At 44.5% G+C, this 72,089-nt stretch overlaps 1 protein-coding gene and 1 long non-coding RNA gene across 3 annotated transcripts; both read right to left on the bottom strand.

Moving 5' to 3' along the window:
• Positions 1–50,884: 50,884 nt before the first annotated feature.
• Positions 50,885–55,976, bottom strand: LOC146859730 (uncharacterized). Of its 2 annotated transcripts, none has more exons than XR_014978710.1 (2): positions 55,317–55,976; positions 50,885–51,756 (listed from the first exon to the last, which is right to left on the bottom strand). XR_014978710.1 is itself a non-coding variant. In XM_085643469.1 (2 exons), exons 1-2 carry the CDS (start codon positions 55,501–55,503, stop codon positions 51,841–51,843), a joined length of 1,164 nt encoding a protein of 387 aa, XP_085499595.1. In that variant the 5' UTR covers positions 55,504–55,976; the 3' UTR covers positions 51,765–51,840. The 2 variants fall into 2 exon arrangements, 1 of the variants encoding a protein (XP_085499595.1); XM_085643469.1 differs by lacking the exon at positions 50,885–51,756 and adding an exon at positions 51,765–52,817.
• Positions 55,977–58,822: 2,846 nt separating this feature from the next.
• On the bottom strand, positions 58,823–60,020 carry LOC146859729 (uncharacterized). The gene is made up of 5 exons (XR_014978709.1): positions 59,957–60,020; positions 59,766–59,858; positions 59,560–59,654; positions 59,423–59,469; positions 58,823–59,330 (listed from the first exon to the last, which is right to left on the bottom strand). It is a non-coding gene; the product is annotated as an uncharacterized LOC146859729 (long non-coding RNA).
• Positions 60,021–72,089: the final 12,069 nt, after the last annotated feature.

Raw genomic sequence — 72,089 nt, 5'->3', positions numbered from 1 at the left:
AGATGAAGGTACTCTCTTGGAGCAGGTGCAACCAACTCTAGGTCACAATAGAGGAACGGTGTATTGATTCCAGAATGGACGATGTCCGATATTACTTGCTAGTGGGTTTTCACAGAAATCCTTCTGTTCACGTGCATCAGACTCTGTGCTTCCGTAGGTAATTGCTGCACATGATTATTGGGCGTGGCTGACAGCAGTGGCTGGAGTACACCGTGCGATAGCAGGTCCGAACAGTGAAACGGGGTCTTGATCCCACAATGGACGATGTTAGAACTGCATCTGAGAGTGGAGATAAAGGTACTCCCTTCAAGCAGGTGCTACGAACTCTAGGTCCCAACAGTGGAACGGTGTCTTGATCCCACAATGGACTATGTTAGAACTGCATCTCAGAGTGCAGATGAAGGTCCTCCCTTCGACCAGGTGTAACCAACTCTAGGTCCCAACACTGGAACGGTGTCTTGATCCCACAATGGACGATGTTAGAACTGGATCTGAGAGTTGAGATGAAGGTACTCCCTTCGACGAGGTGAAAGCAACTCTAGGTCCCAACAGTGGAACGGTGTCTTGATCCCAGAATGGACAATGTCCGATATTACCTGCAGCTGGGTTTTCACAAACCTCCCTCCATTGACGTGCATCAGACTCTGTGCTTCTGTAGCTAATTGCAGCACATGATTATTTGGCTTGGCTGACTGTAGTGACTGGAGTACACCGTGGAACAGCAGGTCCGAACAGTGAAACAGGGTCTTGATCCCACAATGGACGATGTAAGAACTGTATCTGAGGGTGGAGATAAAGGTACTCCCTTCGACCAGGTGCTACCAACTCTAAGTCCCAACAGTGGAACGGTGTCTTGTTCCCACAATAGACTATGTTAGAACTGCATCTGAGAGTGGAGATGAAGGTACTCCCTTCGAACAGGTGCAATCAACTGTAGGTCCTAACAGTGGAACGGTGTCTTGATCCCACAATGGACGGTGTTCAATATTAACTGCTGCTTGCTTTTCACAGAACTGTTTCCATTGAGGTGCATCAGTCAGTGTCTGTGCTTCCGTGGTTAACTGCTGCACATGATTATTGGGCTTGGTTGACTGTAGTCGGAGGACTACACCGCGGTACTGAAGGTCCGAACAGTGAAACGGGGTCTGGATTATATGATTGAGGATGTCAGAAGTTAAAGTCTGTGATGATTTCTGTGTACCCCCTCTGACCGGGTGCAACCAACTCCGTGCATCCGAATCCAACGGCACGTGGCTGTGAGGTGTTAATGACTACTGCCTCTGGCTTACACTGTGGTCAGCAGGGCTCACAATTCAGATCGAGTTGTGATTGTTTAATTACAGAATTCAGTAGGCAACTAACTAAAACATCTTGAAATATACCGAATATTCTTTTAGTATATTTGCTTGAAGAATTTTTTTTAGATGAGTTATATGTTTAGTACAATGGTGAAATTCATCTTGCAAGTTCAAAGGAACACTGAATAGTCTACACTGTGGACAGTATAAATCGCAATTCGAATTGTTTTGATTTATTTATTGCAGTGTTTTCTGTAATTCATGTTGTTGTATTTTGAGAAGAGGAAGTGAGAAAAAGTAATAATGGATGTGTGTGTGACTAATGCCTTCAATTTACACTGCAGACAGTAGTGTTCACAATTCAGATCGAGTCGGTATTGTAGATGACGCAGTCCTGTAGGAAAAGAGATTGCTGCAGTGCGCTCTGTCCACACCATGCATACTCGTCATCGCAGGCTCCGCACACTCTTTTTCTTGCATCGCGTACGACAAACTGTGTAGCTCAAGTCCACCTTATGTAGCTGTGGGTCTTTTCTGACTGCTCTCTCTGGCCTACACTGCAGCCAGCAGTGTTCACAATTGAGATCGAGTCGCTATTGCCGATGATGCAGTGTTGATGGCAACAGACATTGCTGCTAGTACGGCCCGCTTGCAGCACGCTTCATCGCTGGCTGTGCACATGCTGAATGCTTTTGATGTGGCTATCTGAGTGCACTAGAACTGCTGGACCCTTTATGATACAATCTTTTTGTGTATTATTTTAGATCTATTGCCTGTGTCTGAATATAGCACAAGTTCTGGTTCTTTTACGATAGAATCTTTTCTGTATTATTTTACATCTACTGTCCCTACCTTACTGCAGCACAAACTATTGACCCTTTTATTATTGAATCTCTGTGTGTGATGCAATGATTACTGTTGTAGTTGATGCTAGCAGCAACTATTACCTGTGGGCTGGTTTACACTCACCGAACACTCATCCAGCACACACTTCACTGGATATGTGACCCTGGTAATAAAAAGGAGTCGAGCGCAAGTGCCTGTACCCACTTCCACTATCTATCTGTGTCCGTGTGTTCATTATCTATGCACGATACTGCCCCTGGGCCGTACCACATTAGATTGTGTTGTGGACAGCATATGTAACCATGTTACCTCTGGCAGTGGGGAAAAGTTCTGTTATGTAGCTTTTAGATGCATGGCTATCACAGGTGGAAGGCTGCTTTACAGAGCATGAATATTGATGAAGATGAAGATGTTTGCATGTTGTGTGTACTGTCAGATATGTGTACATAGCAAAAGGTTTTCAAAAAAGCTCTGTAAGCAGAAGACGAGTCTCTCATCAAACGCTGTAGAGAGAATGGAAAAATTGGTAGGGTCCTCCAACTGTTACAATGGGAAATGTTATGAACCAATCAAATGCTTTTCTTTAAGGTCACATAGGAATCGCGCAGCGAGCACGCAAGGAGGCCGCACCCGATGCGATTTTGAGAAACTATTACCATAATATACGTTTATTACAGTTAGAAATATACAAATGTTTAAAATATTTTAGATTATCAATTGCTCTCATATATACTTTAAAGTTATGTAGATATAGTTTAGAGACTTACAAAAAAAAATGAGGGAACGGCGTTCCCGGCGCGGCACCATACGTCTATGACGTAACACAGGGCCTGCCAGCGTGCAGTCGTCGCATACGCAACACGCAGCGGGCGCGATCCCATATGTACATGAGGTAATGCGCGGCTTGGTATTGTGTACCTGTCGCATACCAGTGTAGCAGGTGGCGCGTCCTCATACGTATATGTTCTTACATGGGACGTGGTGCCACGAACTCGTCGGATACGAAATGTGCATCATTTCAATATGGAGGATAGGATTCGCGTGCTGAAGGAGCTTGGTAGACTACCGGTACAGGACTCTAGTTTTCTCAGAAAAAAAATAATTATATAGAATTATTTTTTGAAGATATAAAACACTACATAATTTTTAAAGTTACAAAAAGGTTTATAGAGTTCCAAAATATTATATAAAAATTTTGAAAAAATATAGGTTTTAAAGACCTTCGAAATTCACTGAAAAAACCATAGGTTTTACAGACGTTATAGTTAGGAATTAGCATTTAAAAAATCTTAGAAATTCACTGAAAAAACCATAGGTTTCAGGCACGTTATAGTTAGTTGGACATTTCACTCATAGAAAACCATAGAAATTCCCGTTATAGTTAGTTTAGCTAACTATACCTCGCACCACCGCAATGCACTGCTGATGACGTCACATATTACATCATTCATGACATGGCCAGTGACATCAATGATGACATCTCAAATGACATCACTGATGACATCACTGATGACATCATCCACGTGAAAATCTGATGCACCTCATCAGACCCTAATATAATAATTGATACACCCACTCTAAAATAGAGACAATAATTTTGAAAACCATGAGCACACCAATACCAGTTAGTACATATCCACTCACTAATTCCTAGGTCTACACTCACATCCATTCATTCACCCATACAGTCACTCATACATACAGTCAGCCATCAATACAGCATTATCATATCCAGTCACATATCTATACAGACACTCACCCACCGCCTCTCAATGATAGAGTTATTCACACATGTAGTCAGTAATGGAAATAATAAATCAGTTTTATTTACTCAACTGTACAGTTATGCAAATACCACCTCACTTATTTAAACATATACTAACACATGCTTCCACTCTAATACAATAACTAATACAAGCACACACTGATCCATACAGGCACTCTCACAATCACTCAGTCTCACATAGAGTCATGTATACACTCCAACACTAATATATACTGCCTTTCACATATGCAGTTAGTCGCACATGTACCACTGAGGCATCCATTCACTCATGAATACACTCATACACACACTCACCGAGCCATACAGCCCTTCACAGATATAGACTTGAACACATATACCCAGTGAATTATCCACTCACACATAAATGCACAGAGTCACACCCCCCACCCATCCACACAGACACTCAGGCACCCATACAGATACTCAGATAACCAATCAATACCCATATAGATCCTCATTTAACTGCTAACCAACGCATGCAATCACTTACACACCAACTGACAACCTAAACTGTGTGAATGTCTGTATCAGTCGCTAACACATGCATTAAGTAAGACACAATTAATCACTCACTTATACAGTCAGTTACACGCCTACTTAATCATCCATCCTGACTCGTATACACCCATTCATTCTTCAATACACCTTGGCATATATATATATATATATAGATATCATCGCTCCATCTGCACCTCCAGACCAGCGCACTCAGTAGACGGGTGCTTTAAAACGCGAAGGTGCATTCGCGTTCGTATATACGCGCTCACTCCCAGTCACTTTAAAGAACTTGGAAAAGCACTCAGCGGGAAACTCCTGCAGTTGTTAAATCCTTTATTGCATAGCGAGTATGGAAAACATGACGCGTTTCGGCTATGCCTTAATCGACTGTTTTCCATACTCGCTATGCAATAAAGGATTTAACAACTGCAGGAGTTTCCCGCTGAGTGCTTTTCCAAGTTCTTTAAAGTGACTGGGAGTGAGCGTGTATGGCCCGACCTGAGCTGGGATTGTGGCTTGGACGTTGGGGACCTGAAGAAATTTTAAACATGTTAAATACGGACGGCACCCGCCACTACATGGCCCCATCTCAAAAGGCACTTCAGGCGCGCATTTGAAGCGCATAACTTACCCTGTTACGATGGATTCATCCTGCTGCATGCTGGTAACTGTGGTCCCATATTGAAGCACAGCTGCTACAAGTTAACAGGGTCAGCTGCTCCTCTACTTATGGGAGGGCCAATGAACTGTTTGAGGAGGAAGACGGTGCTTTCTGGTGGTGCACGGCATCTGAAGAAGGCTTTTGTAGCTGAAATGCATCACGCAGCGCCACTATGTGAATTAAAGATTTCTGTCGAAATCCCCGCTGTGTCCTTGGTCTACTTCAAGTCAAGTGGTCTTCTTTGTTATATTTACGTGCCTGCCAGGAGCACGTTTCAAGGACCCGTCCTGTAATGAGTCTGGGGTTTTAGCTGGCAACGAACCTTTGGACCAATCAAGTTATTGATTACCCTGAGACCGCCACGAGAACAGGTCATGCAACCGGCTGCTGCCAGGAGGCAGCCTGTGACTTCACGGGGGGGAGTGCTCATTGCAGTTGCTCTCCATGGCCCGACCTGAGCTGGGATTGTGGCTTGGACGTTGGGGACCTGAAGAAATTTTAAACATGTTAAATACGGACGGCACCCGCCACTACATGGCCCCACCTCAAAAGGCACTTCAGGCGCACATTTGATGCGCATAACTTACCCTGTTACGATGGATTCATCCTGCTGCATGCTGGTAACTGTGGTCCCATATTGAAGCACAGCTGCTACAAGTTAACAGGGTCAGCTGCTCCTCTACTTATGGGAGGGCCAATGAACTGTTTGAGGAGGGAGACAGTGCTTTCTGGTGGTGCACGGCGTCTGAAGAAGGCTTTTGTAGCTGAAATGCATCACGCAGCGCCACTATGTGAATTAAAGATTTCTGTCGGAATCCCCGCTGTGTCCTTGGTCTACTTCAAGTCAAGTGGTCTTCTTTGTTATATTTACGTGCCTGCCAGGAGCACGTTTCAAGAACCCGTCCTGTAAAGAGTCTGGGGTTTTAGCTGGCAACAAACCTTTGGACCAATCAAGTTATTGATTACCCCGAGACCGCCACGAGAACAGGTCATGCAACCGGCTGCTGCCAGGAGGCAGCCTGTGACTTCACGGGGGGGAGTGCTCATTGCAGTTGCTCTCCATGGCCCGACCTGAGCTGGGATTGTGGCTTGGACGTTGGGGACCTGAAGAAATTTTAAACATGTTAAATACGGACGGCACCCGCCACTACATGGCCCCACCTCAAAAGGCACTTCAGGCGCGCATTTGAAGCGCATAACTTACCCTGTTACGATGGATTCATCCTGCTGCATGCTGGTAACTGTGGTCCCATATTGAAGCACAGCTGCTACAAGTTAACAGGGTCAGCTGCTCCTCTACTTATGGGAGGGCCAATGAACTGTTTGAGGAGGGAGACGGTGCTTTCTGGTGGTGCACGGCGTCTGAAGAAGGCTTTTGTAGCTGAAATGCATCACGCAGCGCCACTATGTGAATTAAAGATTTCTGTCGGAATCCCCGCTGTGTCCTTGGTCTACTTCAAGTCAAGTGGTCTTCTTTGTTATATATATATATATATATATATATATATATATATATATATATATATATATATATATATATATATTCACTGAAAAAAACATAGGTTTCAGGGGCGTTATAGTTAGCTGGACATTTCCCTTGTACAAAACCCCAGAAATCCCCCCGTTATAGTTAGTTCAGCTAACTATACCTCGCGCCCCCGCAATGCACTGCTGATGACGTCACATATTACATCACTCATGACACGGTCAGTGACATCACTAATTAATTTTATATATTTTTTGCATTTTTTTGGGATCCGCGCACCCTATGCGCACCGTTCTCGATCCCTACGCGATAGCATCCGCGCATGGTATGCGTTGGGTACGTGTTTAGTGCGCGGTCGCAATGCGACCGGTACGCGACTCCCAGCATATACGCGACACGTTCGATGTACGTAATGTGATGTTTACGCGCTTCCGCGATGCGTCATATGCGTGTATGATGCGGTAGGTGCACGGATCCCGCGAAATATTTAACATTTAAAAAAAATATATATATGTATTTCATGTGAATATTAATTGAAGACACACTCTAAACTAGTCTTAAAAGTAACATATTTTTACATCTAATCCTATATTTCTTTTTAATTCAATTTCGCGGACGCGCGCTCGGTGCGTGCTGCGTAAGCGCAGGGTGCGTGGATCCCATGTGACCTGCAAAAAAAGAGATTTGATTTGTTCATTACACTTCCTGTTCTAACTATTGAAAGACCCCACCAATTTCAATCATTCTTCTTTCACCTTCTTTGGAGGAGCATCTCTTTGCAGAGAAGAAGATGTTTTGGACTAAGTTTACACTTAGCTCTAACTTTTTTCTCCTAACAATGGCTTTAGGGCAGCAGGCATCACCTGTATCTCCTCATACATCTGAGGATGAATTTTTGGAGGAGCCATCACGCACACCACATTTTTCTTCAGTGGTGTGGAAATTTTTTACTTTTCCCGAGGGGCAAGCGAAGACCAATGCCACCTTGGTCACGAGCAAGATTTGTAAAAAAGTGCTGTCTCGAGGGGATCCGACAAAGAAATACTCATGCGGGACAGCCAGCACCTACGGACCCTTCATCCTGTCAATCTTGCACGAGAAGAATGCAGACGGATGAGAGACACTCCTGCTCCTGCGCCTTCCACCTCATCGTAGCCGAGCACTTCAAGAGTGCATCTGTCAACTCGAAACTTGGGCATCCGTCCTCAATTTCAATTTTTAAAAGTGCTCTGCACTAAGTGCAATGCGACTTTGTGCTACGGGGAGCAGTCGATCGATCTGATCTGCTGCCGGCAAGAAAGTCACCATTGCTAGTTTTTTTGGGGGGGGCGGGGGGGTTCCTGAAGTTCATTGTTTTGTTTTTTGTTTTTTTTTTTTCCAGAAAAACCAAAAAAATCACAAAATCGTTGGAAAAACCAAAAAATATATATAAAAGAAGAAAGAAGAAAAAAAAAGTTCTTCTAAGAACTAACTTTACTGGTTTAAAAAAAGAGCTAAATTTCTTTGTTAGTGTGTGAAAGTTTAGATGAATGTATGTGTAGTACGTAATTGACTGAATGAATGCATTAGTAGGGTATGGTGAATGTATAATTGCAGACCTATGAGGAAGTGCTGCAGCATCACACAGTAACCTCTTTAACTGCAGTGTGCTGTAGTACTTCCGAAGCACAGGGATGCAACATATGTACATAAATATGTTGCAAATCTATGCTTCTCTCTGCACGGCTGCTTAAACTGCAGCCATGTGGTGACACAGGCACCCTTGCACCATAGTGCAAGGATATCTGTGTCATGTGATGTTTGTGTTTCTGCAGGAAGACACACCTTCCTGCACAAAAACAATGAGAAAATGCATTTTCTCCTTCAATGTATGCAGAACATTTTAGCATGCATTGAAGATATAAAATGTGGAGAAATTAAAACAATTCTCCTTGTTGTGCTTTCCTACACCAATTTTAGAATGGTGCAGCATTCACATACATATCGAGATTTATGATTTCTGATAAATCTAGAGATGTGTCTTGTTCTATGAGTATTCAGTGCAATCATGCACAACAACACTTATAGAACACCCTTTCAACGCAATGTGGTGTGTATGATGAGGTTGAATTTACATGGAGTAGAAAAAGTACACAGAGTGCCTTTTCCTCTCTTTGTAAATATGAAAGAATGTCTTGCGCAATAACTATGTTACAAAAAGTGACATATTTCCGGTTTTAAAATTCCTTGCGAATGATAGAAGGTAAGCACAGAGTTTTGTCTGCAAAGATGTTCAAAGGAGAATGATTTAAATGATTGCGGTCCTTCAATAGGTACAATGGGAAATATTATGAACCCCTCAAATCTCTTTTTTTGCAGGTCACATGATATCTGATTATGGTCAGATTTCAAAACTACATAGGTATAAACAGAGGGGCAGATCTATATCGGAGATGCGCCACTTTTACGCCGCTGTTGCGTCACTTTTGTGACGCAGCGGCGGTGTAAACCCTGCGCCACGTTGCGCCATATTTACATCGTGACGCATCTATGGAGATGCGTCACGATGTAAAGCCCTGCGCCACGTAAAACCTGCGTCAGGTTTCACGTGGGCGTGTCGACAGAGGGGGGGGCGTTCCGTCGCAGGAACGCCCCTGAAAAGTGACTCAGTCAAATCTATAAGATTTGACTGAGTCACTTTCCCAACGCTGATGCGCCAAAACCCTGCGCCTGCTTGAAGCAGGCGTAAGGCTTGACGCACCATGTTAGGGATAGGGTAGGTTGGAACAGTGCTGGAGTTGCGTCGCGCTTGCGACGCAACTGAAGCACTGCGCCAACCTTACGCCATCGGATGCGTCACGCATCTGTTTATTCCTGCGCCATGATGCGCCGCATTGTAAATGCAGCGCATCATGTGTGGCGCAAGGGTAAACTTGCGTGACGCATCATTCCTGGCGCATCCTTGCTGATTTGCAGGGATGCGCCAGGAAACATAAATCTGCCCCTGAGTGTTTTTAGAAACGTGTTTCAACTTTGTAGCTTCTGCCGACCTCCTCAGTCTGCATATTGAGACTTAGTTAAACTTACCATCACAGTAATAGGAATAAAAAATGGTATACATTTTTTTCAGATTTTCATTGCAATTTAAATTGATATAAATTGCTTATTTTAAAATTTGGATCTGTGAAAGAAAAGAAAAAAAATATTATAACATGTAATAATACATTTTTTACAACACAGCATAATTTCCACAAAGTAATTTGTTTGCCTTTTTTGCTGTTCTCAGAATATATTGAATTTCACTAGAAATAGTGATTTCAATCGTACTCATCACTTAACAGCGGGCAAAAAAAAAAACAATCAGAAAGATTGTTAAAAAAATAACAACATGCTATTCTCAGTAAAATACCAGAAAATACAAATCACACATATATGAAATGCTTACGGCTTACAAAATTTTATAACTTTAACTTATAAAAACTGTAAATATTGCCGCTTTAAAATATTCACCGAATCACTGACCACCAAAAAGTCCATAATTCAAAAATATACCTTTCCTTGAGGCCAAATGGTATTTTTGCACTCCTTCTTTATGTAAATTGTCCAATGGTAGTCCTATTAAATTATAATAATAAATTCCTCAGAGAATGAATTATCTTCCTAAAACTTTGAATTTAAAAATATTAGGTAGGAATTTTGTAATTCCCTAGGCAAACGTTGTTTAAAAACCAACTGGGAATCATTACAAAGTGTCCAGCCATTGTCACATTTTAGATAGGCAGTGTAATGTCCAGATGTGGTGGAAGGACCATCATGGAAAATTATAGCAATTGCTAAAAAAGTCCTTCCTGATATTGATAGTTGTGCTGCTACAAATTGCTTTATTAAAGTATCCAATTTTCTTCCGTCAGCTGTACAACGTTGCATCATTAAAATTATGTATTTTCCATATTTTGTTAAGAATAATGTGGATAACATTTCTGATTTACATTGGCTACACTCCATGTTTTGATTTGCACCTTTAACTAATTTATTGAAAGACGCTGATTTACAGTCTGGTAATGTTAAATACAGAAATCTCTCAGTGTCTACATTGGTGCTACATGTATACATGCAATTTTCACAATGATGTTCCCATTTGTATGAAAGGCCAAAAATATTTTCGATTTCTACACCTTCATTTTCAAAAATGGTAAGCATATACATTAAAAATTACTGAGCATCTTGTTGGATATTTTGTGAAAATTGTGTAGAACCAGAACACACATCCAAAAGACTACGAACATCTGAAACAGATTGTATTTTACTTGTATCTGTTGTCAACTTTTCATAAACAGAATGCAACAGAGAACAAAATATTTTTTGCCGATTCTGCATAATTTGTTCTCGCAAACCTTCCAGATAAAAAACAACATTGTCCACTACATTAGCATAGCAGTTGACACCTGAACTATTTTCAAACTGATAACCAACAATCTCTTCAACAGTGTCCAATTTCTTTTTACCTGCAATCACAACATTATCTTGTTCTTTTCCCTTCTTGACACCTTCAGAACAGATATTCTATAACCTTCTTTTTCGACCAACCACATGCTTTTCAAATACAGGATATTGACCTAAATTTGGAGCATAAACCCTTCTTAACCTATTATACTCTTTTACTCAGTTTGCATCTGCAGTAACCTTCGTCTCAACAAAATCAATCAAAAACAAACCAGATAATGTTCTGACTCGCGACAAAGCAACATATGCCATACCCTCTTTAAATACGGTAGATACAATGTTCACCAATGCACTGTCTACACTTAATCCTTCAGATTTATGAATAGTCACTGCGTATGCCAGAAAAAATGGAAATTGTTTCCTACGGACATATATATCTTTAACAAGCAAAAAACGAACTGAACAACGACCAATTTCTTTAACTTCATCAATCTGATCAAATTTAATTTTTTAAAATTCAATTCCTTCTTTTTTCTGATAATTCACAAAATCCGTCACTTTACCCATTGCACCATTAACTAAACCTTTCTCTACATCCAAATTACGCCTTAAAATTACCCGACAGTTTACACACGCATATAGTGTCTTTTATTAACCAGCAGTTTTAGATATTTTTTTCAAATTTCCCGTAAAAATAATAGTGATTCCTTCATGCTGTATTTTATCGATGGCTTCCATTTTTACAATTTCTTCATTTTCCAGTTTAAATAGTTCTTCGTTGAATATGGAACACTCGCGCAGTGTTGGCATTAAGCAAATCACTGATTTATTTTTAGCAATTTCCACGTACACTTTTGCAGGAACTGCATTTTCATTTGGAAAGACATTGCAAAGTCATCGACTCTCCAAAGCTTGTTTGCCTTGTTTTGAAAGAATTCCAATTCTTATATCTTGAAGAATACTTCCATATTCAGCATCATTTGCCTGTCGCATATTTGTTGTCAGTTCTTTGTATTCAAAATGAGTCCAAATGTTCATATTACCAACACTGCCAAGAGACTTTCTGGTATCTTCATGGGCTAGTGTTTTAAATACCGGTTGTCCTTTTACCGGAGTCAGTTGCAGTAGATCTCCAAAAACTATGACGTGTTTTCCTCCAAATAACACGTCATTCTCTGTTTTAAGAATTTGCTGCATTCTTAAATGCACAAAGGCAAGCATCAAGTTTGAGACCATGCTCACCTCATCAATAATGAGAAGTTTCATTTTCTTCAGGACTCTTGAAACTTCACAACAAGCTTCTCCAGATAGCTTGTGGTATTCCAATTTGTTCTCATGCTCTACTGGCAGCATTAGTAAACGATGTAAAGAAATTCCTTTAATGTTATGTGCTGCCAACCCAGTTGGAGCAGTGACAACACAAGACAAATGCGAATCAGTTGTTTTCTGCTGATAACTTGTAATTACTTTAATTAAGAAACTTTTTCCTGTTCCAGCTTGACCACTCACATACATTCGGATAGGTTGAAATGATGTACATGAGCACCCTCTCTTTTCATGAAGTAATGCATGGTCAATCTGCTCTTTCACTTGCTGATATATTTGTTTGTGTTCAACATTTAGTTGTTCTTCCAAGTTTCCTAACTGTATTGCATCTTCTTGAGCTTGATACATTGCTGTTTCCACCTCATTCATTTCAATCACTGCTTCATTTTCAACAATTGGTTGTCCTAGTGGAGATTGACTGTGCAGCAGAACTTTGACTGTCTTGAGAACTGTCTCCAGCAATCTCAGCTGCAATTGTAGCTTCTTGATCAATTTCATCATTCAACATTTTGACATAATTTGCGAAAGGACTGCATTGTATGCTATCTTTAGAAGCATTAAATGAATCTTCATAGCTGGGAAAATCTCCAAGTAATTCCAATTCTGAACGCCATTGTTTGAACATTTGCAAAAGGGCCAAATAGTAAAATTGCCTTTTGTCAGCAGTGTCGCAACTCAGTTTCCTGTGATTAATTAAATTTTCTTTTCTTTTTTTCACCAGACATCCTTCGGAACCAATCACTGCATATTTTCCATCGTTGATGTTCTCTGTAGTATTCCGTTTAAAAGTGTAGTTTCGCAGCACTTCATAGAGACACATGTTCTCAAGATGATGACTTCTATTTGGGTAGTATGTGTCCAACATATTCGTTTTCAAAATATCTGTACTTTCTGGTTCATTTTCTGCTAAATATTCAATTTCTTGAACAGATTTCAGGAACCCGATTTCGCATTCCTGCAAGACCTAGACTCACCCAAATGATTCTTCTACTTTTGGAATATAGACTTGCAGATGATAACCGATCTGAACATTCATATGCTCCAATTTCACGATGCGATAACATCTTCAAACTGAAACTGTATAATTTCTTACTTAGAGTCTTCTCGTGAGAAATCTCTTCCCACATTTCTTTTAATTCAGTCTTTTCTGATTTAGTAATGTAGGACGCTACATATCGAGCAACAGCAATGGAATTGTCCGCACCATACTGAATATCCATGTTAGCGTTCCACATGGATAAAATAACTGGATTGTAGTCGTTTATGTATTTCGATTCTTCGCTTCTTCTTAAGTTGTAGGTATTTTTCGGAGACTTTCTTGTGATGGTATGTCGCATAGCTGACATAAAACTGTTCACTCTTCCTTTGGATAATACAGGACGTGGAAATCCAAAACGACATTTAGTATAGAACTTCTCCTTTGACTTGTACTTTCGTCGACAGTATTTTCCACACCTGTGGCTTTGGAATCGTAAGACTTGTTGTTTTAAGTTTTTATCTTCTCTGCTATTGGGTACAGCACATTTAGCATAATCTTCAATGAAAGACAATACAGTTTCATCTGAATCTGTTCCAAATTTGGGGGCGTCCTTGATCCATAACAACATATGTATATGAGGAGCACCTCTTGCTTGATACTCCTTTCTCCAAAAGAAATCCACAACTTCGCCAAGAGGAGGATTCTTTTTATTGCAGATGAAGGACATCATAGCTTCAATTCTATGATTGAAATATCTGCATACATTGACAGGATCCAGAGAGCACAATTCTCTAGGTGTCTTGTATTCAATATTTTTTATATTGGAATTTGCCTCTCGAAGAAATTCAAGTAAATCATCCCAAGCATACTCAGCACAGCTTAGTGTAACAAACCATGTAGGAGTTCCCAAGTTCCGTAGCATACATTTCAGTTCTCCATGTCGACGGTACCAATATTCATTAGTCCCACGCTGACATGCCATCAGATTAATCAACTGAGATTCTAAATGATCTTCTCTCTGATGCACTTTATCCATAAAATCCTTTGCAATTACATTTTGAAGATGCATTCCAGTTTTTAAAATGTGATTTACTGCATATGAAAGTCCAGACAAGTCACTTTCAAACAGAAGATGAAACATATAAGGGATACATTGTCGAAATCTTGGATCTTCTGCATATAATCTTGTTGTCCGATATTCAGATGCAGGAATCTGCACAGGACGTTCATCATATCGTCCACCTTTTCCTGTTGGAAACAACTGCGGGAAACAACGAGCTTCCAAGCTCTCTTCCCATACACTCATGGGACTTCCTGTTGCTTTTTTCATTTGAAACAACTCAATTGTATTCCCCATCACCTCTTTGGAATGAAGTGGATGTACACTGTAATGTTCATAGATCTCTTCACATCTGGACATGTCCACTTTTTCTATTTGTCCACTTATTGTTTCAGTATCTTCTGCTAAATCTATTTCTTCTTCTCTAACAAACACATTTCTTTAGTACTCATTATTTTTTAACTGATACAATGACGCCTTTTGCACTTTTCTAATATCCACTAACTCTTGCCAAAAATTCTTATTCTTAGTAGGAACACTATTATCTAGAATGATTAGTGGCTCATTTTCTGCATGGTCTACACCAATAGTTTCAATATTTTTCCTTAAATCTAACGGTAAATACACAACTCTTCCTTTCAATCCTCTTTGCAACTCTGATGGAGGTAATTTACCTGTTTTGGGCTCCATACGAACAATAGCCTGAAATGGGTGAACACATTGTATGAGAAAAGACTCATACGTATTTAAATCTATCAGCTCTGGTGGAATAGCAACCAACTCTAGATTATTATGAACAGCTCTAGCAGGCATTTTATTCTCATCTAATTTGTTATAACAATATTTGCAAATACGCTGCTCAGATCCCAAATCAAAACAATCCTCTACCAACAAATAAGTTGCAAATTCCATCCACTTATCATTATCTTCTATTTCACTTTTTAAATACAGATTGACACCCCTAGTCTGATTTTTATAGTGACTTCGCCGACAACAAATACAAGAGGAGTACGGGGGAGTAGTGGACGCGCTCTGCACACGCGCATTGTTCCACCTGACCGCCAATCAGAGAAGCGATCTGTTACCAAATCACGCTGCTACGGGGACATTACTTTAACCAGGCTGGCGCGAGTGCGCAGTAACGCTTCCTCCTGCGGTTTGAACCGGGAGAGACGCGGTAGGACATTTCAACCTGCAACTTTGTTTAATTCTTTTTTAACTACTGACCCAAACGCTGTTTTTAATCTTTATTAAGTGCACTTACTTGCCCTCGCCGCACTTAGTGTGTCCCAGGATAGCGCATGACCGGGGGGGTAGTGGACGCGCTCTGCACACGCGCATTGTTCCACCTGACCGCCAATCAGAGAAGCGATCTGTTACCCAATCACGCTGCTACGGGGACATTACTTTAACCAGGCTGGCGCGAGCGCGCATCGGGCGCGCCACGGGCGCGCCGCGGGCGCGCCTAAGGCAAGCCCGTCTGCGCCCGTCCGCGGCCGTCCGGGGCTAGGGGCCCTATACTCTGCCCAAATCATCTCTTATTCTGCTATGGAAATATGTAATCTTCGAGCGAATTGGCCTCTTGATTCTTGTACGATATACTGTTTACGATCAAATGGTATCCTATCTCCTTGCAATGAGTTATCTGAGCTTCCCCTGCTTCCGCTCAGGAAACACCCACCGGCCAGGCCCGCAAAAATTCCTATTCCAACCACGTCTTCCATCAAAATGTGTTTGGATTTCTTTTACCTCAATACTCGCTCGCTACCCAAACACCAGTTAGAAATATTCAATTTTCTTGATTCTACTCGCCCCGATATACTTCTCCTCTCTGAGACCTGGCTTACGGACGATTCCCTACCTGATATTTTGGCTGCAATCCCTACGGGGTACTAGTTACTCCAGACCAACTGGCCTCCTGGGAAATCGGGCAGAGGTGTGGCCGCTATTATCCATCACCAGCTCAGATTTACTGCTCTAACCCTTACCAGTGTACCCTCTGTTGAGAGTCTTATTTTAAAATGTGAGTCCCCTCACTTCCCTTTTGTGTGCGCCCTCTTTTACAGACCCCCTCAAGCCATGCCCTCTTTCCCTAAGCTGATTGGTGAGCTCCTCTCCCAATTAGTTATTAACAATGCGAAAATCATTATTTTGGGTGATTTTAACTACTGGCCTTCGGATTCTAAGGAAAGCCTGAGTTCATTGGAATTCACCGACCTCCTCACCGGGCTAAATTGTACCCAGCATGTCCATACTGCCACCCACGTCAAGGGTCACATATTGGATCAGATATGGACTGCCAATCTGACTATTTCCCCCCCTTCTATATACCCTTGTTCTTGGTCTGATCACCATCTCATTTACTTCTCTCTGGATCACTCCCCCCCTAAACCCCTGACTTTGGGTAAATCTTGGGCCATGAATTGGAAACTGGCTAATAAGGACGAGTTCCGTTCTATTCTTTCTGCCTCTATCCCTGCTGAAATGGACTGCCTTGATAAACAGACAGCTGCGATTAAATGCTGGCTTGACTCTGCCAGCAACATTGTCGCACCCCTTAAACTATCTACACTTAGGCGCCCTCATGACGCCCAACGTTGGTTCTCTTGTGGAAATATGGATTTTTATGGTCGGTCATGTCCCCTATCTTGGACCCCAACGGTTTCGTGTATAAATCACAAGTACATGTATGTTCCCTCCAGTTCCAGTTATGAAGACGCAAACACATGTGCGTCCACCGTCAACATGTCCTCTTTCAGATCCGCCATGAATGGGCCGGATATTCTATTCCTAAGTATGAAAGGCCACCGGCTTTATATGGTTCATTTATCCCATTTTACAGTCCAGGCGAGTAGGCCCTGATTCTGCCATTAAGCCTTTTTCTGCCTTCTGCCTCTGAAAGCTCCAGTCTGAGCCTGCATCTGTGACCATGAACTTTGTCTTACTCCCTGCGCGGCTAACGGTGCCTGACTCGGCCTGTCTGCCTGCCAAAAACTGTATTTCACCTTCAAGATTATCTGCTCTGCTCCGCTCCTCATCCGATGCATTCCTGTCTAGTAGTTTAGGTAAACATTCCTCCAGCTACCGTGCAAAGGACCAGGCCTCGCTGCCCTCATGCAAGTAATTCATAGCCCTGTTACCATGGAATATTCCTACCCCCTCGCATCTAGTGTAGACACTTAGACGCTTGTACACGCACTAACAGTCAGTATAGTCAGTATAGAATAAGATTCTATCCTAAGAGACCTCTCTTTTTGGATAACACAGTTCTTTAAACATAGGATATTAGATATGATTTGGGATTAGGTTGACATAACCCCAGACTTTTGTCTCCACATGTAGAGCTAAATGTCAAGTCCCTTTCACCCTCTAGTTACACGTCAATCACACGTCATGCTGCTACGCGCGCATCTCTGCCAAGTATTTTTGCTGACATTGCGAAATTCTTTCATGGAACCACCCATTTATGACATCATATCTAATGACGTTCTTTAGTTACGCCTAGTTACACCCATTTTAGTTACGTATGTATGCTTTTATCTCTGATATCAACTGTTACGCCTCCTGCATCTGTTTCACTGTAATGCCTTTTCTATAAAAATGATTACCTGTCAATAATGTATTGTTCCTTCCTTCCTGAACTCTCGTGGTGATGGAATAGAAGGCCCATAATTCGAATTATGTTCCTTTGTATAGGAATAAAGCCCGTTCCGAACCTCTAATACCACGGATTCTGCCTCTTATTTTACTGAGCTATTGTTATAGATTTTCCGCATCAAATTAAGTACCGGTAATTAAATTATTTACCACATAAATGGCGCCCGAATAGGGACACTTTCTCATCTCACGCGCCGGAGGTGCGTTGCAGGCCCGGTCTCCTGCCACAGCTGGACGGACAACAACGCGTACCCACAGGATTTCCTGTATCTCCCTCCTGCCGAGCGGGGGTAACTGAGGCTGCGATCAACACCCAGACGAGGCGGTGAGAAGTGCGAAGTATCCCGACCAGAGCCTAGCTGAGAGAGCAAGATCCGAGGTATACAGAGGCCCACCAGGTTCCGAAGTTCCGCAGTTTCGAGTCGAGTCCAGTCTGGTCCGAGTCCAGTTCAGTTCAGTTCCGAGGCCTTCCGTTCCGAGCTACCCGGTGAGTACCATTGTCGGGGAGGCGTTCTGACGTGCACATAGGTTGTGCCGGTCAAGACGAGTTTGGGTACACAAATCCGGTCTGCACTGTTTCAGCAGTGTATCTGTACTGTTTAGCAGTATATCTAGTATGTCTAGTATATAATTCAGAATTACCTAGTTAGTGTCGAGTATCATGCTTAGTGACTAGTTCCCTAAATGGCCATCATTGTTGTTCATTAAATGTTAAATGTTTTAAATACGTTCTGCATATTGTGGTGTGAATGACTGTTCATTATTGTGTTTTGTTGTATTAAACGTGTTCAGAATTAGGTATCAGATCAGTTTTCAATATGCCGCTCTTTTCGAAATTAAGACAGATCAAAACTAGAAAAGGGGTACTCGAAGAAGCTGTTCCAATTCCTCCTAGGGACACTCCAGGGTACTTCATGTATCATAAACATGGCCTAGACGCCATATTATTTCTTGATTTATGGGTAGACTACACCAAGGAATTCCCAGAAAGTCAGAGGTGGCCCGCAGCTGGGACCTGGGATGCAGATTGCATCATGAAAGTAGAGGAAGAATTATGGAAAAAGAAAGCTAGACAATCACAGAAAGATGCCATTGAATTATGGCGTAAAGAATCGTATAGACGTACAGAAAAAGCACGTAGACAGGAAGAGAAGAGTAAGGAGAATTCAGATAAAGTCCGAGAGAATCTATTAATTGAAGAAGGTACCCGAGCAAAAGCAGAACAAGTAGACAGACAAAGAAATGCCCTTATGAATGGTATGTATCCTCTTCTGGCTGAAGGGTTACCTAAGGCTACTCTGAAGATACCCAAAGACTTGCCACCCCCATTGTTTCCGATAAAAGCACATCCCAAAGGGCATCCCGGAACCGCAGAAGATGTTTTCCTTTCCTCTTATTTAGACGACGCAGCTCCCGAGTATGCTAATACTGCACCACATAGACCGCCTGCCGAGGGGGTTCAACGCCAAGACCCTCCGTCTGTACCTCCGCAACAACAAATTCCGACACAAGTTCCGGCAAGCACATCTGTTTCTACAGCTGTACCCACACCTATGGTTGCTATATCACGTTCAACGAATCCTTTTACACCCAGCACCCCAGGCGGTGCTACAGGAGGTACAACAAACATTTTTTCCACGCCACCCAGAGTAAATAAACTTTCCTTTCAAGAATTAGCTCACCAACGTACGCCCAAACTAGTAACTCCAGACACGCTTAAGGAACTTCTAATAGATTGTAGATATGACCCTGTGCCCGGCAAAAAGGATGAAATGCTGCTGGCCTCATTACGTATCCGACGAGCTGCAATATATTTAGGGAGGCTACCAGGAATGACTACACATTTAGAAAATATATATCATTTTGTCCAGTCAGGGCGAGATTCTGAAAGTATTAATAGAGCCATGGAGTACCAGAAAGTGGAGATACAGGGAGAACTGTTACGTTTCCTCATAAATTGTGTGGTCAGAAATCAAGACCGACCAGGGGTAAATCCGGAAGAAATGCAAATTCTTACCACATGGAGTCGGAATATATCAGAAGGGAGACATGATAAACGATTAAGTATAATAGCTATGTGCCGAAAAATCCGCAAAGAAGTAGAACGAATACACGAAGAAAGATTAGCAGTAGACCAGCCTGAACAAACCGAAGAGGAGGAAGAATTAGAACTGCCCACAGGACAGTTAGAAACAATGGCCTATGTAGGTAGAGGAAGATCTTGCAATAATACTAGATGCTTTACTGATCCGATACGTCCGATACGTCCAGATAATAACAGAAATTTCCAAACACCTATAATAAATATAAGGTCCCCCGAACATTCGTTCCAAGCCGCTGACAAATTACTCCGAGAACGAAGGGGTTATCATATACTCGATTCTATGGACGAACAAGAATTAGCCAGGTCAGCCGTTCACTGGGTTGACAGTCCCGGAAAATATAGTGATGATACACTAGCACACACGTTTTTGAACCTCAACCCAGATGAACAGCGTTTAGCTGGTATCTACATGATTCAACAACTCCTTACATTATATAAAAGCCAACACTCCGATCCTGGTCCCTTACCAGATATATTGACTGAATTACTCACGAATAAATGGAGAGGTTCAGGTACTGAGTTAATTAGAGAAATACTAGAATCCAGAAAGCAGTATATTCTTTTTGTATGCCCCGAACATGTCTCACTGCCCATCAAGGAAAGAACGACGTATTATATGGATAGACAGAATCCCTTACGCGAAGTCCACCCGATAAAAGGTGATGACAATCAGTTTAAACGTGTGTTTGTATACACACCCATATCTAAAATGGAACTATTAGAAATGAAGAAAGTGGTACCCAGTCATGACAAAGACCCAGCGGGTTTCCACCGTGAAATTAAAGACATGTTGCTCATGGGAGAGTATACCTATCCCGACATTATGAAAATATTAAAGGTATTAATGCCTGCGGGCATTTATGAAAAACTGAAAGAAAAGGATTGGGAGGTGGGAGACCAAAAGATAGATTGGACAGCATTAGAAAACGAAGAAACAGCTCGAGGTCCAGGTTTAGGGCTTGGGGACAAGACCAAAATACTACCAGGTTTACTAGTACAGGTACTGCCACGTTTATTAACTACGAAAAAGGAAGACTGGGGTGCAATCTCAGCCTGTAAACAAAAGCAAGATGAAGACACTAGTGATTTTTATGCCCGATTCGAAAAATGTTTTGGTATAAATAGTGGAATAAAAGCAAGTAGCGAATCGTATCCACATCTGTTTGTGACAAAATTAGTTGAAAATGCCCTGCCCCAAGTTAAGAATAGAGTATTGAAATTCGAGAGTACCTGGCAAGGTAACACTCCGTCACAAATGTTACAAATGCTACAGTACCATCACAATAGAATTAGAGAGGAACAAGAACATGAACAAAGACGCATGAAAGACACGAAAATGAAAATGCTAGTTTCCCAGACAGTTCCAGCTGACGGTCATAAAAAGGGTATGACACAGTCCAGTGTTTCAGCAGGTTCTGTAAAGGGGACATGCAACTATTGTAAACAGCCAGGTCATTATGTACACGATTGTCCAGTTTTAAAACATAATATCGCCATAGGTAATACAAAAGAAAGACCACGACCACTTAGACAGGATCAGAACCAACAAGGAGCTCCGCAGCATGCACAGGCCATGCCAGCTCCGCAACAGTCTATGCCAGCTCCACCACCGCAGCCTATTGCTGCTACACCAACAACGACACAACAGATGTACCAGACTGCACAGTATGACTATCCTGATTATCAACGATACTCATGAAACAGCCTAGAGAGGGAAGTTGGCTTACCCCTTATTGAGGTCCCTATAGATCAAGAAGGACCTTATGTACACAGTGAACTATTAGGCCAAGATAGAAAATTTTTACTTGATACAGGGGCAAGCCGAACAACCATAAAACGTAGTGAAGTTCCAGGGGCACCCCTCTCAGGCTCACAGAATATTTCCCTTGGTTTTTCAGGAAAACCTATCATTAACGAAGTGTCACAGCCTCTTCCACTTACGATTGGTCCCTTGACACGAACTACAGATTTATTGCTTACTAAATCATGTCCAGAAAACTTGTTAGGTATAAAAACATTGAAAGCTCTAGGAGCTATAATATGTTGTTCTCCGGAAGGAGTAAGATTGTTTTTACGTGATTTCAAAGGGCACTACGTGTCCCGAGATATGGATCACCGACTGCAGACTTTACCCACACATTTATGGGCACAAGGCCCTACAGATGTTGGTTGCATGAACATTACACCATATCGAGTCACACTAAAGACAGGAGTGGTACTACCACGAATGCGACAATACAAGTTACCACCAGATGCTGTATTGGCTTTACTGCAAATCATTGACGAGCTTATTACCCAAGGAGTGGTTGTGGAAACCGGCTCCAATGTATGTAATTCCCCGATAATTCCGATTCTTAAACAAACTGATCCAAAAGCCCCGCCAGTATATCGATTGGTTATTGATCTGCGCGAATTAAATAAATGTATTGTACCACAATACCCCGTAGTTCCAGACATTTCTTCATTACTGACAGCCATTGATTCCGAAGCAACATTCTTTACTGTAATTGATCTCAAGAATGCCTTTTTCAGCGTCCCAATAGATCCGGAAAGCCAATACTTGTTCGGATTTAGTTTAAATGGACGAAGCTTTAAATTCACACGCGCACCTCAAGGATTCACAGAAAGCCCCAGCATCTATAGCCAAGCACTGAAACGAGAACTTGACAGTATCCACATGCCAGTCAACACTGCCCTGCTTCAATATGTCGATGATCTGCTGATCACCGCTAGAAGCGAACCTGAATGTGAAAAAGCTTCACTGACGGTTTTACATTTTTTGGCCGAAAAGGGGCACAAGGTGTCCCCTACTAAGCTGCAATTCTGTGTCCAGCGAGTTGTTTACCTTGGGCACTCGCTGTCCAAGGAGGGAAGGCAGCTTACACCCGACCGCATACAGTTAATTGATAACATGTCAGTACTCAAGACACAAAAGGAGGTGCGGGCTTTTATAGGCCTCACTTCATATTGTAGGCAGTGGATCCCTCAGTATGCATTTCTAGCAAAACCACTCATTCAGTTGACAACACAGGAGGCAGCCACATCGACTGTCCTCCCTTGGACTCAAGAACATACACACGCCTTTGAAAATTTAAAGAAAGCTTTATGTCAAGCACCTGTCCTAGCAACACCATGTTACAGTAAACAGTTTACACTCTTTGTTACAGAACGCGAAGGTACTGCCTTGTCAGTACTCACACAGGAACAAGCAGGATCACACAAACCATGTGCTTATTTTTCTAGTACATTAGATCCCGTAGCTCAGGCTCTGCCTGCGTGCCTGAAATCAGTGGCAGCGACAGCTTTAGCAATCAGACAAAGCGATGCCATAGTGTTAGGACATCAATTGACAGTACAAGTACCACACGCAGTAGAGGTTCTCTTGAACCGCACGCAAACACAACACTTGACTATAGCGAGACTCACCGGTTACGAACTGACATTGTTTCAGCCACACATAGAAATCAGACGTTGTAGTACATTGAATCCTGCCACACTTTTGCCAGTAAACGGAACAGACCCACTAGCACATGATTGTATTGAAGTTATTACTATCACGACGAAACCCAGACAAGACTTGACAGACGTCCCATTGTCAAACCCAGACCTGACGTTGTATGTAGATCGTTCATGTATGAGAACAAGTACAGGAGAGCTAGTGGCCGCGTATGCAGTCACAACAGACACTGAAATTATTGAAACAAATTGTATCGACACCTTGTCAGCTCAAGCAGCAGAGCTCATCGCTCTGACACAAGCCTGTATTCAAGCCACAAATAAGAAAGTCAACATATACACTGATTCACGTTATGCATTCGGAGTTGTACATGACTTCGGCGTGCTGTGGCGAGAGAGAGGTTATTTAACTTCTCACGGTGCCCACATTCAGCACGGACCCCTCATTCATGCCTTATTAGATGCAATACATCTACCCACTGCAATATCAATTATGAAATGTAAAGCTCATATGAAAGTTACTGATATCATTTCCCAAGGCAATGATCTAGCTGACAGAACAGCTAAACAGACTGCTCAAACTCACACATCTGACATGACAAAGACAATAGTTCCTACACCAACACACTGCATGATGGTTAAGGATCCCGCTCTTGACGTAATTGACATACAGACACATGCTACACCAGAAGAAATAAAGAAATGGACTGAATTAGGAGGGATCCAAACCGATCAGGGATGGATGACGAAGGAAAAATCTATATGGTTTCTTCCCGACTCAATGGTCCAAGTTATCATTAATACAATACATAGTCCAGCCCACCTAGGAGAAAAAGCTATGCTAGACAGCATTCAACACATTTGGTTCAACAAACATTTACGAGCAGCAGCTAAACAAAAAGTTCGTACCTGTATGATCTGTTGTCAGTTTAACCCAGGTAAAAGCATTCCCGTAGAACAGGGTGGATTTCAGCCTCCTGATCACCCTTTTGAAGTCCTCCAGATGGATTATATCCAGATGGAACGATGTCGAGGATTCAAATATGTTCTTGTAGTTGTTTGTGCTCTTTCCCGTTGGACAGAGGCATACCCGGTTTCAGATTACACTGCCCCGACTACTGCCAAACAGTTGGTTCGAGAATTCTTCCCACGGTACGGTTTACCACGTGCTGTCTACTCAGATAACGGCCAGCCGTTCTCATCCGAACTAATGAAACACGTTTCACTTTTGTTAGGTTATCAATGGAGATTTCACTGTGTCCGACACCCCGAGGCAGCAGGTCTCGTGGAACGACATAATCAAACTCTGAAAATTAGATTGTCCAAAATATGTAGAGAGAAAGGTGTCGACTGGGTAGTAGCCTTACCAGTTGCACTCTTTTACATGAGAATGGTAGCACATTCTCGAACAGGGCTATCCCCTTATGAGGTGATCTTCGGTAGACCACCAAATATGTGGGGGACGCCTATACCTCGTAAAATCACTGACGTTGACTGTATTATGCTGACAGATTACCTGGCTTCCTTGATGTCTGCACTACAATCTTGTCGTTCACAGGTAGCTGCAGCCTTTCCCGACAACACCGAGGTGAAACCCCACGACGTAGTTCCCGGGGACTTGGTGTTAGTGCGGAATTTTGACCGGAAGACTCAGCTGGATCCGAGGTGGAAATCGCCTCAACTTGTACTGCTCACCACGAGGACAGCCGTGAAGATCGAAGGTCGCAAAGGTTGGATACATTCAAGTCATATCAAGAAATTTCATGGACTACCATCCGATATAGAGACTAAACCCTGTATTTCCTCAAAGACAGATTCAAAGCTCCCTTTGGTTGAGCAAACGAACTCAGAACTATATAGACTAAAATTGAGGTCCAATAAGTCAGACAATTTGATTGTTTAAGTCCTCTCCAAGGTGAATCGGTTGAATTTGTCTCTGACATGTATCCTCTGGACCGGAATAGAGAAAGAAATAATCAAATGCAGTTGAAAAAACATGCGTACTGTAAATCACTGCGTAGTCATTGCACAGTAACGTTATTAATTTTGTTTTTCTTATGTCTTTTAATAATCGCTGCAAGTATATGGTTGCACACGTATTATCCTATTTCTAAACATGTTTACAATGTTACTGCTGAACATTCTTTTAGTGAATTACCCCCGCATGAGTTGTCATATAGATTTGCGCTGCACAACAACACTTTTATTAGTATGTTACATCATTCCCATCAGACTAGCAATGCTACAAATTGTTGGATATGTGGCCGACTCCCTCCCTATCAGAACTATAAGGGAATTCTGCCTCTCTTTCCATATCCATTCACACACAATGGCTCCTGTGGAGCATGGTTTAGTTTAATTAATTCCTTAGATACAAGCTCAGCAGTTTATCAAGACAACTGGGTATGGGGAAACCTGAACTTAGTTTTGCTTAAAGTCTGCTACCCTAACAAGGAGGGTCTTCCCAAAAGAACAGGAACTGATCTAGAAAATGAGGTATATGGATTAGGTAATTTTACACTTAACCTCATGATCCTGAACGTTGAATCTGAAGCTACACCAATCTTGTCCGCCATGTCCGTATTCCCAGTTAAAGGGGAACTATGCATAAGAAAGAATGGCTCCATACACATGGGCCATAGTAAATGCGCCACTGTGATAAAATTCAGTGATCAAGGCAAGTCTACATTTAGAGCTTCTCGTCATTCCTACTTTATATGTGGACAGACCGCATATATACGCCTACCTTTAGATTGGGATGGTACCTGTTACATAGCATTCCTTCTACCACCTGTTTTTCTAGCTCCTCCTGATTATCATAGAAATACTCATTTAGTACACAATAGACAGCAGAGAGATCTCCCAATAGTCGATTACACTGAAACAGCATGGGAAAAATACACAGATTTCAATAAAGGTTTCTTTCCCTATATAGGTACAGTCACTAATAGTAAGTTGATACGTAGATTAACCAGAACCCTTGAAGCAGTAGTGAACGAAACTATTTCCGCCTTAGGCAATTTAACAGAAGAGCAGTCTGCTATGCGGATTGTTGTGCTTCAAAATCGTCTTGTCCTTGACGTCATCCTGGCCGATAGGGGCGGAGCTTGTAGGGTCATCGGATCAAGTTGTTGCATTTTCATACCAGAAAATTCACCGTCAGTATATAAAGCCATAACCCGCCTTCATAAGATTGTAAGCCAGATACACCAGAGTCCAGGCACCTGGACTTGGTCCAGTTGGTTCTGGGGCGTGTTGTCAGCCTGGGGATGGAGAATGCTCTCCTTCCTAGGTATTGTCTTTCTCATACTATTCAGTTGCTGCTTATGTCTACAATGTGGGCCAGCGATTTGTGGTCTATGTGCCACCTCGTGTATCCCACATCCAAGTTTTCGTTCAAGATCCCGGAAGAAGAAAGAAGAACAAATGATGTTATATGAACAGATCGATGGATTGATGAAGATTGATATCTCCTAAGGGCAAGTAGGGGACAAGGAGGGAATGTGGAAATATGGATTTTTATGGTCGGTCATGTCCCCTATCTTGGACCCCAACGGTTTCGTGTATAAATCACAAGTACATGTATGTTCCCTCCAGTTCCAGTTATGAAGACGCAAACACATGTGCGTCCACCGTCAACATGTCCTCTTTCAGATCCGCCATGAATGGGCCGGATATTCTATTCCTAAGTATGAAAGGCCACCGGCTTTATATGGTTCATTTATCCCATTTTACAGTCCAGGCGAGTAGGCCCTGATTCTGCCATTAAGCCTTTTTCTGCCTTCTGCCTCTGAAAGCTCCAGTCTGAGCCTGCATCTGTGACCATGAACTTTGTCTTACTCCCTGCGCGGCTAACGGTGCCTGACTCGGCCTGTCTGCCTGCCAAAAACTGTATTTCACCTTCAAGATTATCTGCTCTGCTCCGCTCCTCATCCGATGCATTCCTGTCTAGTAGTTTAGGTAAACATTCCTCCAGCTACCGTGCAAAGGACCAGGCCTCGCTGCCCTCATGCAAGTAATTCATAGCCCTGTTACCATGGAATATTCCTACCCCCTCGCATCTAGTGTAGACACTTAGACGCTTGTACACGCACTAACAGTCAGTATAGTCAGTATAGAATAAGATTCTATCCTAAGAGACCTCTCTTTTTGGATAACACAGTTCTTTAAACATAGGATATTAGATATGATTTGGGATTAGGTTGACATAACCCCAGACTTTTGTCTCCACATGTAGAGCTAAATGTCAAGTCCCTTTCACCCTCTAGTTACACGTCAATCACACGTCATGCTGCTACGCGCGCATCTCTGCCAAGTATTTTTGCTGACATTGCGAAATTCTTTCATGGAACCACCCATTTATGACATCATATCTAATGACGTTCTTTAGTTACGCCTAGTTACACCCATTTTAGTTACGTATGTATGCTTTTATCTCTGATATCAACTGTTACGCCTCCTGCATCTGTTTCACTGTAATGCCTTTTCTATAAAAATGATTACCTGTCAATAATGTATTGTTCCTTCCTTCCTGAACTCTCGTGGTGATGGAATAGAAGGCCCATAATTCGAATTATGTTCCTTTGTATAGGAATAAAGACCGTTCCGAACCTCTAATACCACGGATTCTGCCTCTTATTTTACTGAGCTATTGTTATAGATTTTCCGCATCAAATTAAGTACCGGTAATTAAATTATTTACCACACTCTAACAAACTAAAACTGAAGAAACTGGCGCTCAGACAGGCGGAACGCAACTGGAGGCGTGACTATTCTCTGGCAAAGAAAGACATATACTCCAGGCTTTTAAATGATTATAAAAAGTCCATCATTCAAGCTAAATCTACTTACTTCTCCTTGAAAATTACTAACTCTGCTTCTAAAGCCAAGGATATTTTTGCCATTGTGGACGAACTGTCCTTGCCTGACAGAGTTACAATTAAACCCCTTCCAACCCAACAACTATGTGATGCTCTAAATGATTATGTCTTACAAAAAATCACTACCATTAAAAGCAGCATTCCCCCTCCTATTGCCCCAGTAACTCTGATAACCTTGCCTGAGAACGCGCAAGTACTTACTCAAATTCCTTTTATTTCGAAGGAAGAATTTTTTACACTTGTAAAGAAGGTTGGCTCTGGTTCCCCTACCGACCCCTGCCCTTCTTATCTCCTTCAAGAGGCATTCTCCATATGCCCTGACCCTCCTTTAGCTCTCCTAAACAATTCCCTGAAACTGGGCTTAGTTCCAGACTCTTTTAAAGCTGCTGTTGTTGTCCCCATCTTGAAGAAACCTAATGCTGACCCCTCCAATTTTGCCAATTATCGTCCCATCTCCCTTCTCCCGTATCTTAGTAAGATCTTAGAAGCCCATGTCACCAAATGTCTTAGCTCTTTCATTGAATCCTCATCTTTTCTTGACCCCCAGCAGGCTGGCTTCAGACCTGCCCATTCTACGGAGCTGGTTCTGCTTGTGGTCATGAATGAACTTAGAAAGGGGGCTGATAACAACCTCTCTCAGGCCCTTATCCTTTTGGACCTCTCGGCCGCATTTGACACGGTGGATCATAATCTTTTGATCGACCGTGTCAGGGATGCTGGCATTCATGGAATTGCTCTACAATGGATTTCATCCTTTCTTGAAAACCGCTCTCAGGCTGTCCACCTGGATACCTTCTCTGCTAAGAGGGTCAGCTTGACTTGCGGTGTTCCCCAGGGCTCCTCTCTTCCCCCTCTCCTTTTTAATTTGTATATGCTTCCTTTGATCCGCTCCCTTCATCATTTTGATGTGACCATTTTCAATTATGCGGACAATCTCCAACTAGTGTTTAAAATCGATTCCTCCACTACGTCCGCATCTAGGTTCCAGGCTAGTCTTCACTTTTTCAGTAATTGGATGAACGCCAGCCAACTTAAACTTAACCCGGACAAAACCGAGCTAGTTTTGACTGGCGGTACCTCCAATCCCTGGAACAATGGTTTTTGGCCCTCTATGTTAGGTAATCCCCCCCGCCCTTCTGACTCTGTGAAAAGCCTTGGAGTTATAATCAGTAAAGACCTGACTATGAAAGCTCAGATCAATGTTGTAGTCTCATCCTCTTTCTTCCATCTCAGAAGAATCTGTAAGATCTCGAGATTCTTAACCACCGAAGCTCTCCCCTTGGCTCTTTTGGCAATAGTCATTTCTCGAATTGACTATGCCAACTCATTGTATGCCAGTATTCCGGCCTACCAGCTTGCTCGTCTACAAATGGTGCAAAACCAAGCAGCCAGACTCATTTTTCAACAGCCCAGATTTCAACATGTCAGCCCTATACTGAAGACCCTTCATTGGCTTCCAGTGGCTCAGCGCTGCTTTTTTAAAATTGGTTGCATCACTTTTAAGGCTCTAGCTGGCCTTGGTCCTGTCTTTATTTCATCCATGGTCTCCCGCTATATCCCCTCACGCGCTCTTCGGTCTGCTCACTCCAATTTTCTTGTCATTCCCCCTTTCAAACGGAAAAAATTTGGTGGCCTCAGCTTCTCTTTTCTGGCCTCCCAGCATTGGAATTCTCTACCCTCTCACCTCCGACTTGAAAACTCACTTTCTCAGTTTAGAACATTCCTTAAAACTCTTCTATTCAAACAGGCATATTTGTAATCTTTGGTTCCTCTTTTTCTACCGTGTCTTCTCCCTATAGCGCCATGAAACCGTTTGGTGTACGAGCGCTTTATAAAACCTTTTAACATAACATAACATAACAAGAAACATTTGGTCTTTCACCTGAAATTACCTTAAACTTTGTGATTTCATCCTCAAATTTTTCCGTAATTACGGTTTGTACATTGTCTTCAACATTTTGTTCTACTAATGTCTCAGTTTCTTCACTCTCTTGCTGAGGCCCAAAGTAACAAAACTCAATATCATCACAGACCTGCTTCATATCTGATACTGACCCACGCAAAAGAGCACTGTTCAACTCTCTTAAATTTAGTGCTGGACTTTTTGCATAATACAACCTTCTCACTAACTTCCGCATTTGAGTATGATGTACTGCCAGCATTCTGAAATGGTGAAAAACACGTTGACAAACTTTCCTAGAAAGACAAGCCAGAGAATGCCCTTGCAAACCAGTATGTTTTCTCACTCTGCAAGCGTCTAGTCCTTGCAACAGCTTAATATTTTGTTTTACACTTTTTTTAGTATAGGCTCGTAAAAAACAACATAATTTTTCAATAGATTCCTGTCGTACACTGCAAATACTACTGCAATCCCAAGTGTACACAGGGTTTTTAGCACGTCTCCCTAAAACTTCATCAGCTATCACTTCTTCTGCATTTCTTTCAACCATTTTCTCTTTCTCAATTGGACAACCGTCTCTAACCTCATAACCTCTACCACTGGTGTCAACTGCATACAATAATTTTTCGCTCTGTGAATAACTCTCTTCGTTAAAACAGGGCTCTGAACTGGAACTGTGTTTCCATTCTCCCAAATAAACATCACAAAGATTTTTTTTATTAATATCTCTTTTCCTCCTACTTTTGGCCTTCATTACATGGATTGGTTTATCTAGTGATCGAATTCTGTTTAATACTAAAATAAACAGTTTCCTTTTTATTTCTAAAGCCTTTTCCACAATGTTTTCAATATGCTTCTTCTGTTTATAAAATAAAGCTCTCTTTTTATATTTCTTCACATCTTTCAGCAAATTATGCACTACTCTCTTGTAAAATATTTTTTTGCGTAATTCCTTATAATGATTTTGCCTTCTTTTACCATACTTTATCTCCTTTGACCGACCATTTGCTTTTCCTCTTATTTTGAATTTTTTTCTTAGTTGAAGCATTCTCAGTAGTTCCAGCATTATGTACATTCTGTTTGGTCCTACAAACATTTTTAATAAATTGCTTTGTGATCTTACCAGAAGATGTTTTCCTTTTAGCCACATTATCTTGTACATTCAATACTTGTGGTTGATGTTTCTTCAAGTAATCCTCCTGTCTCTGTTCTTTTCTTTTTCTTTTTTTTCTGGCATGATTTCTCTATTTTAACGTTGAAAAACAGTATCTGTAAAAAAGAATCACAAATAAATGTATATCAATAACTTTCAAATTGATACTATTCTATTACTGTAGAAACACATTTTATATAAAAACTGACTAAGAAACTATAGCCCTGAAGCACAAGTGTGACAATGGTTAAAACACTACATGCATAGTGCATACTACTTTGAAGCAGTTCATGCCCTAAAGCCTACCTCACTAAAAGACTACATGCTAACTGACTGAATGATTACAGTACTATAAGGAAACACACTGGGTGAGTGACAGGGTGTTTGCTAGAAGTGTATGAATACTGACTGGGGAATTGAAGGTGTGAAAGACAAGTGTGTAGGTGGTTAGAGGACTGCATGCATAGTGGATAGGCGTTTGAAGCAGTCCATGTGCTAAGGCCTGGCACACTGCATGAGTACTTGGGTACTGACTGAATGATTAGAGTACTGCAAGGAGAGTGCCTGGGTGAATTTATAAGTGGTTGGCTTGTGGCGCAGTGAATGGATTAGTACTTGGTACTGAATGGGTCACTAGAGGAGTGCAAAGGGAGTGACAGGGTGTTTGCTGGAGTGTATGGATACTGACTAGGGAATTGAAGTTATGAAAGAGAAGTGTATAGGTGGTTACAGGACTGCATGTATAGTGGATAGGGGTTTGAAGCAGTCCATGTGCTAAGGCCTAACTCAATGCATGAATACTTGGGTACTGACAGAATGATTAGAGTACTGCAAGGAGAGTTCCTGGGTGAATGTATAAGTGGTTGGCTTTTGGTGCAGTAAATACATTAGCACATGGTGCTGAATGGGTCACTGGAGGAGTGCAAGGGGAGTGATAAGGTATTTGCTGGAGTGTATCTATACTGACTGGGGAATTGAAGGTGTGAAAGAGAAGTGTGTAGATGGTTAGAGGACAGCATGCATGAGTACTTGGGTACTGACTGAATGATTAGAGTACTGCAAGGAGAGTGCCTGGGTGAATTTATAAGTGTTTAGAATTTGGCACAGTGAATGGATTAGTACATGGTGCTGAATGGGTCACTGGAGAAGTATAAGGAGAGTGACAGAGTGTTTGTGGGAACTGTATGAATACTGTCTGTAATATTGAAGGTGTGAAAGACAAGTATGTAGGTGGCTAGAGACCTACATGCATAGTAGATAGACGTTTAAAACAGTCCATAGAGTAACACTTGGATCACTGCAAAACTACCTGAGTACTGACTGAATCATTACAGTACTACAAAAAGAGTGACTGGGTGAATCTTTTTAAGTTTTTTGGTTTTGGTGCAGTGAATAGATTAGTACTTAGTGCCATGTGAGTCAGTGGATGTGTGCAATTGAAGTGACAGAGTGTTTATTGGAGTTTATAGATAATGACTGGGAAATTGAAGGTCTGAAAGACAATTGTGTTGGTACTTAGAGGCCTCCATGCATAGTGGAAACACGTTTGAATCAATCTATGTGCAAAGGCCTGTCTCACTCCATTAGTACTTGGGTACTGACTGAATGATTATACTATTGCAAGAAGAGTGCCTGGATGAATTTATAAGTGTTTCAGTTTTGGCGCAGTGAATGCATTACTACATGGTGCTGAATGGGTCACTGGAACAGTGCAAGGGGAGTGGCAGAATGTTTGCTGGAAGTACATGGATACTGACTGGGGAATTGAAGCTGTTAAAGACAAGTGTATAGTATGTTAGAAGACTGCATGCATACTGCACAGACATTTGAAGCAGTCTATGTGGTAATCATGGTTCACAACATGAGTACTTGGAAACTGACTAAATCATTAGACTACTGCTAGGACAGTGCCTGGGTAAAACTTTTAAATTTTCAGTTCTGGCGCAGTGAAGAGAATAGTACATGGTACTGAATCAGTCACTGGATGAGTGCAAGATGACTGACAAGATGTTTATTGACATATATAGATACTGACTAGTTAATTAAAGAAGTGAAAGACAAGTGTGTAGGTGACTAGAAGCCTGTCTGCATACTGTATAGGGTTTAAAGCAGTCCATGTTGAAAGGCCTGGCTCACACCATGAGTACTTAGACACTGACTGAATGATTAAAGTACTGCAAGGCGAGTGCCTGGGAGAATTTATAAGTGTTTGGGTTTTTGCACAGTGAATGGATTAGTACATGGTGCTGAATGGGTCACTAGAGGAGTACATGGGGCGTGACAGGGTGTTTGCTTGAAGTGAATGGATACTGACTGTGAAATTAAAGGTGTGAAAGAGAACTATGTAGATGGTTAGAGAACTGCATGCATAGTAGATAAGCATTTGAATCAATGCATGTGCAAAGGCCTGCCTCACTCCATTACTACTTGAATATTAACTGAATGTTTACAGTATTGCAAGGACAGTTCCTCGGTGAATACATAAGGAATGACTACCTTTTAATTCTACCTAAACTTGAGAACAGGAAATTTTTTAAGCAGTTATGCATATTCAAATAAATTAAGTAATCAAATGCTTCTCTCACAGTGTTTACACAAATGCACACAGACTCACAGTGTGATTCTAGACAAGCAACACTATCCCTACCAGTTTACCAAAACTCATTCACTAATGTGCAAGGGGTAAGGGGACTACACACAATCTACATATTAAAGTAAAGCACATTAGTGTCAAAGCATGACTCATTTTATCAATGCATAAGCAAAGACTGGCTTCTATTGCTACTAAAACTTGACAACATGACAGGTTTTAAAACAGTTATCTGTCAGCAAATACATGATGTTACCAAATGCTTCTCTCACAGTGGTTCCCAAATGCACACAGACTCACAGTGTGATTGTAGACAAGCACCACTATCCCTTGGAGTTTACCAAAACTCATTCACTACTGTGGAAGGGGTAAGGGGCCTGCACACAAGCTACATATTTCAGAACTGCACTTTAGTGTCAAAGCCTGGCTCATTTAATCAAAGCATAAGCAAAAACTGCCTTCTAATACTACTAAAACTTGACAACAAGACAGGTTTTAAAACAGTTATCTGTCAGCAAATACATGAGGTTACCAAATGCTTCTCTCACAGTGACTCCCAAATGCACACAGACTCACTGTGGGATTCTAGACAAACAACACTATGCCTTGCACTATACCAAAACACATTTCTTCATCTAGAAGGAGTACTACATTTTAGTGTAGAAACATAACTCTTTTCACAAATTCATAAACAATCACTGATTTCTAATTGTACCAAAATATAAAAACAGCACAGTTATCTCCCTGCAAACACATGAATAACACAAATGCTTATCACAAAAGACCTCTTCTCAAATAAATAACTCATCTTTCAAGTAGTTTTGTAGATTAAGAAGTATATCAGTCACACACCAGATGTTCTTATACAGAATCTCTGCACTGTGCACCTGTCAACAAAACCAAAGAATGGCAAAGTTTCCCTCTCATTTTCCCCACATATACATGTAAACATCAAATCACATTCCTTCCCACATAAATTCAAAACCAAACACACATTTCTATTGGTTAAACATTTCAACCCTTTCCAAATGACATAAATTTGAACCCTTCCCCCAATCTGCCTTCTGCCTGTTACCATAGAAACAGGTCATGGAACACTGTACTGAGCACACAGGTCATAAGTTCAGCACACAATGTTGCTAATCAAGACAGCAAGTGTGCTTGACTTTTCAACATATCAGCTTATCATATATAATGTTCCTTACAATCGTTTTTTGTCAACCAATAAGAATCATGCGTTTAAAAAACAGAAATATGCACCCTACCTTTCAGTGTAGAAGGTTGTCAAACAACCAATGATTTCTTGTCTTTTTTCAAAACTGCATCTTAGTCACCATTTTAGAAAAATCTTACTTTCCAAACTGCCATTTCATTTACAGAGACCATCTGAGTGCATCCAGACCTCCTTTCAAAATGCTTAGAGTGTAGACATTAAATGGATTGGACAGAGAGGGTTAAAGTGGCACCAATTGATGCCATTGGTGAAATCCTTCATGCATATCCAACACCCTGACCTCATAATAGTGCACTGTGGTGGCAATGACCTAGGCACTTTGTCTGGGGTAGATCTGGAAATGCTTATGAAGGACACCTTTGCAGGACTGATTTCACTTTTCCCCAAAACTGCCTTTGTGTATTCTAACATATGCCAAAGGCAGAAATGGAACTGGTCCGATCATTTTTGTCCACAAATTGAGAAAGCTAGGAAACATGTGAATAAATCTGTTTCTGCTTTTCTCTGAGACTATAGAATGGGGTCCATTTTCAATAACAATCTGCGCTTTCATATGCAAGAGATGTATAGGAGAGATGGAGTACACTTTACTGATGAAGGAAACAGAGTCTTCCTCAACAACTTTAGACTCTGTATAGGTACTTACTTATAAGTACCAAAAACACTCAATGAACACAACGGCTCTTTTTAGAGCCATTCAAGAACAAAACACTTAAGCTTGATGTTTATCTCCCAAAAATGTCAATTTTTTTTCCCTTGAATCCGCGCACCCAATGTGTTAGGAACCGCTCACCCAACGCGAGAGAATCCGTGCACCCAACGCGATAGGATGCGCGCAGCCTGCGCGCATTTTGGCGGTTTTTTTTAAAAAAGGGGGCCCCAGGGGGTCCTTCTGGGACCCCCTAAGCAGATCTAGAGGGTCAGAGTATTTCCACTCTGCCCCCTTTACATGTTTTACACACTTATTTCCCTTGCTTCTTCAGCCTCGCTTCTACCGAGGCAGAAAATGGCCGCCAACAGTTCCTGGTTTCGAATGTAGACAGACACTCGACAGCCAATTAGCATTCAGTGCGTGATTGTCAGGGTGCGCGCTCGGTTCGGGGCGCTTACGGTGTTGGTAGAGTGCGCGGATCCTCCCCGGCCATAGATATCACTAACTTTTTTACCCTAATTTTCTCAGAAACTACTGAACAGATTCACACCATTTATGCAAAAGGCACGAGTCTGAACTGAGGACTACCTCTTTGCCAAATTTGGTGTAATTCCGTTCAGCAGTTCGGGCTGTAGCTGCGACAACAGATCCTATGGGAAATTGCATGGGGAAAACGCGTTTTGGGACCCCCCTTTTTTCTCGGCCCCCGCTTGACGAATCACCACGAAACTTTCAGGGTAGGAGCGGAGCGGAGCTGGCCAAAAGTTTAGAATATTTTGCGAAGATTTGTCAATCGGCGCCAGACTTATTGGGAATAGAATGTTGCGGATTTCTTATGGAAAATAGGTCCTAACTATAACTATCCACTGGCGACCGCCAGTAGATAATATATATAACCAGCTGCGGTCGGTAGTAGGAGTACCTGCAGGGCGGTGACGTGTGGAGGGGGAGGGGCAGGGTGGGGGGTAGTAAACTATGGGTTACGGAGGTTTACAGGTAAGTTAACATATAAATTAATAAAACGAATTTCGTTGCGTGCACTGCATCGCATTTGGGGAAACCAGTGTTTAATTTTGTGATTTTACATAATTATTTCAGTGAAGTAATAAAATATTCATATTATCATTTAAAAAAAACTTTTTGGTTTGTTGGTTTAGAGTTTGTTATAGTTTTCAGGTTCTTGGTAGTTTGATATTTAATTTATAATTTTCTTTTGGCTATCATTTCTAAGTAATGTAGTCCTTTGTTATTTATGAACAGTTTGACTTTAAATTGTAGCATGTTGTACATTCTTTTAGTTTATTTGCTAAATTTAGGACAAAAATGGGTAACAGATTGCTTTAGTCTTAATTCTTGGTAGCTTTGCTCTTTTTTATACTGTAATAAATTTGCATAATGTATGTTGAGTTCTGCCTACTGTGGATTGGAAGGCATTGTGCCATCCTTCCACTGCATTGTTTGTTTTGGCTTCCTGTGCCAAGGTGCTGTCAAAGACATTCCACCATGATATCTGGAATACGGCTTGGTGCCTTTGTACTGATCGATCTTGTCTGCCAACCCAAGTGTCTTTGAAATAATCCATTAGGGGACTAAGTGTGTCTTCATTTTGTTCGTAGAAAGTGTTTTCTGTCAGTAAGTTAAAGTCGTTGGCTACCTCTGTGACGGAGTGTGGAGTATTCTACACTAAGGGTCCGATTACGAGTTTGGCAGTCCGACCACCCCACCGCCATTGCAGCTGAGTAAATGCCGCCAAGCTAGTGGCTTCCCGACTGTCGTATTCTGGGCCCCTAAGTGTAGATTTTTGGAGGTGTCACTATATACTTTGATTAAAATGATAGTAACAACCTTGTATGGCTGTGTGGGGGGATATTTTTAGAATTGTTTGAATCATTGCTTGTTCAAAGAAATTAACTGCTAGGGCCTTGGTTACGTCCCTGAAAGCAAGTGGTTTGAAATGTAAACCGCTGTGCTTTATTTAGCACAATGTATTCTGTGATAGTTATGTTTTGTAGCTTCTTAAAAAGGTCCCAACTTTAGTAAATTAATACCTGATTCCGATAGCCATGTTCAAGAGCTCATCCTGAACCCTTACATGGACCTGAGAAGCCTTTCTAAGAGCTATGGAATCAAACCAGGCAAATGTCCTAAAAAGGAATATCTCAGAGAACTGATAGCTCAGTTTGAGAGAGATCACCCAGAACTGATAGCCCAGTCTGAGGATGGAGATATACCAATGAAGATGGTGTTGAGGAAGGTCATGAGTCAGTCCCCTCAAGCATAGCTGAGACCCCCTCAGATGAGGACCTCATGCTGGAAAGATTGACCAAGAGACTGAATTTAGAGGCTCCTGGATCTAGAAAGGCAAATGAAAGAGATGGGCCTAGGACCTACCTCTTGTGGCAGCATATAATTAATTAGTTTAGCTCTTCCTATGACTCAAAAATCCTTAAGGGATTGTCCCTCACTGTTCAGAAGGAGATGCTTGCTGCATTTGAGAGAGCCTGCATTGGAAGGAAAGTAGCTAGACCAAATTGGGCTCCTCCCTTGAGGGAACTTTTCTCAGGGATAGACTCCTGACATTACCTGAAAAAGATGCTGAGTCTTATGACCTCATGAAGGTTATCCTGATTGAGGGCTGTGGACTCACCACTGAAGAGATTCGGGAGACTCGAAAACCCCAGAGTCTGGGGTAGAATTTGTAGACTTTCAGTAAAAACAATGGGCTTTACAATTTAATCATTATGAGTAATCATTACAATGAGAAGTTACATCAGCCTCTGGTAAACCTAGGTCCACTTTCTTCTGTGGAGTTTAGGAAGAAATCAGACCACTGGGTCAAACGAGGGTGACCAATACTCATCACAGTCCAAGGGATGGTACCAGGGTAAGAACTGGGATCCCAAAAACGCTTGTGGTCATGGCTGTAAGGCACTTGGATACTGAACTGGAGACCCTGGCTGTAAAAACAAACACAATGCATCTAGTCCACCTGCAGTAAAGGCAGTGGCCAGTATCCAAATGGGATCTCAGTTGAGCCCTGACCATGTCAGAGAACTCATTTAGGTAACTCTTGTAGGGGATGTGAATTTAGGAACCTTAGCTGTCTGGCCCACTAATATGCACAAATACAGACAGCATTCTATTATTATTGGGGTTAGGGTGGATGCCCTGAGAGACAATGGTGCCAGCTCAGCATAGCGACTGAGTAGCAGTTGTCCTCAGACCAGTATCTGCCTTGAAGGACCTAGATCCAAAAAGCAGCAGTAGTGTTCCTTGGACAACACAGGTCAGAATCCCACATTTATTATATCATGGGCCCACTCCTAGAGTTCTGACTGCTGATAGAACTCATTCCGTAGCAAAGTCTTTTTTCATTTATAGGAGGGCAACAATATCTCCTTGCTCATATATGAACATTCAACTGTCAGTGCTTGTAGCTGTAATCACTCTTTCTGAACTCAATTTCTATATGTGAACTTCTTTTCTTTCTCAAATAAGCGTGAAAACATTGGCATTCATATAATGTTCTTTTTATAAAACATCTAATTCCTTAACATCATTTTGTCAGACCCAGCCAACACGTTTCATCCCTTATTGGGGCTTCATCAGGGCATTTATGTCTACTTTCATTTCAAGTTTTCATTATTTTTTTCTCTCTGTCAATAACTCATGGTATTTTTTGTTTCTGTCACTTATAACTTGACGTGCGACGTGTGTTCTTGTACCCTTCTCGAATCGTTGCCTTGAGGCAATGATTTGAGGAGGCAACGAGAAAACACGCCACATGTCAAGTTATAAGTGACAGAAACTAAAAACACCATGAGTTATGAGGCAAAAATTCAAGGAGGCTACGAGAAACACATGTCCTGAAAGCTCCAGATAATGCAAAGCTATTTATTGTGCAGACAGATGCCACTGAACATGGGATAGGAGAATTCCGAGATAAATGACCAGGGTCAAGACTAGCTTGTGACTTTCATCAGTAGACGGCTTCTCCCAAGGGACCAGCATGTTCCATTGAGAGGGGAGTCTTTGCTATGGTCTGGTCCCTGAAGAAGCAGAGGCCGTACCTGTTTGGCTCTTTGTTCAAACAGACCACAGGCCTCTCAGATGGTTAATACAGATGAAAGATGAACATCCCAACCTGTTCAGGTCGTCCATATCCCTACAGGGAATGGACTTAGAAGTGAAACACAGACCTGGGACTCCCCATGCCAATGCAGATGGACATTCCAGGTTCTTCCTTTTAGACGATAAAGACTCACTGGGGAAAGGTTAGTCTCATCCTCTTTCGTTTGGAAGGGGGTCTTGTAAGAAATTGTCTCTTTTGACATGGTTAGCCACCAATGTTTGCTTGATGTGTTATGTCACTTTGAACTGTAAGTGCACTGTGCCCCCTGCTAACCAGCTCCCCAGTGCCAGTTCTCTTTCCCCAAAACCTTATCGGCACAATTTCAGTGGCCCCTGCATGTCCCTAACAAATGGTATCCCAGTACCCAGGGCATGGGTGCTGAAGAGGGTCTTGTGGTGCTGCAGCACTGATTGTGCCACCCCAGGGACCCTTCACCAAGGCTAGGCCCTATGCCATTGTAAGTTGTGTATCTTGGTGCAGGAAAATCCAAAGAGTCGACATGGCACACAGCCCTGAGTACCATTCCTTCCATTCACTGCATAAGATATAGGCTAATCGTCCCTACTGCAGGACTTTAGCCTTAAGGCAGGTTGCACTATATCCTATGTGTGAGCACACATGTATGAGCAGATATGCTCCTATAACGTCCTGTCTAATCTGGGATGCTGTAAGTGAATAGGGAAGCCATAAAGAGTATAAGTGATGGATACTTGTCAACACTAGTTTCCTAGATCCATGTTGGCTTCACTGATTGCTGAGATATTTGGTACCATACATCTTGTCTTAATAAATCTTCTGTTATGTAGAGCTTGCTCTCTTTGTGCCTAGTGCACAACTTGCTATGTCCATTGTTTTGGCTTAAGAAGAACCCTGTGATTGCGGAGTTCTCGAGTGGTTGGAACGGGAGGTCTTGGGATTGGCAGTTGGTGACTGGCCAGCCCGGGGAAGTATGCTCTTAATTGTGTCTTGTATTAAAGCCATTTCTTCTCTTCATCCTTCATGTCAGCGTCATTTCTTCACAACAATGCTAGCGACAATTGGCTGGCCAGCCTGTGAAGAGTCCAGAAATGCTTTCAGTGAGTGTGACTTGTTGTATGATACAGCAGCCATAGGAGATATTGAGCGGTACTTGGGAAAGCCCAGCAACGGTAGAACTCGAGTATTGCTGTATGGAGTGGAATTAATTTAATCTGTCTCTGCGTGAGGAAGATCACTGAGCTTATTCTCTTCTACCCTGACATTGAGAGGAGTGATTCCATCATCAGAGGAGCAGTCGGTTGCAGCCTATTGAGTCAGCTAGAACAACAATATCAAAACAATGACTATATCGGGATGCGGCGCTAGATGCGGTTCTTGTGTTTCAACATGAACATGACGCGCAACGCGTGACGTGCATGACTGTTGGCCATCTTGGAGTCACAGCGCTTCAGCGGCCTGGAAGTAAGGCTATGCTGATCCCTACCACAGCTCACATCTCGTTATCTGCAACCGCATCGAGGCATGGTGACTGGCACACCTTGCAGTTCACTTTCACAAGTGCTTAATGCAGTAGTGATGTGCACACCTTGAGAAAGTAACAAAATTGTGCATACACTCACAGCAGTGATGTGCACACCTTAAAGGCATTTCTTCCTCCAGCAGTTAAGGTTTTATGTCAGCCCATCTAGGATGTGTGTAAGGAAGCTAGACGCAGATAAGAGGGTCGTTATGCTAAAGAAGAGAACTTAGTCATGACTAGATATAAGTACCATACCCAACATCCAAATGCAGAAGAAAGCGTAGAATAATTTCTCGCTAGGTTATCCACCAAATGTTGTTTTGGCGTGATGACGGATGAGCTCATTAGGGACCAACCAACTTTTCAGTGTCACAATAAAACAATTCAAGAGAGATTATGGGCAGCCAAGAACCCAACTTTGAATGATGCCATAGAGATTGTCAAAGTTTTAGAACAATCAGATTTGTGTATGAAAGATCTTAAGAAAAAGGATCAGAGAGCAGAGGTTTCTGAAGTTGGAGCTGTATGTCGGTCGACTCATGATACTTTTCCTGCTGTAATACCTACAACCTCCAAAGGGAAAATATTAGCTTCTTCTACACAGCCCAAGAGTTGCAATCATTGTGGCAGTATGAGCCATTCTTCTGATTCTAAGTTTTGCTTTGTTAATAACAGAGAGTGTAAAAGGTGTGGTCGTTTAGGACAGTTTGCAAAGGTGTGTAGGATGGTACGTCGTGGGAAAGTCGCATGCATCACTGAAGCATACACTGAGTCAGTTCAGATTTCCGAAAGAATATTAAGCACCGAGTGGAGATGACATGAATACTGAGTGTCAATAGAGGAATAGACTTAAAAACATTTTTAAAGTCAATGGTTGTGCAGTGCATCTTATGGTTGATACAGGATCAATGTACACCATTGTACCCAAAGCCTTATTTGTACAATTGTGGGGTAGAACACTATTGAAACCCAAGGACATTTAACCTGCTGGTTTACCAAGGGGAAACAATTGACATTGTGGGGTTTATGGAATGTGAAATAGGATTTGGGGTAGGACCATTCTAGTAAAAGTTTATTTATATAAACAAGGTCCCGCAATTTTAGGATCGGTACATCAATACAAAGAACACATAATTGTTGACCCTAGGGCACCCACACAAGTAATGGTGGTGGAGGAAGAGTCTGTTCCTGACATTTTAGATTCTATGAGACCGGTATTTGATGAAAAACTGGGCATGCTAAAAGGATATGTTCACAAATCATACTCAAGAAGGGAGTTTTCCTACTCAACATAAGCTAAGGAGGGTTCCTATTATTGTCAGAGAAGGTGTGAAAGAGAAAATAAAGGAAATGTTGCATGAAGGAATCATAGAGCCTGTGGAAGCCTCAAATTGGGTTCACCAGTAGTTATAACACGCAAATCTGATGGCCGTTTGAGGGTCTGTGTAGTCTTGAGGTTCTTGAACCAAAACATTGTGGCAGACACTTATCACCTGCCAAATATTAATAAATTGGTGCTAATGTTGAAGGGGGAGGTATTTCTAAGTTCAATCTTAAAAATGCTTACCATCAGATGAAGCTTCATTGAGACTCAAAGCCGCTCACTACATTTATTACCTTGGAGGGAACCATTCAGTTCACACGCATTACTTTCGGTCTCTCATCAGCGGCGAGCATATTTCAACGCAGAATGACAGAACTGTTTCAAGGGATGGACAACATTCTTTACTTCCAAGATGATATATTAATTTTTGGAAAACCAGTACAAGAACATAACACTGTTTTGAAACAGGCCTTGCAGGGAATTGCAGATGTTGGAATTACATTGCGAAATGACGTGTTTATTTTTGTCAGAAACGGTGGAATATCTAGTGTACAAACTGTCGGGTGATGGTGTAAAGCATAAAGAAAACTTGTTGAAAGCTATTTAACTTGCTCCAAGATCTACAGACAAAGATCAATTGAGATCCACTATGGGTCTCATAGAGTATTATTCTTTGTTTGTGCAGAGGTTTGAAGACAAAACAGAAGGGCTCAGGGTATTGTTGAGGAAGGGTCAAAACTTTGTTTGAAAACCAGAACAAGAAGAATGTTTTAATCCTATTAAGAATGAAATTTGCCAAGCATGTATTTTAGTTCCTTTTGATATTGGTCTCATTTCCTATTGCACTCACACCCCCTGTCATAACTGGGGGTGTGAGTGCAATAGAAAATGGGGCGGTCCTTCCTCAGAAACATTCAGGTGGTGAGGAAACTGTTTCGCTTCTAGAACATTGACCAGTGCTGAGAGGAACTACTCGGTCATCGAGAGAGAGGCCCCAACAAATCCCTGAATAAATGTCTTTTACTTGGCAGTGCTGGCAAGGGGTCAGTAAGATTAGCCAGACTGGCGGGCAGACTTCAGGAATATCATTGCATTCTAGAATACATACAAGGGTGGTGTAATAAAAAGATAGATTGTCCTGATTATCCGTTGATTGGAAGTTGATGGATTGTTCTGTTGAGTTGAATGGAAAACATGATGAACCGGTTGCCTCGAAACAGGATATTGTACTGGAGGTGGCCGGTGCTTTTTCCATGAAAGAATGGTGCAAAGAAATGGAGAAAGATAACACTCTCATTGAAGTCATGTGAATGCTGGAAGCAGGAGAGTATGTTGTATAGCCTTTTACCAAAATCATAGATGAGCTGACCGCGTGAGGTGTGAAGGTAATTGACGAGAGGTGATAGGTTCATGCCTCCTTTGGGATTGAGAATGAAAATTATAAGTATGGTGCATGAAGGGCAACTAGGACAGGGTTTGACACACAACCGCCTCAAAGCACAATTCTGGTGGCCAGGTACAGATTATCAGGTCATTGCGTGGGTGGTGAAATGTAGTGTTTTCAAACAAGGAGAGAAGAGACTCAGGATGGGTAAGCAGTCTGCATGGGACATATCACCAATCCAGGCAAGCATTGGCAGTGTTTGTATCGACTTTATCCGGCCCATGTCTGAGTTAAACAGTGATTGCAAGTCTGCTTCAGTGGCTGCAGATGTGTATTTCAGGTGGTTGTGTGTAGTATTCATAAGAGAAATCACCACAGAAGGCAATATTGCAGCGCTACAAAAACAATTCTTAGAAGAAGGGACACCATCTATACTTATCAAAGGCAATGGTACACAATTGGTTTCTCAGGACATGGAATGTTTACTCAATCTAACGGTATTACTCCTTATTGCACTGCATTTTACAATCCACAAGGAAAGGGCATTGTAGAAAGGGCCAACAGAAAGGTGAAAGGTGTGATTCAAATGGCTGATGTGGCAGGTTAGGATATCAAAAGAGCAGTGCAAGATTTGGTCTAGGCTTATCGCACTACGGAACAAGAAGCAACAACTAAATCGCTTTGTTAGCTGATGAGAGGTAGGGTTACAGGTACCAAAATGATACCCTCTTGGATGAATGAGTGAGTAGCTAGAGGTGGTGCACAAGTAACTGATTTGAGTAAGGATTTGAATCCCAATGGTGTAGTCATTGAAGGTGATTGGGTGAAGATTCGCACTGGACGCGTGATGAGAGGTCTGTCAAAGTTTAACGTATAAGGTGGTGCTCACGTATACGTTTGTGGTCTTGTGGTCTTAGAGAATGGTGAATGATGGAATCAATGTAGAATTGCTTCGTATCAGGGAGGTGGAGAGTGTGTAGTGAAGAGAGAGGAGAAGTGTAGTGGTTGCATGTTGATGAAAGATAGTGTGTTTGACTTCTGCTCTTTAGAAGGTAAGGTTAGAGAAGTTTAAACATCCTTGGTTTCCACGGAAGGCACCACTGTTGGAAGATCAGTGTAGGTCCAGAGGTGCGATGAGTGTAAGAGATCGCAATTTTAGCGCTGGGATACTTACGGGTGACTACGCGCTCTATAAAAATAAATAATAATAATAATAATCCACCTGTACATTTAAAAGATTTTTTATGTCAGTGATTTGTTCATCATCTGGGAGTGAATAGCATTCATATTTAGGTGTTGTTTAACTCTTCCGGCACTGTATTTTGCTACATTTATCCATCTCTTGTTTGTTATTACTTTCCTTGTTTTCTTTCTTGATGTTTTCTTTTCTGTTTTTCTTCCTTTTTCTTGCTCTTCAGTTTTTTCTTCATTTAGAATCATAAATTATTTTCTTGTTTATGTTCAAAGCTTGTATTTTTCTGGAATGGAAGGCGATTTGTTATGTTGAGCTTGTGCTCTTTGTGCCTAGTGCACAACTTGCTTTGTCCATTGTTGTGGTTTGAGAAGTGATTGCGGGGTTCTAGAGTGGTTGGAACGGCAGGTCTTGGGATTAGCAGTTGGTGACTCGGGCAGGTAAGTCCGCTCTTACCTTTGTCTTGTACTGAAGCCACTTCTTCTGTTCATCCTTCGTGTCAGCGTAATTTCCTCATAACATCTTCACTGATGTCAGTGATTGCTTTATAAATAAATTCACACAGGAGACCATTTTAGAGGGTCCACTGAAAACCTACCAAGCACAGGTTTACTGACTCGTTTTTCACCAGCATGCCAACACCAGACATGTTCCTGACCTCATGGGGTGAGAGACAGCACTCTCAGAGGACAGAAACAAAGGCTGCTCTGGGCGGAGGTGCTTCACACCTCCTCCAGGACAGGATGGCCTTCCTGGGCGAGAAACTTTAAAGGCAATGCCACCTTTGAAATCCAACGCAGGAACCTCCAGATAGCCCCCTTTCCCGCTCCACTTTTGGCAGGAAGAAAGGCAGCAAAATGAGTTACATGAGGAGGAGTGTCCCCATTACCCAACACCACCACTAGGGTGGAGGAGGCGATGTGAACCCCTCTCCTGAAATTCCACCATCTTCTAATGGTAGAGAAACCTCCAATCAGGGATAGGGTAGTATCCCTTCATACAGGAAGTGGTCACTAGAGGGTGTAGACACCCTAAAGGTAAGTAGCCCATTGGCTAATACCTGTCTCCCCTTGTAACACCCCTGAATTCAGTATTGAGGTGGAACCCCGAGACCTGAAAATCATACTTGATTGACAGAAGAAGAGCAGAACAAATAAGATCTTCTGTTCGCGATCTGAAGCCTTGCAGCTGAAGAAAAAGGCGTCAAACCCTTCCTGTTGCTCCTAAGACTCGACAATTGCTGCTGCTTTGTCGTCCTGAAATGTGAAAGAACCCCAGAGGACCTCAAGCCTTCAAGAGGTTCCTGTGAAGCTTCCTTAGAGTGAAGGTACCAATCCTCTGCACCGATACCGTGAAATCTGGTTTGTTGACTTGCTGCTTCCTGACGCCCTCGACGCAATACCAAAGTAAACAGAGGTACAACAGCTCCAGAGGGTCAGATCTGCCTTCCCACCAAGTTTATAGGCACCAGGGCCTACCAGAGCCGTGGTGTACCAATACCCAGGGTACAGATCCCCAATGGTAAAAACCAAGAAGAATCGACACTGGACTCCTGTAACACCAGTAGCAAACCAGTCAATGGACATCAAGGGACGTTGAGACACCTGAGACACACTTCCTGAGTGACCCAGCTGTCCTGAGATCACCTCTCCAAGTTGCCTGCTCCTGACCATAAAGACCTCAAGATGCACGACGCCAAGCTGACCTGTTCGCTTTGCACCCGGCCCCACCAGCCCCAGCACCAATCAACCAGCCCTGCTCCTGTGGTACCAGCCCCTTGCGGCCTCCTTCCTCTAAACTGACCCACCGAACATACCTGTAAGTCCCTCTGTGCAGTGCTTTTTGCAAGTGGCACCTGTCGCATTTACGCACTAGCTTGCAAGACTTCAGGACCACTGCTCCCAGCCGAACCGGGACGCTCCCAAACTTCTCCTTCTCAAACTTTAGACCAGGGTCCGACATCGACTTAAAATGAGAAGGTGTACTTTGTGAAAGCAGTGCCTGAACTTCTATGCATTTTCTGCTTTTTCCCTATTGTTTCCTATGGTGCCTAATTGTGCATAGAAGTGATATATTTTCTGAACTTTGAAAAAGCATAACTCTGAAAGTACTTACCTTACAACAGCATTTATGGTCTTGAAAAGTACATAAAAATTGATATTATTTTTACAAATTGGTATTCGATTTATTCTTGAATGTGTGTCTCATTTATGGCATCTCTGAGAACAACAAATGCTTAACACTGCCCTCTGATAAGCCTAACTGCTCGCCCACACGACCATAATAAGAGAGTTAGTATTATCTACTTTGACCTCTACCGTCCTTTTGGGGACCTCTCATATTCTCTGCTTAGTGCACTTCATTTTGTAACACTGCACAGAGAGGTGATCGCCAACAGTTTTCCACGTGGATGTTCATATTCTCTAATGTCCCAGTCCGCTATTGGGAATGTGTTTAAAGTTTTGCTTAATTCAAGATGCACCCTTTATCCTTGGGTTGGGAATATAGTTTTTATAGCAATTGTATATGGTATGTGGGATAGTGAGTGATGTATCCTTCCTTATGAAGGCACAACCTTTAATTAATTGTATAGCTTAATAAAATGTTTCCATAAGCAATACATATATATATTTTCTTCTGCATTTATAAAGCGAGGAGATGGGTGATGATGGGAGGTATCCTTTCCCTTGTAGTGTTCCCCATAGGGCACAGTACCAAGAGTAGAACTCGGTTATTGTGATGTAATCAACTGTTAGTGTTCCCCGTAGGGCACAGTACCAAGAGTAGAACTCTCTTATTGTGATGTAATCAGCTGTTAGTGTTCCCCGTAGGGCACAGTACCAAGATTTGAACTCTCTTATTGTGATGTAATCAGCTGTTAGTGTTCCCCGTAGGGCACAGTACCAAGAGTCGAACTCTGTTATTGTGATGTAATCCGCTGTTAGTGTTCCCCGTAGGGCACAGTACCAAGAGTAGAACTCTGTTATTGTGATGTAATCAGCTGGCGTTCTAGAATGCCAATGATCCATGTGGCATCATCAGATGCTGAGATCCACTTCCCCGTCCTCCACTAAAGTATGTTGGTGAATACGACTACAAAAAACGGAGAAGCAATTACGCTGTGTGTGGAGTCGATCTTTACACATTGTGGGGCATATTTATAAGGCGTTGGCGTTCTTGGCTCAGCGCCGTGCTCTGACAGCTTCCTAGTGCATATGCCCCTGTTTACTCCGCTTCTTGCAATCTAGCACAGCAAATTTCGACCGTGCACTTTGTTGCGTGAAAGCTGAGTAAATCTAGGCCTATGTATATTTTGTAAAATGGTCATACATCCCTTAGCGCATCTTAGCAGTAAATAACACATTTATAATGTTAATCCACTGTAAGTTACTTCTTTTGTTGACCTCATAAGGATGAAAGGCAGAGTGGAGCCTCGATTCAAAACCACAGCCATGCAATGAGACACAGATTCCTGCAGTGAATGTACCAGTCTCTTCCCCAGGACCCGACTGGGAACCAAAACCGGCCCTGACAAAGTGTTCGGCCCGAACCTCCCCCCCCCCCCTCCCCCCTCCCCAGGGGGTGGGGGTGCGGCCAAGCTCTTTGCCAGGGCCGGTTTTCTGCCGGTTTTGTTACAGGGCCGATTTTGAAGCTATGCTGCAAAAACGGCCCTGTAACAAAAGCGGCCCCCACCCGTGCGGCGCACCGGAGGATTGCCCGGTGCCCGCTGTGGCCAATCCGGCCCTGTCCTTCCCCACTACAAACCTTTACAACAACCTTAAACACGATGCACGTCCTAGTAAAATAGGGCACTCTGCAGATTTTCTGATGGAAAAGATGCTCTTCTTGGCCTGGGGCACGGGTGTCCTCTCATTTTGTTTACAAACATGTTCGGCTGATGCACGCTTCTCAGCCAAGCTCTGCTGGCGCTGCCGCATCAGTTGTTATTGTTCAAATGAGCAAGCGGCAGGGCTGAGTCGTCTCGTCCGGGTGTGGGAGGACTGCTGGCGGCGTGCAGTGGCAACAACAGCTCGCGCGTGCCATCCTTCCGCGGCCGGGAGGCGGCGGGCGCGCGGCGCGCAGCGCTGCTACAGCCGCGTCACTTTCACACGCTGCCTCGGCTCTGGCATTTGAAAATGACTCTGATCTGCCGTGCCTTGTGACTTGCTAAGCAGTTCGGATCAGTTTTAATTAAGCACCCGATGTGTGCTCTTAATCATCTGACACCGGCGTCACCGGCCTGGATTGAGGAATCGAGACGAGATTGGGAGATTAAGGGGGGAGAGGGGGCCAAGCCGACACCAAACTCCTTTATTGTGTGTGAAAAAGGCCGCTTTATTGAAACAGGTGCATATCACAATTTAACTCCTTGGCCACTGCCTTACAAAACTAACGCCTCGCTATACAATAACCTCCTGACCCCTTGTGTTTTCCCCCCACCCCTACGATCCCCACATCATTTCCCCCATCCCCCAAAATACAACATAACATTCCATAACCAACATATAACCCAATCCTACACCATGTAACCTTTCCCAACTCCCAAACTCCCCTGACCGTAACCCCTACCTGCCTTTAGTGCAACTGTAACTAACCAACCTCTAATCTAAACTTATCCAACCTGTCTACCCTTTACCTGTCCCTGGACCCACATTACCAAACCTCTAACAACAAACTCTAGCCAATCCCGGCCAACTGTCAACCACCCCGCTTGCACCTGCTCCAAGCGACAATACATCCAACAGCCCCTATGTACCTGTTCCAACAAATGCTGCCCCCAAAACCCGCAAAAGTGCAGACCCAAAACCCCTTGAAACAGTCCCCCTAAAACCCCTCTAACCATAGGGAGGGTGGGTGGGGAAAAACTTTAACTAGCGCACCCAGCCACCAGGTCACCAAGCCTAAAATGGTGGCTGGGAATCGCGCGTTTTGTATATATACCCCTTGGGCTACTACCCCTGGATTTGGGCTACATTTGGGCTATCCTTCAAATGTAGCCCAATTATTTACAAAATGGCCGTTCGGCCACGCCCCCCTCTCCCCCCTCCCAACCTGCCCGGGCGGCAGACCTCGCGGTGCTCGGCTGCCCCCCAGGCTCCCATTGGGAGATTAAGGGGGGAGAGGGGGCCAAGCCGACACCAAACTCCTTTATTGTGTGTGAAAAAGGCCGCTTTATTGAAACAGGTGCATATCACAATTTAACTCCTTGGCCACTGCCTTACAAAACTAACGCCTCGCTATACAATAACCTCCTGACCCCTTGTGTTTTCCCCCCACCCCTACGATCCCCACATCATTTCCCCCATCCCCCAAAATACAACATAACATTCCATAACCAACATATAACCCAATCCTACACCATGTAACCTTTCCCAACTCCCAAACTCCCCTGACCGTAACCCCTACCTGCCTTTAGTGCAACTGTAACTAACCAACCTCTAATCTAAACTTATCCAACCTGTCTACCCTTTACCTGTCCCTGGACCCACATTACCAAACCTCTAACAACAAACTCTAGCCAATCCCGGCCAACTGTCAACCACCCCGCCACCCAGGAAAAGGGGGGAAGTGTCGGCGACTGCGCCTCTTCCTCCCCTTTTTCTGCCCCCCCACGCCCCGCGACCCCGCATGACCTAACGCCTATAAACTCCCAACAGACGCGCCAACACTTCTCTCAACTCCAAAAGATACAGATCCATTCCCATCCTGGACAAGTGCACCCCGTCATCCCTGAACATCTCCCGCGCATCGTATCGAATGTCCCCGTGTGCCACGCGGTCAATCCCCAAATGCCGACAAAACCTCACCATCTCCGTATTAAGTTTCCGTCGCGCCTTATCTACCGCACCTGGGTTCACCGCCCCCCTCCAACTCCTCCGGGGGACAAACTCCGTCCACACAATCGAACAACCCGCCCAGCTCTCTTTGATCAAAGCCAGATCCTTCTTCATCGCCCGCATTAGGGCCAAACCAGTCTCCCTTACCATGTCGTTCTCCCCCAAATGAAGAACCAATACATCTGGGCACCGACCCGCCCTTAAGATCCCATTCAACACGGGCACCAGTTCCTTCCAACGCATCCCCCCCCTACCCCTCCACCCCACAGAGAAAACGTCTTTATTAAAACCCAACTGTTCCCCAAAGTAACTCTCCTGCGCCTGCAATTGGGCCCTCCTCACGAACGAATGCCCCACAATCCAGATAGACATTGCTCGGGCCAGGGGTCCCATAACCGAACCTGAAAAGAAAAACAAGAATGAAAACCTAACCACAACCTCTGAAAAATTTCACTGTCCTGTGTAAAGTCCCTCTTTTGCCTGTTTTACAGTGGCCCCCCACCCCCCGGCTCGCTGCGCACATAACGCTGGTAGCAATTTGAAGACCATCTTCCCAACTTCATGATTTCGCCCCTGTCCCAGCCCCTCGCATGCGCCTCCGACGCTGCCCCGATGCGAAACGAGTGCGTGCCAAAACCCTTTTCCTCGACCCCCAGCGTCCTAAGTGCTTTCCTCAGTACTGCCAGCAATTGTGAAGCTTTAACGCCTCGCCCCTGCTGATGGGAGAAGACCAGTCCCCCCAGACCCCCAGCGCACGCCCTCCACCGCATACCCCAGCGGAACGGACACACCCCCGTGGATCGCCCTTTCCTCAACGTAACCCACTTCCCTCGACTCTTCTGGTCAGTCTTTGCCTTTCGCAGCCAAATGCTCACCACCCGATCCCCAAATGATACTTCCTCCCAGGTCAAACCCCGGTCCGCTTTCGACCCCAGCAGCTCTGATACCCGAAACGCCCCAAAAAACATCCAAGACATGAGTGTGGCGAACAGCAAGGCCTCCCTACCGTCCCAGCACACCGCTGGCAGAACCCCCATCACCCTACCTAAGAGTTCCCATGACAGAGGCCTCCGCACTTTGGCCACTCTCCCACATTCCCGCGCCCAGCCTTCCAAAATCCGCGTCCCCAGCTCCCCCGCGGATGGCGCATAACCCCACAACAGTTTGCCGATGAACGCAACCCCCGCCAACTTGCCCACTATCGTCACCCTTGTCAAACCCCTCTCCACCAAATCCAGAATAAATTGCACCACGTCCTCCCGTCTCTCCGCCTCATAAGCCCGCCATCTCGCCCCTGAGTGAACAAACTCCTCCCATGCCGCCCTGTATGCTATTTTCGTTGACCGCGCCAAAGAACCTAGAACCAATTGTAGCATCCGGTATTGCCTACTTCCCAGAGTTGGCTTGGCATCCTGGTCGGGTTCCCGTCCGCGTCCTTGGCGAGCCCACGGAATCTCCCCCACTGTGAACGAGACAAGGCATCCGCAATGTCATTGTCCACTCCTGGCACATGCACCGCGCGAAACGCAATATCATGCCTCAAACAACCCAGCACAAAAACCCGCAACAGCTTAAGCACCTGCGCATCCCTCGCCGACTGCCTGTTCACCACCTGTACCACTGCCATGTTGTCGATCCTGAACGTGACTTTTTTGTGGGCTAACAAAACCCCCCACAGTGTGACTGCCACCACTAAGGGAAAGAATTCCAAAAACGCGATGCTCCTGCCGCCCTCTAACCAGTCCTCGGGCCAGGGCTCCGCACACCATCTCCCCTGCCAATACAGACCAAATCCCTTGCTTCCCGCTGCATCCGAGAAAATCTGTACGTCCCATACCATGTCCACCTCCCTCATCAAAGGCACCCCATTGAACTGGTGCAGGAAAAACTGCCACATGCGCAAGTCCTCTCTCACCCCTGCTGACAACCTCACATGATGGTGCGGAGGCCTCTGCCCCTCCAGTGCGCGCCCCAGTCGCCTGCAGAAAGTCCGCCCTACTCTGACCACCCTACAAGCAAAATTGAGATGTCCCAGCAACACCTGTATGTCCCTGACCGTCACCTTCTGTCGTGCCAACACCTCGGTCAGCAAACTCAACATGTTCCGTTTCTTTTCCTCCGGGAGGCGCGCCTCCATACGTACCGAATCCAATTCAATACCAAGGAATGCCAGTGCCGTACTGGGGCCCTGCGTTTTTTCCGGGGCCAGCGGCACGCCCATGTCCCCCATGATCTCATGGAAGCTGTCCAGACCCTGCTGGCAGTCCGCGGAGTCTGAGGTGCCGACAAAGAAAAAGTCATCCAAATAATGTGTGACACCTTGGTGACCCGTTCGTTCCGTAAACAACCATTGTAGGAACGTGCTGAAGCATTCAAAGAGTGCGCAGGACATGGAGCAGCCCATCGGCAATGCCTTGTCCACATACCAGTGACCGCCGAATTGTATGCCTAACAGATCCCAGTCATCTGGATGCACTGGCAGCAACCGGAAAGCTGACTTGATGTCGCACTTTGCCATCTGTGCCGCTGCGCCCGCGGACACCACCAGTGCCATGGCCACGTCAACCGATGAATATGACACAGTGGCCGCGCTGTCCGCAATAAAATCATTGACCGACCCACCTTCTGGCCATGACAAATGCTGAATGAGGCGAAACTGTCCCACCTCCTTTTTAGGCACCACCCCAATGGGTGACACAATCAAATTGGGCAGAGGCCACTCGCAAAATGGTCCCGCCATGCGGCCTTCCCGTACCTCCTTGTCTAGTTTTGCCTGTACTACTTGCGGATGCTCCCTCGCTGATCGCAAATTATCTGCCCATCTCCGAACCCTCGGCCCCTCGTACCCCAATCTGAACCCCTCTTGAAACCCCAATCTCAGTGTTTCCGCCGCCGCCCTGTCCGGATAGGCCCCCAGCGCCCCCACCAGCTGCTCTACCCTAACCGGAGTACGAGCCCTTCGCCCCAGCCCCCTTCGCCCCCCTCCCTCCTCCTCCCTGCTGTGACTGCTGCTGAGCTCCAGCCTTAGGGGCTCCCGCCTGCCAATGCTGCCCGCTCTGGCCCGGACCTTGCGTCCCCCAACACTTGACCAGCGGATGGCGCTTGCCGCAGCTCGAGCATTCGTGCCTAAACTTACAATATTCTCTCGTGCATAGTCCTTTGTTAAAGTCCCAGCAAGCCCCTTTATCTCCTGTCGTCCCTCTGCCAGCTCCCCCCACCCCCCCGCGGGTGGGACCCCCTCGAAAGGGCTGGTACACGAGCGGCAGCCCGCTGGCTGTAAATATAGTCTTTCCCGACCCCGCCAGGCCCATGGTATGCTGCCAGAGATCCGTATCCAACTCTCCCCATTTTGCCTCCGCATCCCATGCCATGCGCGCCCGGAATTCCTCATCATACTGAGCCCAGGCATATCCGCCCCCTGTAATCTGTGCCTTCCTAATTACGTCCATGTATTTAAACATGGCCACTGACCTCTCCGGAAACTTCTCGCAATACACGCTGGCATATATCAGAAAAGCCGCTGTCCAGTTTTCTATTGTCAGCGGCACCTTAGGCCTTTTTGCGAGCTCAAATTCCTCTTCCTTAGATCCCTCCTTCGCCCGGACCTCTCTGTGCAGGAGTTTAAGTATCTCCACATATTCCCCTTTCCAAATCCGTTCCTTCGTTGTCAACATCAAGTGCGCCCCCAAGGGCTTGGTCACTCCCATATATGGTAACCGTTTTACCTTCAATTCCTTACTTTCCAGTTTTGCCTCCTCTGCCTTTGCGTCCCCTGTCCCCTTCTCGCTTGTCCCCTCCTTCTTGGTCTGCCCGCTGTCACCCTGCCCTACTCCGTCCGTGCCCACAGCCACATCAACCACATACGCGCCTTTGCGCAGTCGTTCCCCAACCCCCCCCTCCACCCCCGCCCCCCCCACTCCTCTCGACACCATCCTTGGCCGCCCGAGCAAATGTGCATTACCTGGCGCCAGTGTCTCCGTCCGTCGCTCATCCCGACGTCCAGTCCTGGGAGCCGAGCTGCTTTCCCACCGTGATGTCCGACCCGTGGGCTGCGCCTGGCGTCGTGACACCTGTAAGAAACTAGTCACAACATTACTCGGCCCCCCGTCCCTACCGTCTCCCACCTCACGCAACTCCCCTTCCTCCATACTCTCCTCCTCATAGTCCAATTCCTCCTGTCCTGCACCCCCAGCGTTCCCCGCTGGACCTGCCACCTGCTGCTTAGGAAAACAAACAACATTCCTTTCGGTGCTCCTCCGTCGCTGCCCCCCGGGGCGCAGTAACCCCGTGGGTGTTGGGGCCGGCGAGCCCGTCTCGGGCCTACTTGTGCCAGCCGCGTCGGGATCCCTCGCCGGTACTGGGCACGCCGCCCGAGGCTCCACCCTCCCTTCTCCTTGGCGTCGCCAGGCCGCTCCCAGCCCTGCCAAGTCCGGTACCCCGCGCTGTTCCCGCTGCCTCTCCGCTACCTGCAAAGGAAAGGAATGGTCTGGTGTGCTGGGCCTACCTACCTTCCTCCTGCCATCCCATCCCCGCTTGCCAGCCCCCGACGACTCCGCGACCCACGCCTTACCCACCGCGCTCAAATCCGCCCCGTCGTCGTCCTCCCCCTCACCCTCGTCCCCGTCGCTCCACTCCCCCTGTCCACTCCATCTCACCCCGTGCCCGCTCGACTCCCCTCCGACCGCGCCACCCCCCCCACACCCCTCCCCCCTCCCTGCCGTCTCCCCCGCTCTGACGCCCCCAACCCCCGCCAACCCCTCTGCCCAGGACTCAAAGATATCCAGGCCTCCCCAGTCCCTCTCACTGCCCTCCGACTCGAATAGCACTGGGGATTCTCCCCCTGCTGCTTCCCCCTCCAGGGCCCCCCCTACCTGCTCCCACTCTCTGACAGTGCGCCCCCCCGCGCCCCTGCCCCTCTCCCAGGTGCTCGCGTCAAACCCCCCCCCGCCCCTCCCCGTTTCCCCCCCAGCCGCCACATGGCCCAGCGCGATCGCCACCCCACTGAAAGCCGCGCTCCCCCCCCTCCCCTGACCCCCCACCGTCTGGCTGACCGGTCGATCCGTGCCCGAGCCGCCTGCCCCCCCCCGCCCCCCCACACTCCCCAATACCGAGCCTTCCGACCAGGGGGCCGCGCGCCTCCGCGCTGACCCGGCCCCCGATATCCCCCCGCACTGCGCGCTCCCCCCGGGACCTTCCCCCAGCTCCTCGTCCTCCTCCACGTGTTCTCCCCGCCCCCGCGCGCTCCGCGATCCTCCCCGCGTCATCGTCAGGCCCTCCGCCGAGCAGCCTCTCGCCGTCGCCCTGGAAACGGACGCTCCCCGGCTTCCGGAGCGGCCCGCGTACGATCTAGGCCTCGCCTGGTAGGCGGCCGGAGCCTTCCCCCGTCGCGTCGCTCGTCCCCGCCCCCTCCCCAACTCCAGTCCCGTCTCGCTCCCCTCCTCCACACACGCTGACCCCGGGGCAGCGCTCCTGACATATGCGCTGCCCCTGTCACTCACCGCTCTCCTCAACGGACTCCCGGGTGGCGAACAAGCCGCGACGGCGGCCGCCACCCCCGCGGACGCGCGCCTCGCCGGGCGCTTCGTCCAATTGGCCTCCTGCACCAGCAAGTCCATCCTCCCCGCCTCGCTCAACAACCGAATAGCCTCCAGGACGCGATAGTCGCCGCAAGACATGCCGCCAGGTACGTGTCAAACTCCTTACTCACGCCTAATAATACACCAGAAAAACTTTAACTAGCGCACCCAGCCACCAGGTCACCAAGCCTAAAATGGTGGCTGGGAATCGCGCGTTTTGTATATATACCCCTTGGGCTACTACCCCTGGATTTGGGCTACATTTGGGCTATCCTTCAAATGTAGCCCAATTATTTACAAAATGGCCGTTCGGCCACGCCCCCCTCTCCCCCCTCCCAACCTGCCCGGGCGGCAGACCTCGCGGTGCTCGGCTGCCCCCCAGGCTCCCATTAGGAACAGAGCTCTGGAATACCAAATCAGAGCTTGCTTCTGCGCTTCTCCATTGCTCCTGTTTTAGGTCTAGCTGGGCACATCTTTACTATAGATAACCTCATGTAATCAAAAAATTAAATATTAAAAGAAGTATAGAGATTTTTGCTTTGGCTTCATCCCAGGTTAACCTTCTTCTATAAAGGCATTTGATCAGTCAACAGTAATGTTAGCTCCTTTATCAAGTAGGTCCTCTCAATTGTATTGAGTTTTTTTTATTTTATTGTGCACTATTCAGCTTGTTTGCATCTGTTATTTTCGGCATTTCTGCTATTTACTGTGCAACAGTATATCTTGTCTCCAGAGTTCTGATATCGTGCTTTGAACGTAATTAAAACAATTTGTGTTTGACGCCATTCCTGTAACATCGATTAGAATATGTGTGCGCACACTCTAGAGAAGTTTCTGATTAAAACACACAAAATGCTAGCTCATCTTTCTTGGGTGTTCCTTAAATTGCTTTGCCTCTGACAGGAAAGCTTGCGTTCCCAGAATGAATTTCTTCTAAGTAAAATCATTGGGGTTTTGTGGAACACACCCCGTCTGCTTTCCCTGTGCTGAATGGAGACCTGTGTTTCCTGTACTGCCTAGGATCAAGGGAAATCTACAGGGAACGGTCTGTATGGACCCCGTCATGCAGCTCTTGGGCAATAAATTGTGTATGCACTTCAAAGGAAGGCTGTAGGAAATTGGGATATTAGTTGTGCCGGATGTGAGGCCCGCACAAGTAATATGTCCACAAATTCCCCTTTCTGGGAACCAAGAACCCCATTGTAGCGCTTGACTCTCTATGTGCAGCGAAGCAGAGCAGTGCAATGTCTACTCAGGGGTGGTGGTGTGAGTTACTAATCACCGTTTACTGGCACGCTGTAAAAACATTCAATAAAGGATTGTTCCGTTAGTGCTTGTTCATTACAAAAAGGAAAAGTACATTCATTGCACACACACTAAATACTACGCATTAATTTTTAACTATGTATTTTAGACAGGTGGAAAATATAATAGATGGAATTGTGTAATTAACTTTGACCTCCTAAAGGGTCATACAAATATTTAAGGTAAGTCTATTGGCTTGGTTAAAGGTTCAAGATCAACAAACCACATGTTCAAAACACCAATCATTAGTTTTAAATGCAAAAATCAATAATAATCATGTGCAAATGCACTTATTAATATTAAAAAAGCATATTCACGTTGATCAGTGATCACTGTCTGCATTATCTCACTAAAGCTTTTTAAAATGAATGTCTGCATGTTTTTTATATAGTTTCAAGCTGTAAAGATGCAATCATTAAACCAATCCCTGAAAGGTGCCACTTTCTGATCACATAAATTGCAACTATCGATTCGGCCCTTAGAGAATGCTGCACTACAAATACCTTTAGAACTAAAGAAAATGCAAATGCTGACAGATGATTTAACCTTTGAAAGCCGTAGAAGGAAATGCAACGACTACGGACATACTAATTAATAGTATTTAATCACTGAAATATGTTTATAACACAATTGATGAATTAAACACCAAAATATAATCTGGACACACATGCGTAATAAAAACGTAAGTACAACCAAGGGAAAAGAAAACAAAAATTGACAACAACAATTGACATATACAATGTTAGAATTCTACTAGCCTGTAGCTAGAAACAATAAAACTCTTACCAACACTCTTACACCAACCCTCATACACACACACCATTCATACACTCATTTTGATTAGATGAACCTTTGGTATTGATTGCCAAAGGTATCTCCGTCTTTATCAACTTAAGATGAAACCTGCTCAAAGAAGGTGAACATATACAAGAAAACACTTTTTGAATTGGACAAAAATCTGGATTTCCAATAAATCAGAACACCAAAAGCGGACTTGATAGACAACAGACTGGAGAATACAACAAAAAGAGAGAAGGTCTACGCGTTTCGAACCCCGTTGAGTTAAAGGTGGGGTTCTCGTCAGGACCGTAGTACTGCAAAGAGGAAAAGAAAGGGGAAAAGTAAGTGAATTACTTGAAAAAGGAGTGCTGCTCGCCCTACAAGTCTCGTCAAATGCTGGACTTACCCAGAGGCGGGGAAAATGCTTAGATGGAAACGTGGGGGCAGAAGACCCTGGAAGAGAAACAAGGGGGCTGGTGTTAGTCTATGATACTAGAACTGACAAATGAAAAAGAGGTTTAAAACAGAGAGGCAGGTAAATACCTCGTAACTGAATAGAGCCCGGAGGGAAAGAATCAATGAACTCAGGTGGCAAGGAATCCTCACGGAAGAGATTACGAAGTGAAAACCGGCCCGTGCTGTACATAAAACAAAGCAAGATAACTCATGGTTACCAGGCCAGTGGAGAGCATAACCTTTAGCAGAAGCGCAAACAATGAAAGTTATGTTTGTGCAGTTCAAAGACATACCTTATTTTTCCAGAAGGGGTGGTTTTAAGAAATCCACGAAACTGTGCCAGAAGGACAGACAGCGTCTTCTGTCTCGAGTCACGAGCGGCGAAGCTATAATCAAGAAGAAGTCCGCATTAGTTGAAAAAATCTTCACATCCTTCGATCAGTGAGGAAAGGTGTTCCAGAGAACAAAAGGACGGTGTAATCACCTAATTCGCAGCTGGTATCCGGCGTCTGAGAAGTCCGACGGAAACAGGAAGTATCAGAGTGCACTCTTCCTGTTGGCCGTATAAGACGGCAAATCAACCCCGTGGAGGCACGCTGGGAAATGTAGTCCATGTGATGGGTTGCTTAAAGGAAAATATGTAAGAAGCTCGTGGCTTCAACTCACTAAAAAAGTGCCTGGAAGGAGGCATTATTTGGGTGATAAACGTATTGTATGACTGCTAAGGGAAATTGGGGTGGTTTCATAAGGTAGTCGAATTAATTGGCTGCTAGGGCTTGTAACCTTTAGAAAGTACTGTACAATGGAAAGACCTGCATGTCCTTGTTCATTTAGATGATAATGGAGCCTCACTGTGGATATCCTGAAACAAAACCAGTCGGTCCACCAATGACTATAGTCTGAAAATTTCCGAGAGTTCATTTAGCCCCGCGATTGCAGTGTCAAACTTGACGATTAGCATCGCTTCACGTTGAGCAAGTCTGACATCCATATCACCACCTCTTGGGTCACGCTCAATTTTGGAAATTACTGTCCAACGGAGATCTTGGTCGCCATGGGCCATTCTTATCCAGTGATTGACAAGGGGTGCGGTTTCAACTTTTTTTCTTATCCGGGACTTGTGTTGCATTATTCTGTGTCTAATCTCTTGATTAGTTTTTCCTATGTACAACAAGGCACAGGGGCATTTAATTCCATAGATAACATATCTGGTTTTACAATTCGAGAAAGATTCATGTTTCCAAAAGATCGCTTTGTGTGAAAACAATGATCCCTCTTCCGTTTGATCACAACATGAACATGTCCCACACTTATGGTGTCCTTTTATGGGTGCCAGCCCCAACATTTCTCTGAGTGAAGGTCTAGTTGTAATTTTTTGTGTTGCCCTTACAATGTGGTTAGCCACATTCCTTTCTCTCTTGAACGTGAACATCGGAGAATTTTCTAGCGACAGATCAAGGTTTTGGATGAGGTGCCAATTTTGATGGATCGCTTTTTTCAAAAGATTTGAATTGGGGCAGAAAGTGGTGACGAAGACTTGGCGTGTCGTAGGCCATTTTTCTTTCTTTGTAAGGAGTGTTTCCCTTGGGGTCCACCATGCTCTCTTCATTGCAGATTTAACGAGTTTTTTAGGGTAACCCCTATCTCTAAGTTTGTCAATGAGATTCTTGGCATGAAAGTTGTAATCCTCCTTGAAAAAACAGTTCCTTCTTATTCTAAGGAATTGGCCGTACGGAAGATTTTCTTTGAGGCTTCTCGGATGGTTGCTCGAGAATAGCAAGGCCTTATTCCTATCCGTCGGTTTTGTGTACAAGGAGGTTACTAGGTGTCCTTCCGTGGGAAACACTTCCACATCAAGGAACGAGATCCTAGTTTTGGAAGAATGGATACTGAATTTTATATCTGGAGAACGTTGATTGAGCCATTCAAAAAATTGAGTCAACTGGATGGAATCACCGGACCATGTCATAAAGACATCATCTATAAATCGTAACCAAGTGGTTATCCAATGTTTGAAAGGGTTGTCATTGTAGATGTATTTTTCCTCATACATAGACATGTAGAGTACTGCCAGTTCAGGCGCAAAAGGACAACCCATAGCCACACCTTTGGTCTGATAAAAGAATTCACTGCCAAATGAAAAGAAATTCTTTTTAAGGGCAAAACTTGCCAAAGAAACTATGAATTCAGTAGGAACCCTGAAGGGTCTGGGTCTTTGGTTCAAAAAATGTGCAAGGACTGCTAGGGCATCATCCTGCGGAATTTGAGTGTATAGTGAACACACATCAAGTGATACAAATACCATCATTAGACACCTTTAGACCACATAAAATGCAGCCATATAACTAGCCCCCGAAGGGTGCTTCACTCCCAGCTCCAGTCTTAGGAGTGCTTTAAATAAAATCAAAATAAAAACGAGAAAAAATCCTCAAGGGTCATGGATTTCTTGACCTCCCAAACATATGGTCAGTTTTATAAAGCATTACTCCTGGGGGGCTGCAGTAACTCCTACAGCCCTGACAACACGTTCCGGGTTCACTATACCACTGGTGAGGGTACAGATGCATGAGCCTTGTACCCCTACAGTGTCTAAGTCCATTCTTACGAGATATCAATAGGGAATGGATCACTTGACCTGATTAACCAGGGTTAGCAACGTTGAGGTTGACTTATTGTTAAAAAACCTTCATTCACGTTAACAAGCCATGTGGCGGTATATCTTGGTTCTCCGCCAAGTTAAAAACGTGACAGCATCATCATGGGGCTTCTTTTTCGTATGCTATCCTCCACCAGGAGGGAAAACACAGGTTATTGCAGTAGTCTTCAGATATTAGTGAATGTGAAGTGCTCTTGTGGAAGTGTGTTAAAAAAGGGGGAGATATCCTCTTATATCCTAGATCTTGTTTTTAATGAGTCTGAATCGAGGGGAATAAAAACAGTGTTGTGCGCAAAGGGACGGGTTACTAGTGTAAACACACTGAGAAGTGTCCAAGATTAGAGCGACATGTTTCAGCCCTGTGTATTCGCCCAAACGGGTTGGGGGGGTCTTTCTTCAGGACCTTGGAAAAAGAGGCCACTCTTCAGTGCCTGCCATCTGGAAGATGGCAGGCACTCCCCAATCAGGCTTAGGGATTGTGTTCACTCCCCCATGTGGGGTGAGCACACTAAGAGTGTAGTCACCCTAAGGTCAGTAGCCCACTGGCTAATGACCTAGAGCCCCTTAAAACACCCCCTAAATACAGTATTTAGGGAGAAGCCCTGAATCAAGAACTCAAACAAGAAACTACAAGAAGAAAAGAAGAAGAAGGACCGAACGGCGTGCCGAAGCTAACAAGAGGAAGCCGTCCACTGACTTTGCCCCAGCCCTAGGGGCCTGTCCCCACCACAAACCTGCTCCTAGGAAATCCCAGTGTGTCCTGCAGCCAGCACTCTCGAGAAAACCGGAGGACCTCCCTGCATTCAATCACAAAGACTCTGTCTCCTATGAACAACGTATATGTTCAAGCAACAGACTCCAGCTCTGCAAGAATCCGCCAGTTTGCACCACTCTGCACCCAAAGCTCACGGCCCGGGTTCGAGTGGCCCAACACCAAGAGGAGGTCTCCCTGACAATCTTTACCCAAGATCTGGCAACCCCTGACCTACCTCAACGCCTGCAGCCTCAAACAGGAAGGTCCCCCCAACGGCGACCAAGAGCTGGTAAGAAGATCCGACCCTAAAAGGCACCCCTGCACGCGACGCCCCACGGCCCTGTGTAGCCCAACCGATGGTTTCTAACCAACCTCCAAGATCCGAACTTACCTCTCCAAGTGGTGGTCACACTCAGAAAACCTTTGTTCCCGAGCCTGCAGTGCCTTTGCAAACCGGACACTCCCCATGGAAAGCTACTGGGCACCCGATGCCAAAACAGCACTCTGCACTCGACCGCCCCAGTGCCGCTGAGGGTGCATCTTTTGTGCTGGCCTAAACCCCCATTTGATCTGAGATTAAGTCCAGGTGATTTGCTCCCACCACCCAGTGGCCTGCTCGTCAGCAGCCACCAACCGGAGGCCACCCATCCCCTATTGGATAACATTGGGCCTCAGCACTCTGCACCCAGCTGCCCTAGTGCCGCTGAGGGTGTGACAAGAGTGCATCCTTGACACTGGGGGACCCCGAGTCTAATCCCAGAATACCAACTCCCACAAAGTACTTACCTTTGAACCAATAACACTATTTTCCTCCATAGGATAACATTGACTGTCTTTCTATGAAAAAGTTTTTACTTACCTGTTTACAGGAATTGTCCCAGTGTGGTATCCAGGTACACTACACTGTGTAAGAAGAGTAATCTGAAAGTAATGTACTGGTCATTTTACTAAAAAGCAAACGCCTATTCAAAGTATATGCACTTTATTTCCAAAGCATTGTGAGAGAGGGTCTATTTTTTATCATAGGGTAACCCAGGCCCGTTCTGTCCACACCTGAGGTATGAGATCCCTTGTCCTTGCCCTGCCAGCCTAATTTGTAGGCCATGTTAAATTGACCGGAGGGTCCTGTTTTACTATATAACAAATGCCCTGGGCCATCCTTGTCACTCAGCCAGTATGAACCCCTACGTAGGCCCTGCCAGCCTGATCTGTTGGCCTTTTATTAAGTTGACCAAAGTTCTGCACCCATCTTTACTGAACAGCAAGCTCTAGGGTTATCTGACCAAGAATCACAGCCAGCCTCTCTCAGCGAGGCCTCCTTCTCCAAACTAAAGAGCCCCCACCCTACCGGTGTGCGAAGTTCACTGGCGCAGAGTTCACCGGTTCTCTATTCTGTCGACATATAGCACATCACATCCTGTGAATAGAGAAGTTCCCACCGCAGCAACCGTTGGCCCCCGTCAGACAGGTGTGATGAATGTGGCAACCCAGACACATATATCTAGATATATATCCTTTGCATTACATATTTTCTGCTTGCTCTATGCAATTTACGACGAGCGCTTGGCCTGAGAATATAACCTTTCACCTAGTCTACGTTCTGCATTGAGTGGGATAGACACGACACGTCTGATAAATTTTGCAGACCATGCTTTAAGTGACTGACGTAGGTAGAAGTGGCATGAGATGACCTTACGGTTGGCGCTTCTCATAGCCTTAAACAATATAAAAAGGGATCTCACACAGTCCTCAGCGGACTACCTCCCAGTCTGTATGTAGGTAACAGGCTGTGTAGGTTTTCCCCAAGAGCTCTTGTTCAATTTTACTTAAAGTGTCTTGTTCTATTTTACTTAAAGTGTACTGTTCTATTTTACATATATTTGACTTATATGAAATGCTGTATTGCCATGTTATGTTTAACCATTGTTTTCTCCTTTTTTACATTTAAAATGTTTATATTGCAATTGCAGGGCAGCTCTCTTTAGACGTGAGTATTTCCAGAATTTCAGATCAAATGTGTTGTGCATTCTGAGAACATTTTCCTTGAGTTATGCTGTTTTTCATAGTGCATTTGTAAATGTGTCCTTGAGGTTAAGTGTCACTCTCTCTCTCAAACAGTTCAATACTTTCATGCAAAAACGCTGTCTGATTTATGTGACTCTCTGAGAATGCGAAGTCACAAAATCTTGTATTTTATATTTTTATGCCTTTCTATTGAAGTTTCCTGAAGTTGCATCTTCTAAATAAATATGTTAAACATTTTGGCTTAGTTTCCATGACTCACATATCTGTTTCCTTCATTTTTAGTGCGAGCGTTCCCAGGCACCCTGCCTCAAGTTAAGGTGCCCCTTTTGTCCCTAACTCACTCCCTTGACCATTCAGTGAAGGTCCCCCATGCCCCGTAAAAAAAGCTCCCTCGAACAGTTGCATTTCTCAGTAACAGTACTGTAAATCAAAACAAAGTGCATTTACAATTACAATCCAAGCTGTATTACAGCTGTATATTTACTGCAAAGTATGTATCACTTACCTGTGCCAGGCTTGCTTGGTTCTAGGAAATAAAATAACTAAAATAATATTTTGATACAAAAATAATTGGTCTGAAGTTCAGTCTTTGAGAGTGTGAAATCATTTGCTGACTGAGTGTGTACAACAAATGCTTATCACAGTCCTCTGATAAAGCCTTACTGCTCGACCACAATACCACAAATAGAGAGTGAGCTGCCATCTACTTTACCTCTGCCTACTTTTGGGGTTCCACTGGACTCTGTGTACACTGTACCGAACTTTGGTATAATATGTACAGAGCCAGCTTCCTACATATAGCTCAGTCCTTCTTGAGCTGATTCAAATGATGTTGGATTTATTTTACTCCGGGTAGTGAGTTCTAGCCACCAGCACACCTCATTACCTCCGAATTGGTGTAATCTACAGGGAGTTGGCTCCACTGGCTCCCTCTGACAGGTCTCCTTCTGGTCTTTGTTCCCGGATGCAGAAGTGCAGATCTTTCCCCCAACTGATCCTCGGGGGTGTAAGTGGGCCAGTCTCACTGGCCGTTGGATAGACCCACCATTTCTGGGGTCCACTGGGAAGCAGAGTCCTTACTCCTTTTTGAATTGGAGGGTTTCTCCTTCCATTTGTCAATGGCTATTGCAGTCCCAGGGTACAGCAGCAAAGAACACAAAAGACCAACAGCCCTCTCTACCCTTGTGCAAGTGTTTTTAAAAGGGGGGCTGGATCTAGAAGACAGTCACCTTTGGCCCATCCCCTCTCGACCCGTCCCAACCCTCCTGCACAGCATGCTGGTGCAGTTCAAGATGGCGTCGTCTCTGGGAGTCACTATTCGCATCTGCTCCTGGGGTCTCAGTTCCGCTCCTCACTGACATTACTGCCAGGCACATCTCCAACAAATGTTCAAAGAGGGACCACCTCCTGTTTTGGCTCCAGATGTGTGGACTTCCCCCTTTGTTCAGTGGGCTTAGGCTGTCCCTAGCCCAGGTGCTGGGTGGCAAGTAATCAACACATGCAGATTTTTATCCCACCCTTACCTGCTCAGGAGCTCATGGAAGAACTGTTAATTGCTCCTTTTGTGTGGGATGGCCTTGGTTCCTGCAGCTGGAAACAATGTGTATTAACTTGGTACAACAGGTTGTCAAAAGGCCTGGACTCTGATCCTGAGATATGGTAATCCTGGATGACTCATACATTGTACAGATACACATTAGGAACTCTCAGATTTGGTTTTCTCACACATGTTCCACCCCATTTTGATATGTTACTGAATTTGTAGGCCAAAGCAAAGTGAAACTGAACATTAATGGAGTTTTCCCCCTGAGGGGCCTATTTTGATGTTGATCGGAAAGCTTCCGACTATAGTTCGGAGGCTTTCCCGACCGTCATCAATGGTTTATATTCCGATCACCTAATTACAATCTAGGTGGTAGAAATTGAAACCGACTGGTCATTCTGGCTGGATTCCAATGGGCTCAAGGAGTCCGTCGGCCAGTCGGAGACTGGCCCATAATCCCAAGGGACGGAGTTTCCACCATTGGGATTACGGTGCTTGGTTTCCGACAGGCTTTCCAACATGGAAAGCCTGTTGGAAAGCGAGTTTGGGGAACGCTAGGAATGCCCCCTTCTCCTTGCGGCCTCCGGTTGGGGGCTAAGTAGGCACTATGGTGCCCCCCTGTTAACCCCTGCACCACGTGGGAGGCATTTTGAGCTGCCTGCCACACGGTGCAGGCATTAACAGAATCTCTCATTTCCCTATGGGAGCATGTGCTGCAGCCGGTTTACGGCTGCAGCATAATCTCCCATAGGTAAATGGAAGAATCTGACCGCACCATGTGCAGTCGCATCCTGATTATGCAGTCGGGACCATCGACCAGAGGTCAGTTTGTCCCAAATCCATGATGATGTTGGTTGGAGGCAACTCCAACCAACATCATAATCGGGCCCTAAGTGTATAAGAAAGTGTCACTGCAAACCAAATAGTACCTCACATTGACTTTCCCTATGAGTGTACACTAACTTTATAAGGCTTACCCTAGAACAATATCTAATACTGCACTGAATCTGTGAAGTTGCACTAGGCATGAAAAGGCATGGATTGTCCTTAGAAGGTTCAAGGTGGCTTTGTTAGTCTTTATTAATTCATATGATGGGTGCCATTAGCTAGATATGGAGCACAGGGTTACATTTATATGGTGCTCTGCAGCAGCATGGCATAGTTTAGCTAACATCGCAGCTCTAACTTTACTCTTAAATTTTATATACTTTTGTTATCTTTAAAAGTCATTGATGTCTTCATCATCTCCATCATCACGGTTAGACCATCACTAACTTCAGATGCGATCTAGCACTTTAGCCACACTGAAGATATTGGTTCTTCATTAGAGTTCGGCAAACGGAGTATGTACCATCGACATGGTGGAATATTTACCTCTGCCATGCCGAGGGTACCCTGCCTGCTGAATTTAGAGATGTCTGCTGGCCCAGCAAACATCTCTTGCATTGGCAGGAACCCCCGTTATGGCACATCAAGTCACTGTATTGAAAGTTTGACGGACGGCTCTGTCAACATGATGCAGCTGTACAGCAAACTTTCAATATTTTCTTGCAAAAACAAAATCCCAAAAGCGGGTTTGTCTTCTTGAAAATAAAAATAAAACAATGACCTCACCAGCCATAGGTACTTGTTCTGCCAAACTCTGAATCAAGTCAATAGTTCTTTTTATTATCACACCTGGTTGAGCAAAGTCCTCTCAATGGCAGAGGCACTGCTGTGGATCACACTTCCTCTGGAGACTGGGAGGGAGCTGAGTCGGCTGAAACACTGAAACAAGGCTATGTTCGCACTATCATGTACACTACACAGCTGTGAATATTCTTATTAGGAGCAATATGATGCAGGGTTAATATTTCACACTAGAGTCACCTAAATACGTATATACATTAATCGCAAGCAAATCGATTACCAATGCATGCTCCTCTTTCATCGGTGTGTCATCCACCTCACCTTCACCTCTAACAATGTTGTCCTTGAACAGTGACTACCTCATACAATCAGAAAAACGCATGTCGTCAGGATCCACGTGCTTGTCAAAGTTATTGGTTTTGTCAATGTGTCTTTAATGTTCTGAAAGCCATTCTGGGAAGATTTACTGCAAGTTCATGCGAGGGCAGACTCCTCCTCAGTAACGTCTGACAGCCTGACAGGTGTTGATGTCTGGGTCATTAGCACCAGACTGTAAACATCTGAATTTCAAAACTAAATCCCTACCACATCCTTCAACTGGCTGATCACACTGGGATTGGATCTGTGCCAGGAGAGCAGGAAGAGATGAGAATTGCCCAGGATATACTTAACACCATTTCAACTTTAAAAAGAAGTGCAGGGCTTTTTCAGCAAGATGTGTGCTTATCTTACATGCAGCAAAAAACAAGCACTGGCAATGCCAATAGATCTGGCTTTCAAGGAACTTTGTATGGTGATGTGAAGCATTTCATGTAAATGGCATGGGAATGCATATGTATTTGTGTGGAAGCAAAAAATTACAGAATAATATGGGCGCAGGTTAAAAGTTCAGATGACAGTTGCTCTGTCAAACCAGGCCTAAACATCCATGTAGGTTCATGACTGACCTCCACCCATCTGCCCTGCTGCCAGAGAAAAACACCATAAACTATCTATTATCTAAGACACATTAATAGCATTACAAAGTCATGCCGGTGCCCCTAAAAGTTCAAGCTCAGGCAGCTGGCTAACTAAACAAAATGATCTGAGCTGTGTGGAGGGCAAGCACATTTTTGTGGCTCTGCATAACTTCTGCCCAATCAAAACATGTACGCCAGGGTCCCAACATGTGGGCGGAGCCAAAGCCCCTCTCTAGTGATGCTCACATAATTGTCTGGCAACACCTGTGCTGTTAAGTCAGACACCATAAACATATGGTGAAATTGTATCGGGCTAACCAGAAAAAAACTGCATATGATTCATAACAAATCTGCCTGCACACAGTCACTTATACATATGACTCTCATATATAAGTTTTTAAACAGTATACCTCTGAGTATTAAAAACAATAAGCATTGACAAAAGGAGCGGGTTTGATTTTCGGTGCATGCACACAGAGATGCATCTGCTTACAGGTGCACATGGACACACACTAATGTACACATGCAATTTTGGAATTATACCTATAGATACACATGCATACACAAACCAACACTGATAAAGATGCATATGGATACTAAGCAACACAAATAAACGAGCTTGTGCACAAGGACTGGCAATTCATGCCCACACAGTTGCTTATCAAACACAGGCAGAATGAAAGCATTCATCCATGTACACAAACAGCACAAACGCAACAAGCAGAAAGCACATATAGAAGCAATAGACACAGGCTTAAATGCAGACACAAGCATATGTATGGATGCATGAGTATGTAGGGAGGTGTATTAATAGGTACATGTCTGTGTTTGTATGTGTGTGTAGACAAGTAAAATGGATTTGTGTGAGTGCATACATGGATAGATGCCTCTTTGGGCATGCATCTATGGATACAGGTATAGATGGATGCAATCAAGTTGAAGGGGTAGGTGCATACAAAATGTTTACATATTTTAGTTTTTTATGATGTTGCCAATTTACCTTGCGTTTGCTTTATTTCTAGAAACCATGTAAAGAGCGCTATAATATACAATCAGTCAATTACTCAATCAATAAGGCATTTGTTAAGCGCGACTACTCACCCGCAAGGGTTTCAAGGTGCTGGGGGTAGGGGGGATGCTGGCTCCTCTCATCAAGGAGTGGGTCTGTCAAAGAGCCAGGTTTTGAGGTTTCTAGCGAAGATGGGGAGCGATGTTGTCTGTCTGAGGTGGAGTGGAAGGGCGTTCCAAGCTCTGGTTGCGAGGAAGGAGAAGGAGTGCCCCCCGATCTGGTCTTTCTGGTGCGGGGGACCATGGCAAAGGAGAGCTGGGCTGATCATAAGGTCCTTTGGGGTGCCTGGAATACGAGTCCGATGTACAGGTATGCTGGTCCGGTGTCATGGAGGGCCGTGTGTGCATGGGTGAGCATCTTGAAGGTGACTCTAGCCTTGATGGGGAGCCAGTGGAGTGTGCACAGGTGCTGGGAGATGTGGCAGTGTCTTGGCAGGTTGAGGACCAGTCTTGCGGTGGCGTTCTGGATGTTCAGTAGCTTGTGGGTGAGGTTTTGTTATTCTGGCGTAGTGTGCGTTGCCGTAGTCGAGTCTGCTGGTGACCAGGGCGTGCGTGACGGTCTTTCGGTGTTCGAGGGGGATTCATTTGAAGGTCTTACATAGGAGGCGGAGGGTGTGAAAGCAGGAGGACGAGACGGAGTTGATCTGGCGGTTCATTTTGAGCTCGTAGTCCAGGATGATTCCCAGGTTACGTACGTGGTCTGTGTGGGTGGGCGGGCTTCAGAGGGCGGGGGCCACCAGGTGTCATTCCAGGCGTCGGGATTTGGGCCCATAATGAGTACTTCTGTTTTGTTGGTGTTTAGTTGTAGGCAGCTGTTTTTCATGCATTTGGCGACAGCTTCCATGCCTTCTCGAAAGTTGTGTCTGGCGGTGTTGGGTTTGTTGGATAGGGAGAGGATGAGTTGGGTGTCGTCTGCGTACGACACAATGTTGAGTCCGTAGGTTCTGAAGATGGGGGCGAGCGGAGCCATGTGGACGTGGAGCGTCGGCCTGAGGGAGGAACCCTGAGGCACTCCGTAGGTGTAGGGTCCGAAAGGAAAGGGGGGAGTCTGACCCGCGTTTTCTGCCAGAGAGGAAGGAGCGGATCCAGTCAAGGGCCTTGTCCCGGATCCCTGCGTCGTGGAGTCTGCTTATTAGGGTGCAGTGAGAGACTGTGTTGAATTCCACTGAGCGGTCGAGGAGGATGAGGGCTACTGTTTCTTCTTTGGCCAGTAGGGTGCGGATGTAGTCTGTAGCCGCGAGGAGGGCGGTTTCCGTACTGTGTTTTTTTCTGAAGCCAGATTTGGAGGAGTCGAGAATGTTGTGCTCTTCAATGAATGTTGCGAGTTGGCTGTTGATGGCTTTCTCGATGACTTTCGCTGGGAACGGGAGCAGGGAGACGGATCTGTAGTTTTTGAGGTTGGTGGGGTCCGCCGAGGGTTTTTGTTCAGGAGGGGGTTGACCTCGGCGTGTTTCCAGTCGTTGGGGAATGAGGCGGTCGCCAGGGAGCGGTTGATGGTGTGGCGGAACATGGGTGCAATGGCGTCGGCGGCTCTGTTGAAGTTGTGGTGGGGGCATGGGTCCATGGGGGACCCGGAGTGAATTGACTTCATTGTCTTCAGTGAGTCTTCGGTGGTGAGGGCTGTCCAGTTGTAAATCGTTGACTTCAGGGTGTCAGGTGTGGTTGGTTAGGGTTCAATGTGTTGGTCATCTTCGTCGAAGTTATCGTAGATGCTTTTGATTTTGTCGTGGAAAAGGGTGCTGACTTTGTCGCAGAGATCTTGTGAGGGGGGATGTCAGTAAATTCGGTGGTGGGTTGGGCGAACTCCTTGATGATGTTGAAGAGTTCTTTGCTGTTGTGTGCGTGTGTGGAGATTCTGTCTTCGATCGCTTTCTTCCCCGTTTCTCTGATGAGTTGGTGATGGTCGTTGATGGCGGCTCTGAAGTTATTGTGGGCTTCTGTGGATTTGGTGTTTCTCCAGGCCTTTTCGAGGTGGTGGCAAAT

This window comes from Triturus cristatus, chromosome 3_1 (assembly GCF_964204655.1).
Source record: "Triturus cristatus chromosome 3_1, aTriCri1.1, whole genome shotgun sequence".
In the NCBI taxonomy this organism is placed as follows: domain Eukaryota; kingdom Metazoa; phylum Chordata; class Amphibia; order Caudata; family Salamandridae; genus Triturus; species Triturus cristatus.
Note: the sequence above shows the minus strand (reverse complement) of the source record. Positions and strands in the feature narration are given on the sequence as shown.

Excerpts from the sequence above, each read along its gene's own strand:
- LOC146859730 (XM_085643469.1), bottom strand. The coding sequence starts at position 55,503 with ATGGAGGAAGGGGAGTTGCGTGAGGTGGGAGACGGTAGGGACGGGGGG. Across the intron at positions 52,818-55,316 it reads GACGGAGACACTGGCGCCAG|TGGGGGAGATTCCGTGGGCT; the intron begins GTAATGCACATT and ends TCTCGTTCACAG.